The sequence below is a fragment of the Cryptomeria japonica genome, chromosome 11 (assembly GCF_030272615.1).
Source record: "Cryptomeria japonica chromosome 11, Sugi_1.0, whole genome shotgun sequence".
NCBI lineage: Eukaryota > Viridiplantae > Streptophyta > Pinopsida > Cupressales > Cupressaceae > Cryptomeria > Cryptomeria japonica.
The window spans coordinates 359,935,252-360,007,340 of record NC_081415.1 but is presented as its reverse complement, the minus strand read 5'-3'; the positions used below and the strand labels follow the sequence as shown (position 1 = coordinate 360,007,340).

The 72,089-nt window shown below is 37.4% G+C and overlaps 1 protein-coding gene across 1 annotated transcript; it reads left to right on the top strand.

The window, feature by feature from the left end:
• Nucleotides 1-23,908: 23,908 nt before the first annotated feature.
• Nucleotides 23,909-68,185, top strand: LOC131040178 (uncharacterized). Its single transcript, XM_059214590.1, has 2 exons — nt 23,909-24,012; nt 67,597-68,185. Exons 1-2 carry the CDS (start codon nt 23,909-23,911, stop codon nt 68,183-68,185), a joined length of 693 nt encoding a protein of 230 aa, XP_059070573.1.
• The last annotated feature ends 3,904 nt before the right edge of the window (nt 68,186-72,089 follow it).

Here is a 72,089-nt window from a genome sequence, read left to right as displayed (position 1 = left end):
ACTTCAAAAATCATTCGCCACCCCATTCCTATACTTAATTCATGTGACATGCCTTAAATTCCGCATTTACTTCACCTCTTTAAATGGTCCCTTAATTTGGCTTGTTCCTATTGACAAGGCAAATAGTGTTAGTTCATATAAAACCTGACAGAAAGGTGGTACCCCAAAACCTAGGAAAGATTTGACATGTCACTGAGATGGGGAAAACGCTAACTTACAAACCTAAGGTCAGGACTTGTGAGCTTTCTACAACCCGCGATACAACGACCAAACACAAGGTAGGAGGTGTCGGGCAATCGGGGACTTCTAAAAATTCCTAACTCTATGAATGACTTAGAAAAGGAGCGTGATGCACAACATTACTTCAGGAAATGACCGACTCCATGACTAAAGGAGAGTGATTTAAAAATTTAAAAGAAGGGGGGAAATAGACAATCAAAGAAGCTTGGGATAAACTTGAAAAATTATATGGTCAAGTTGGTAATATTAGAGGTTACGCACTTGAAAGTAATCTTCTAAATTTGGATCCTAAATTTTTTGATACAATCCAAGACTATGCTACTAGAGAAAATGAGATAAGAGAACATTGTAAAGAATGTGGTGTTGAGAAGGAGGATACACAGTTGGTTTACAACTTGTTGAGAAAGATTCCTTCTGAGTATGCATCTTTTCTTTCTATCTTCCAAACCCATTGGTTGAAAATGGGTAGTTCTTGCACTACACCTTCATTTGATTCATTTACAAAATTGTTGATGCTTGAGCAATCAAAGTTGATCAACATGGGGATTCTTAAGTCATCTTTGCCACATGCTTTGGTGGATAAACAAGGGAATCTAAGAAGTATTCTAACAAGAAATGGAAGCAATCAAAGCCAAAGCCACATAATGATCAAGCACAAAATAATTCATCTAAGAAGGAGAATCTTACTTCGCATATTGCAAGAGGACTTGGACATGAAGAATATTCTTGTTATAAGAAGAATATTGATGAACTGAAACATCATCTTAAGAAGAAGAACATTGATCTATTGTATATTGTTGTGGTTTTGATGGTGATGTTTTTAAGTGGTTGTCATTAATGTCAACATATAGGTTGGCACTGATCTCTCTAATGTTCTTGGTATTGGTGATCCAGAAGATGTGTTCTCGGAATATAATGTGCTCTGAAAGATGTGTTGGTGATCCTAATATTTTAGGTTATTAGTGTAGACACCTAAAATTGTCATGTCTAATTAAATAAATATTTTATTTATATAATTATCTAAGCCTAGTTCTTCTATTAATTAAATAAATCTTTATTTATTTAATTAATTCATTTATCCTCTTCTAGCCTTATTTCTCATTTAAATAAATACATTTATTTATTTAAATTATCCTTTTCCTAAATTAAATAAATATCTTATTTATTTAATTGATCCCACTTCTTCTATTAATTAAATAAATCTTTATTTATTTAATTAATTCATTAACCTTTTCTACCCATGACACATGTCATTCATCTCTTAATTCATACACTACCTACCCCTTTCATTATTTTATTATTTCTTTTACCTACCCTCTAATCTTAGCTGACCTCCTTTTACACCTCTCAATCTTATCCCTCCATTTCATATTGTGTCTTCTATTTAAGAAGATGCTTCCTTCATTATCAACCCTAATCATTCATTCTAATCAATCATCCTAATCATTCATGCTACTCATCTTTTATGCAATTGACTACACTACGATCCTACTTGCAACCACATTCCGTTCTTTGTTGAGCTCTTGTGCACATAAAATCTGAGAGCAAATATATCAAGCAAGATCAATGGAGATAGGAAGAATGGAGATCAAAACCCTATTGGACATGTGATGGTATAATCTTTGTGATTTCATGTGATTTGCATTGTCTTAGGTAATCTTCATATGTTATGGTGGATATTTGTTGATTGTTAGGCTAGGGTTTGGTGGTTGAATTCATTTAGCCTTTCAATATTGTTATTATTGTTATCCATTTTCACCATATACATTTTGGCACACCCGGTGGGACTCTTGTCCCTTTGCATTTAACCTCCTTGTTGCAGATCTTGTGTTTTTGAAGTTGCAGATTGGACATTTTCGGCAGCATTTTTTGGTATTTTCGCGTTTGCGCACTTTCGGATCGTGTTTTTGATTTTCAGGCGCGTCTGTGACAACTTTATCCGCGTCTGTGTTTTGTCAATATTTCATTTTGCAGGTTCCGGGATAGGCGCGTCTGTGTCTTTTCTATCCGCGTCTGTGTTACAGAAGCACGTCTATGTTACAGGAGCGCGTCTGTGTTGCATTCACCCGCGTCTGTGTCGGAAAGGGGCATTTGTGATTTTTAGGCGCGTCTGTGCATCACAGAACCGCGTCTGTGTTATCCAGGTGCGTCTGTGTTGAGGGTAACAGCGTCTGTGTATTTACTGTTTCGGAATTTGGAAGTTTTCATTGATTCGATTTTCAGATTTTGCACTTAAGGTTTCAGATCTGGTTTATTTTCGGACTAACACTTTCAGATCTAGCTAACTAAATTGGTGCAGCTTGTCTTGGAAAAAAAAAACGTTTTGTTGAAGGCCCCTATGTCACAAAGTCTTTTGGGTTTTTAAAATGTACCTAACTTGTGTGTTTGCAGGAAGGGGTGATTATGTCAAACAACCCAAACTACTAACAACTTTTGTTGCAGGTCCTTGGCTAGGGTTTTGAATTTTTATTGTGTGCCTTGTTTTCATAGACTAGCAAACACTTCCATTGGTGCACTAAAATTGAATCATTGTCTTTTGTGTCTTGAGCAATAGGCTCTTTTTGTTTAATCTTTAGAGGGCCTGTCTTCCCGTGTGGTCATTAGGACTACTAGTGAGAAGAGAACGACCCAAGTGGTAGCGAGGAAAACCCACCTCATCCGAACCACTATAATCAAATGTATTCATGGTGAAAACTATGGATAACGTGTGCTGATTAGTTCATACCGACACTATGTCTCCCCATAAACCCGTTTGATCAAATTTATTTGATCATTTGTAGGGCGTAACCCCTACCGGCTAGGAGCCTTCTGTATTTACAGAGCTGAAAGTGCCGCATGTATGGCCACACGAGCGGATGCCCTTACTAGCACCATTTTGTTTTAGAGGCCCAAATCCTTCTAGTTGTTGGGGCAGGAGGTCGGACCTCTGGTAGCGGCCCACACACATACGGTTCTTAGTAGAGATACAAAGTTTGCCATGGGGAGTTTTCATGGGGACTGATGCTTGGTTGACCCGAGAAGTGAGTATCGAGGGTGGAGCCAGTGAGGTCAAGCATCTAAGTATCGGCTCTGAATAGCGTAGCCTTGGGGGTAAAACCCCATGTGGGATCAACAACTATTGTCTTGGCCAGCCATAAGAATTGTGCTTGACTTATGTTAAACATTCAAAACATTCAAGACCAAACAGCAAAACATTGTGTCTTTTGTGTCTTCAAGTGTATGCAAAACAATTTTACATCAAACAACACACTTTTCTTGGAGTCATTGTCAGTCTAAACACTTGCAAACATTGGGTCCTCATCAAAATTGTGTCCTCTTGTCATGAAAATCAGTCAAACAGTTAGATTGGGTCACAACAAAACAACTTCACAGATTGGAAAAATTGCACAAAACTTACAGAAACGCGTCTGTGTTGTCTAAGCGCGTCTGTGAAGGGCAGAATAGCGTCTGTGTTTATAACAGCGTCTGTGTTGAATATAAGCACGTCTGTGTCGGGTAACCGCGTTTGTGCAGTATACAGTTGCATCTGTGTCCAGAATTGAAAAACTGTCACAGTCCAGCAAACATAAACAGGAGAATCTCAAAAGCGCGTCTGTGTTAAACAGAGTAGCGTCTGTGTCAGGAAACCGCGTCTGTGCAGTATACAGTCGCGTCTGTGTCCAGAATTGAAAAACTGTTACAGTCCAGCAAGCAAATACAGTCAGTTTCGGAAATCTTGAGCTTCCTAGGTCATCTCTCTAAGGTTTCATTTAGCATTCAACCTGTCCTTGGGTCTCACAAAGTCCATCATTGCTTCACATCTCACATTACATTCACACTTGTCTAAACTTGAGTCAAAAGGTCACTTGCTTGTCCTCATCATACTTTGTCAACACACTACATACAACAACACTTTGCTAAGTGGTCCCTCATCAAGGTTTCTTACCTTTGGGTCTCATTTGGTCTTACTTAGGGTCAAGGTCAGCTTACCTCATGAAGAGAAACTATCCTCTCTTTGGAAGTCACACCTACTCTACTACATACATACTTGGTCTTACACTTTGGACATTGCAAGTACACTTCAGACTCATTTACATTCCATCCAACTCTTGGCCTTCCATACTTTCCATTTTTCATCTAATCTCACACATCTTGGTCAATACCTAGTTCATGGTTGAAACCCATCTTCAAAAATCTAGGAGAGAAACTAAAGAGGCTCAAGAGTCCGCAAACATGAGTTCTTATGAGTATGACAATGATTTATTTTTCAATACTGATCACACTACATTACCTGACATGGAGGCTTATAGAAACATTCCAAATGTTGAGAACATGGACACTCTAAACAACAATGCTACACACAATGACAATTTGGACAACTTATCAATACATTCAGCAGATGTGGAAGAATCCATTATGAATCCCCATTTCAATCGACTGATTGAGGAGATAATGAGGAGGGATAGACAATACTTCTTACACATGATGGCACAAAGTGGAGCCAAGATACCTCATGATTTTTACATGTCTCAAATAATGGAACATAGACCTTTGCAACAACCTCACTCCAATATGGATCAAAGGAGACCTAATAGTGGAGGAAATAGAGGACCACACATGGTACCTGAATCACCATCAGCTTTGCTTCAAAAACCAGAGGTCCCACATACACATGGTCAAACATATGATACTCACCTTCGCAGACCATTATGGAAGTCTTATGGAGAAAAATATGCTCAATCACATATCAATGCTAAGGATCAACCACCAAAGCAATGGGATATTCCAAGGCATGCTCAAAATTTGGACACAAGGAAACCTCATGTCAAATTTGGGGGCAATACAATAGAACATGACATGCCTGTAGAGTATGGTATACATGCACAAAATAGATATGGTGTTCCTCAACATGAATCTATACCAAGTGGTCCATATACGCAGCATCACTATAGACCTCCTCCGTATGAACATGTGTATGATCAATATCATCCATATATGCAACATGCACCTCCTCCAATGGGTACCTCAAACATAGGATATGGTCCAAGAAGTCGATCTCCACCTAAGAGCAATTTGGAGCAACAAATCCGGGACTTACAAAAGAAAATGGAGGACATAAATACACCGAAGCCAACATACACAATGAGAGACATATGTCCCTATCCATTTGACAAGAGCATTCCAATGCCTCCTTTTCCTACACACTTTGTGACGCCTAAATTTGATAAGTATAGAGGAAAAGGGAATCCTAAGGCACACATAAGACAATTTTTCACAGCTTGCATTGAAGTGGCTTCAGAAGAGACATATTTGATGAGATTATTCCCACAAAGCTTAGGCGATCAAGCTATGGAATGGTTCTCCCAACTTCCACCTGGAATTAAGTCATGGGGTGACCTAGCAGAAGCATTTATTCAACATTTCTCCTATAACATAGAGACAGACATATCAGTCACTACTTTGTGCAACACCAAGCAAAAAGAGGGAGAATCTTTTGCATCATTTTTACAAAGATGGAGAAATCTAGCCAACAAATGCTCTTGTGAAATTCCACAAAAACAAATGGTAGAGATGTTCACCCAGAATGTTAACAAAGACATTGGCTATGATCTAAGAAAAGCTTGTTTGTCTACCTTCAAGGACGTTATCGAAAAAGGTTTAGCAACAGAAAAGGTCCTAATTGAACAAGGAGTCATTAAGATATTTAAGGAAAACAAAGATGACTATAAAGGAAAAGACAAGCTAAGATTTTGGAATAAAAACAAGAACACAGTCAATGATGGTGTTGTTGATGCCAACACGGTGCGACCCAAATTCATCTTTTCAGGATCAAGTTCTACAAACAATCAAGTGAATACTCAAACAACTTCTAGATCACGAAGGAAGTACACTCCATTGGGAGAACCACTTGAGTCAGTCTTCAAAAAGCTGGTGGCAAACAAGGTGATCACAATTCCAGATTTTCCCCCATATGAACCAAAGGTTAAGCCGAATTGGTGGAATGATGATGAGTATTGTGAATTTCATAAAAGCAAGGGTCATAAAATAGGTAATTGTCATCGACTGAAGAATATTGTGCAAGATCTCATTGATAGAGGTGACATTGAGATTGAGGGACACTCATCCAATCAAGAACATGAGATGTTTAAGGAACCGTTCCCAAAGCACGACAATGGAAAAGCTAAAGTCACAGATGATCAAGCCAACTATACTAGAGCACCTTACAACTATGATTCAACTATCAATCATATCTCAATGGACAATCATATCTCTACTATTACCATCAAGAACAAAAACCCTGAGAATCCTCCTCAGCCACCCAAGATTGTCCTAAGAGGTGTTGGATCTTCTTCCGAGCCTACCTTTGAATGTCATGTTACAACTCGTCGAGGTAAAATTACTTTGCCAGGTGCTTCAAATAAAAACACCACTTCTTCATCTACCAAACCTGAGTATGACCTTGTAGAAGAGTTAGGGAAGACACCCGCGCTCATCTCCATCCTTGAGCTCTTACGCATATCCCCCGCTCATAAAGCCATTCTTGATAAAATCTTGAGAGACACCGCCGTTCCTACTGATCTGAACGTGGACCAGTTTCAAGCCATGGTGGGATACCTTTCCATTCCACACTCCCTTACATTCACGGAAGCTGATGACGCCTCTGTAAGTCAGCCACATAATGCAACATTACATATTGAAGTCTTTATACACAAACATCGAATAAAGCGAGTCCTGATAGATGGAGGAGCTGGTCTAAACATTTGTACATTGAGCACCATTAAACAATTGGGATATTCCGATAAAGCTGTGAATTCAAAAAATCAAATCACCATCAAGGCATATGATGATGAAGAGCGCTCATCCAAGGGCACAGTCACCTTACCTCTAAGAATTGGGCCAGTTACAAAGGATGTGGTTTGCCAAGTCCTGGATTTAGATCTCACTTATAATATATTGCTAGGACATCCTTGGATTCATGAAATGAGGGCAGTCCCATCGACATATCATTAATGCATTAAGTTTCCTCACAATGGAGTCGAGGTAACAGTTAACGGCGATCCTAATCCGTTCATATATTGCAATAACTTGAGATCACATACTGAGACCATCATTCCCAGTAATCATGAAGTTGTTTCTTCTTCGGCATACATTGATCCTGAGTCATTAAAACCTTCGACATCAAAACAAGGTGAACTTAAAGGCAAATTTCAGGACAAAGGCATGGGAGAATACACTTTAAATCAGACCATGTATTTACGACAAGTCATGAACTCTCCAAAAGAATATGGAAGGCCGCATCCTAACAAGCAAACATTCATCATGATGCTCAAATGGGACCCTACTACCTTTCAAAGATGGGGCGAACTGGAAGAGGAAGGTTTATACAAAATGCTCTACAAAGACATTGAAGAGGACACACAAGATCAGATCAATATACCCTGTGAGAAATATGGCAAAGGCTTCAAGATTCTACAAAAATTTGGGTATGATGGAAAAAGCCCTCTTGGGTTACGCAAAGAAGGCGTTATGGAGCCCTTACAACCTGAATTGACTGTAAAAAGGGAACGCTCGAAGGGACTTGGTTTTCTGACTTCCAAGATCCACACTAAAAGGACAGAAGAGGCATCACAAATCAAAATTGCCAAAATTCAACAAGAGGATCGCTATTCCACAGACTCCAACGAATGGGAATGGGGTTCAGACAAATCCTCCAATGACTATGAGCTCACCGAGACATTCAGAGAGCCAGATGAACCCACAGAAGAGGAGGAGTTTTATAACAAATTCAGAGTTGGTCAAGAAACAACCCATGAGGAGTCTACACAGTCCTTGTCTCAAGGTTCTAGGTTGAAATCACATAGGATGAGAACACCTGTTCCGGAATGCGCTACTAGTAATGATAATTTGGACTCGCTTGCAATTGAGACTGATGAGGAGAGTGCCATCGATGACCTCGATAATTACCTTGACATACCCAAATATAACCACATCTTCACTCTTAGCCCCGCTAACTTCAAAGACATTAACGGCCTTCCCCTTGTTCATCACCAACTCATTGACTGGGATAATGAAGGACCGGCACAGTTGGATACATTCCAAAACGATGAAGCTTTTATTGATTATCTAGGCATACGAAATGATCTTCCCCCTGGAGACCATAAAGCGGGATACACCATAGAACTCAATAGTGTGGCATATTTTGGTGAGGGTGTCAGACCTTCCAGTCGCAAAAATGTGAAAATAAGAACAAATCAAGGGTCTTATGGCGAAAACCACACTGTGGCGCTATCTGATTCCAAAAAAGTAAAAAGAAAGGACGTATCTGAGGGTGAAAACCTCTCTGAGGCGCCCGAAGATGGAAGGCTCGACATTCTCCCATCATCATATGAGGAAAAATCATCCATGTTGGTAGAAGAAACTATCAAAACAAACATCGGTACAGAAGAGGTTCCGCACAAAATATTCCTAGCTCAATCATTGACAGGGTCTGAAAGGACAAAATTCATAAGTTTCTTCAAAGAGCGACAAATCAACTTCGCCTGGTCATATGCTGATATGCCTGGATTGGATCCAGATTTGGTAATGCATCATCTGACGGTCAAGCCGGGGGCAAAACCAGTAAAACAGAAATTAAAAAAAATGCATCCACAAGTGGCATTACTAGTCAAAGCAGAGCTTGAGAAATTACTCGATGTCGGATTCATACGCCCAATTGATTATCCGGAATGGATCTCTAACTTGGTACCTGTCAGTAAACCAGATCGCAGCATCAGAATTTGCACAGATTTCAGAGACATCAACAAAGCTTGTCCAAAGGATGACTTCCCATTACGAAACATTGACTTGATCGTTGATCTCACAGCAGGTCATGAAATGCTATCATTAATGGATGGATTCTCTGGCTATAATCAGATAAGAATTGCACCCGAGGATCAACACAAAACATCATTCACTTGTCCGTGGGGAACTTTCTGTTGGAATGTCATGCCCTTTGGGCTAAAAAATGTAGGTGCTACATATCAAAGAGATATGACTACTATCTTTCATGATCTCATGCATGTAACTGTGGAAGATTATGTTGACAACCTCTTGGTCAAATCAATAGACAGAAATACACACTTGGACATACTTTCAGTTGCCTTTGATCGGTTGGAAAAATACAAAGTTAGGTTAAACCCTAAGAAATGTGTCTTTGGAGTAACCTCTGGAAAGCTCCTAGGATTCATTGTATCCAAAAGAGGAATTGAAGCAGATCCAACAAAAGTCAAAGCTATCTTAGAAATGCAACCACCAAGAAATATCAGTCAACTTCGATCCTTACAAGGCAGACTCCAGTCCATACGAAGATTCATAGCACAGCTGGCAGATAAGTGTAATCCTTTTCAGCACCTACTACATAAAAACATCAAATTCAAATGGGATGACAACTGTCAACACGCTTTCCAGACGCTCAAAGACTATCTCCTAAATCCACCAGTTCTGATGCCACCAATTCTAGATCAACCACTGCTACTATACATATCAACTACTCCAACAGCAATAGGGGCACTCTTAGCACAACAAATTGTTGGGGGCAAGGAAAAAGCAGTATACTATATCAATCGCACATTGGTGGGATACGAGCTAAACTACACACCAATTGAGCGCGCATGTCTCATCGTGGTCTTTGCTTCACAGAAATTACGACATTACATGCTCACTCATAAGACTAAGTTGGTTGCAAGAATTGATCCATTAAAATACCTTCTCAATAAAGCAACACTTATTGGGCGACTGGCCAAATGGGTAATGATATTGAGTGAATTCGACATCGAGTATGTGGACAAAAAAGCAATAAAAGGACAAGCCATCGTAGATCAATTAGCAGATGCTCCCATGATTGATGATGTTCCTCTAAATTCCGAATTTCCAGATGAATCCATTTTAACAATATCACATGCAAAGCCATGGCAACTGTACTTCGACGGCTCATACACACAGCATGGGGCAGGAGCTGGCATCCTCTTTATAACTCCTCAAGGGGATTCTATACCAAAATTGTACCGCTTATCATTTCCTTGCACTAACAATATAGCGGAATATGAGGCATTAACAACAGGATTACGAATTGCAGTTCAATGGAAGATCCAAGAACTTCGTGTTTTTGGAGACTCCCAACTTGTTATCCGTCAAGCAACTGGTGATTATCAAACAAAAGATGAAAATTTAATGCCTTATAAACAAATGGTGGATGATCTGAAACAGCACTTTACAAAGATAGACTTTGAGCAAATACCAAGAGAGCAGAATCGCACCGCAGATGCCATGGCTACAATTGCCTCATTGATTGATTTACCTCCAAACGAGACCCGCTATAAGTTCTTGGTGGATAACCTTTTAGTCCCTTCATATGAGATAATGCCTACTGAGATGATATGTGTTGTCGGTCCCGAATCCCAGTTATATGGTTCCATTTTCACATACCTATGAGACAATACTTTACCTCCTGATCTATCAAATAACCAACGTCGCACTTTCATTCGCCAATCCTCTCGATATGTCATTTTAGCTAATATCCTATACCGGCGAGGTCTAGATGGCACTCTTCTTAGATGTCTAGAAAGTGATGAAGCTCAGATTGTGTTACGTGAAGTTCATGAAGGGATATGTGGTCCACATGCTAGTGGTCCTACCTTGGCCAAAAAACTCATTAGGACTGGATATTACTGGCCCAATATGGAAAAAGACTCATATCAGTTTGTCAAGAAATGTAAGAAATGTCAAATTCATGGAGACCTCATACATGCGCCAGCACAAGAACTACAACCACTTGCGTCTCCTTGGCCCTTTTGTCAGTGGGGACTCGATCTCATAGGCAAGATTCACCCTCCTTCTTCCAATGGTCATAAATTCATTATCACTGCCACAGAGTATTTTACAAAATGGATTGAAGTCGTGCCTCTCACACAAGTTACTCGAAAACAAATTGCTACATTCATCCTTAACTATATCATTTGCCGATACGGTATTCCGGTTTCCATTATTACTGATAACGGGCGTCCCTTCAAAAATCAGGATGTTCGTGAACTCTATGACCGCTTCCATATTTCCCATCATTTCTCCACACCATATTACCCCCAAGGTAATGTCCAAGCTGAGGCATCTGATAAAACAATCCTTAAAATCCTCAAGAAGACAGTCGACGACGCTGGCCGTAATTGGCATATCCAACTCAATCCTGCACTCTGGGCCTACCGCACAAGCGTCCGTACACCTACAGGAGCTACACCCTATTCACTAGTCTATGGTTCTAAAGCCATCTTGCCTATTGAGGTCGAGTTACCCTCTTTACGGGTCTCTTCACAAAACATCATCACTGATGAAGATTACAGAGTCTCTCGCTTACAAGAACTAGAACTGTTGGATGAACGGACACAAACTACTTTTAATCATCTCAAGGCTTACCAACAACGAATGAGTCGTAGCTACAATCACAAGGTCAAGCCTCGCACATTTGAGGTAGGTGACTTGGTTCTCATAGAAAACCCCAAGAATCAGCAAGACAGAGAGAAGAAGGGCAAGTTTGAACCAAACTGGCTTGGTCCTTACATCATCACAGCAGCATATGGCTCTGGGGCATATCAGCTCTCAACTACAGAAGGTGAACCTTTGGAGAATCCTATCAACAGCATGCACCTTCGCAGGTTCTACACATAGCTCGTCGGAATATCCTAATTCAAAAATACAAAAAAAATCAAAAAAAATTCAAAAATACAAAAAAATTATAAAACAAAAAAATCGTTACTTGGTGAAAACCTGGCAAACAGGCGCTTTGTGACACAAAAAAAAAACATTGAAAAATCAAAAAAAGTAAAGAGAAATAATTTCGTCCAACAGTGAAAACCACTTCGGTGGCGCCCTGGGCAAGTACCAAGGTGAAAACTGGGTCACCAGCGCCTTGCGTAGAGACATTGCTCCTTCCTCCTTCAGGATTCACTTTCATCATTTCACTTTGCACACACTCACAACCTGTTCATTCATAATAAACTTACCCAGTCCCATCATGGCTTGTTATTGATCTACCTAAGATTGGTTAGCCATTCATAATAAACATCCCTTTCCATCCATAACAAATCAGATCCTATCTGTGGCTAAGGCAAAATCCTACGTCTAGTGATGGGTGTGGAACTGAGAACATCACATGTTTCGAGGAGTAAAGTTTCTTCCAGCTTTCTTCAGTCTATTCGCGCACAATCCGCAATAAAGCAACATTTGCATCGCAGATCCGCAATAAAGTTTCATCTTCTCCGCAATAAAGTATCAGTTTCATGGATTCGGTCAGTTTCAGATAAGACACAGCAGCAACAATGGGCTTCAACAAATCAAATCTTTCAACAGACTCAGACAACATTATGGTTCAGTGCTATCTATCCTTTCTGTGAAAGTGAACATTGTGACCACAATCAAATAAGACTTATACAAGTGACAAGAGACACTAAACTTGAGGACTACAGTGGATATTGGTGTCAGGTCTTGGTTTTCTTTTGATTTTATCTTTTGGTGACATGTCTTTAGCTTTTCCGGGATGTCTCTGACTAGAGATTCTATCTCCAGGATGTCTTTGACTAGAAAGGCGAGGATGGGGTATCGTCACCTATTTGTATTTGCTATCTGTGGATTGTCTCTTAGTAATGCTATGACTTGTCCAAGGATATGAGGACACTGTGAGTCTAGTGTGAACTGGGGCATTCCTTGTTTGTGACTGTCTTATCTCCATGCAAACAGGTACAATGACTTTCTGGGTCGAACAAATGCCTCGATTGTCATAACCTATTTTGCCATAATAAAGCTCAATGATGATAACACAAGAAGCTCTTTCACTTTCATATCTTCTGTCTTTCACTCCCCCTTTCTCGATTGACTTCCATCATCCTTCTTGAGTCCGCATAGCCTGCTATCACATGACTGAGTATAATGACACACCAAAAACATTTGCATTTCATGTAGCTGCACCTACATTACCACATATAAGCATTTCATACATACATATAGATATCACAACTACATCACATCCTGCACACAACACCTGTTAGCACAATTTACATTTGCATTATCATATTCATCTGCATTACATACATTTACATTTACATTGGCATAACATTTTAAAACATAAAAGAACAAAAATATGGCATTACATACATATTTGCATCCATATCATAAGCATTACATAAGAACATCTCATCACATAGGTACACATGCATATAGCTACCGCAAAGATGAATCATCTCATATATATAATCAAAAGTGTCATGATACAATGATGTCAAAATCATATGGCTACAATCACCCGCAGGTGTCTACAATACAAAAGAATGGTACAACACTGATACAATGGGAGCCCTCTAAGGCTATGATGAATTCCCTCCCTCGGAGCCGCCTGGCCTCGATGGAATCTGAGCCCCTGAAGGACCCACCCCAGGATCATCCCGCCTGCCCCCTCTATCTGGTGGTGGTGGAGGACCCATGACCCCACCACTAGATGCCTGCCTCCTCCGACTCCCTCCCGTAGCTGTCGCTGTGCGCGACGGTCTATGGAAGCTCCTCGCCCACTGATTTGTTGGCACTGCACCATAGTAGAGGTCCCTCCAGTATCCAATCTCCTCTCCTGTCCATAGGACATATGCATAGCCTACCCCTGTGTCCTCCGTCGCCTGCCTCCCTGCCCTCAGCGCTGTCTCAGCCTCTGTGTAGCGCTGAATCACCTGATCTCTCTCCCGCTCAGTATCCCTGAGCCTCATCCTGAGTCGGTCTCTCTCCCTCTCCAACTCTTGTATCTCATCTGTCTGACCCTGGCAGATCTCCCTGAGCTCAATCAGCTCATCCTCCTCTGGATCCCCACCCTCTGCCTCGGCCTGTGGCTCTCCCTCTGCAGGTACCTGCCTCTGTATCGGTACCTGTACTGGTGCCTGTACGAGTACCTGTCTCTGTGCGTGCCTCTGTCCCTGCACCTGTCCCTGTCCCTGTCTCTGCCTGGGATCCTGTGCTGCTGGTACCTATAGGGGTAATCCACCGTGACCCCTCACCACCTGAGCCTGCCGCTCCTCTCCACCCTCTCTCCGAGGTGCAACTCACCTCTCTCCCACTACTCCCCTCCGCCTCCGTCGGCCTCTACCCCCATCACCTCCGCCATCATCATCATCATCTCCTCCTCCATCTCCATCCAATAGCTCCCCTGGATCTGTCAGTCGTGGGAATGGATGCTCTGCCCAATATGCTGAATACTCAGCATCCATCCCAGCATCATCGACCTCTGGCCACATGTCCCAAGGTAGAGGTATCATCTCTATCAGCTGTGTCACTGCCTGATCATACGATAGTAGCGGCCCAAACTGCGCCTGATCCCTGACTGTACGGGCATACATACCCGAGCCTCGTGGCATCCTCTGAATCCGGCCAAACTGTCGGCCAACCCTGTCCACAAGCTGCCTCTCTAACACATAGGGCATCCGCCCAATCAGATACCTGCTCCGGAAGGTGTATGGCAACTCCACTGCATCATCCTCCCACTCCTCGCATCCTAGATACGGTCTCCAGATGACTACATCAATATCATCCAGCACTCGTCGCCAATGCTCTAACCTGCCAATCCACGGCTGCGAGGTGATCATGTCGTACAAATGAACAAAGCTGCATCCATGTCCCCTGCCTCGGAAGTGTATCGGCCTCATCATTGGCAGATGCTCATAAGCCCAAACCTGCAGTAGTGTCACCCCGCAACCCAATCCAACTGACCCATGGTATACAAACTGGTGAAGCTCATAATATAAGTGGGCCAACACACATGGTCCCCAAGCATATCTGGTGTGCTGCGTCACCAGTGTCTCCAATGCTCCACCCCAGCCCACTGCCAATCCCTGTGTCGCCCTATCCAGACACAAGAACCCACTGATCGCTCCTCCGATCATGGCTGGCAATGCTAACCCTGTGGCGGTCATGGAATCCCATGCCACGTGTCCTGCCCTCATCTCTAGGTCAGGATCCTGAAACACCCGTCTCAATGCCTCTCTGTCACCATCTCGATCATATGGAATCAACTCTCCATCAATCAGTATCTGCAGAATCCTGTAGACATCCTCAAGGGTGACTGTCATCTCACCCATCGGCAAATGGAAGGTGCACGTCTCAGAGTGCCATCTCTCAGCCAGCGCAGTCAGCAAACCCATGTTTGCCCGAAACTCAGGCACATACAATATATGTCTCAAACCCATCTCCTCGATGGCAGCTCTATCCTGAAATGTCAACTCAAGTCGCAATCTCTATGTCGACGGGAATCTCTCCTGTGACTCCAGCATAGGCAAGTACTCCTACAGTCAAGCCAATCAATTATGTCAGTCATGGTGGCATTCACTGTTTATCACAAAATGCTACTTTTTATCTAAATGCATATGGTTATCTATCCTAGTGACACTCACTGTTCATCACAAAGTGTTGCTTCTATCCTAGTAGTACTCCCTGTTCATCACAAAGTACTACGTGTGTGACACTCACTGTTCATCACAAAGTGTTACTCACATTTGCACTCCCTGTTCATCACAAAGTGCTGCTCATACTTTGGGTACTCCCTGTTCATCACAAAGTACTCTATCTTGGTGCTCACTGTTCATCACAAAGTGCCTTGATCTATCCTAGTCTTCTTAGAGGACCTGCTTGAGTGTATCCTCTCAGCAGCTTATCCAATCGACAGCGTATGTTCATCACAGAATTGCCGATTTGACCTCGGAGAGCAAAACTTGCATTTTTTTCAACACAAACGCGCTTGACTGACACAAACATGCCTATAGACTGCACAAGCGCGCCTGAAAAACACAGACGTTCCTGTAGGACATAGACGTGCCTAGGCTGTGCATAAACGCGACTATACTACGCAGACGCCCCTGCACAACGCAGACGTGCCCGCATTTGACATAGACGCGGTTCCAGACACAGAAGTGCCTAGCACCGACACAGATGCGCCTGTCGGACACAGACGCGCCTGGCACCGACGCAGACGCGGTTGCACGTTTTCAGACTTTTTTGGTACCCTATTCCTAAGCACATTTATTTCTCTAACTAGCATGCATTAATGACAAAAATACATGCGTCAAAATACGAGGAGGTTTGATGGTACTTACCGGCTCTCCTGCCTCTGCTGGCCTCTGGAATCGGCGAACGCGGTCGAATCTGTGAACCAAAGCCATCGCTGCTGATTGCTCTTGCTCTTTTCTCGCTCTGCACTTTGATCTCGTGATGGTGTAGATGACAATGAGGATGTCTTTTGCCCATGGTCTATCTTATAGCCTACCCTAGCCCTCGCCTTCATTTCCCGAGTCAGTCTTCATTATCCCATGACTTTGTCACTTTATTCGGTCAATCCATTCTAGCCTTTCTTTCTTATCGAGAGATTGTCTACAATCTTTTCAGACATTTTCATTCAATCTCTCGAGGGGGCATATCATTCCCATTCTAGGGCAACTCTGTATCAGTTCATCTTATCTTCTTTGAAACAACGCGACAAGCCGCATTGTCTCAAAGAGGGGCAAAATGTAGACACCTAAAATTGTCATGTCTAATTAAATAAATATTTTATTTATTTAATTATCTAAGCCTAATTCTTCTATTAATTAAATAAATCTTTATTTATTTAATTAATTCATTTATCCTCTTCTAGCCTTATTTCTCATTTAAATAAATACATTTATTTATTTAAATTATCCTTTTCCTAAATTAAATAAATATCTTATTTATTTAATTGATCCCACTTCTTCTATTAATTAAATAAATCTTTATTTATTTAATTAATTCATTAACCTTTTCTACCCATGACACATGTCATTCATCTCTTAATTCATACACTACCTACCCCTTTCATTATTTTATTATTTCTTTTACCTACCCTCTAATCTTAGCCGACCTCCTTTTACACCTCTCAATCTTATCCCTCCATTTCATATTGTGTCTTCTATTTAAGAAGATGCTTCCTTCATTATCAACCCTAATCATTCATTCTAATCAATCATCCTAATCATTCATGCTACTCATCTTTTATGCAATTGACTACACTACGATCCTACTTGCAACCACATTTCGTTCTTTGTTGAGCTCTTGTGCACATAAAATCTGAGAGCAAATATATCAAGCAAGATCAATGGAGATAGGAATAATGGAGATCAAAACCCTATTGGACATGTGATGGTATAATCTTTGTGATTTCATGTGATTTGCATTGTCTTAGGTAATCTTCATATGTTATGGTGGATATTTGTTGATTGTTAGGCTAGGATTTGGTGGTTGAATTCATTTAGCCTTTCAATATTGTTATTATTGTTATCCATTTTCACCATATACAATTAGATATGGTGTTGATCATTGGTATTCATGTGTATCTTGATCCAATTCTTATTTTTGTTGCTTTGGGTGATGGTGTTTGGTTCCGAATTTAGTCTTGAATTCAAGGATGTGCATTGGCTTATGGTGTAGCATGTTTTGAGTCCAGAATATGTAATGATTATATCGTGTTGATCTGATTGTTGATGTGTGTTGTGGTATGGTACTACTCATTCCTTCCCACCACCATAATGTTTAGTGTTGACCTATTTTAGATCTTTGTATTGGTCGACTTGGAAGACTATGCTTCTCGGAAGACAGTATACATATGAGAGTGATCTGATTAAGTTAAATATAGAAAAAATGTGACATTGTTTTGAAGATATACAATATTTGAAAGGAAATATCTAACGGTTGGTGATGTGAGTGAGTGTGTTGGTTTTGAGGCACCGGAAGCAATCTGGTTTGTGCAGATTATGTTTCAGTGGTGGATTCTTTCTTTCTTTCTCTCTTTCTTCAGTAGTGAGACTTTTTCTAGGCAGTGAGTTGACTTACTATGATCATTCTGGTAGTGAGCCACCCTTTGTAAAAATCACTTTAACTGGTGTCACCTTAACTAGTGTTTATATTGAGAACTAACATTCTCTATGGTTTTTCCCTTCTTGGGTTTTTCACATCATATATAGTGTTCTTTGTGTGATATGTATGTTTTTGTTTTCATGATATATTTGTGTTAATTAATTCTATTGGTTTGGATCCGGATGTAAAAGGGATAAAAGAAATTATTTTAAGTTATCAACTGATTCACCCCCCGTCTCAGTTGCCTAGATAATCAACATGATCTACCTTCCAGATTGTCTAAATCAACTTCTTCTTCTAATTGAAAATAGTCAGGATCTACTAAGGTAAAAGGTCATGCAGGACTTTCTTCTAAAGCGACAAATAATAAAGCTAAAGTTCTTTGTTCTACTACAAGTTGTGGATTAGGGAGATGGCTCCTAGATTCTAGAGCTTCTCATCATATGGCTTCTACACAATCTAGGTTCTCTTCTTTTGAGTCGTGTGTTATGTCACCTATTCTGATGGGCAAAAACAATTATGAGTGTGATTCGGAAAGGTTCTATTTATATTGGGGATGACTCTTTCAATGATGTCTTGTGTGTACCTCATTTATCAAATAATCTTCTTTCCATCTATCAGATCACCCATGGTGGAATAGGGAAGAGTGTGGAATTCACACCCTTATTCAGTTATCATTCAAGAATTGGAAAGAAGAGAGATAATTTCTACTAGGATAGTTGATCATGCATCTTGGTTATATACTTTTTCATATTTTGCACCTAATAATGGTTATGATCCTTTGGTTGTTGATCACACTTCTAGTGTGAATTTTGATTCTGAGGAGAACTTTGGTTACTTGAACTTGGGTATTCTCACATTAGATCTAGTTATTGAACCTTGCATTCCTTCTCCTAATTCTACTATTTCTTTTGAGGATACTTGTGTTGCTACATTTATGGTTACTTGTGATTCAGTGCAGTGGGATATACATCATCTTTCCATATCCAATTTCATGGGATGACTACTTGACAGACACTACAGGTTTGTTTTGTGAGTCCTACCTTATAGACTTGGAGGAAACTATTGAGTGCACACATATTCTCTTTAATAAATTTTCTTTGTCTTCTTCAGATGTTGAGGAGGAACCTTTGGATCCTCTTGTTCATTCTCCACATGATCATTCATCATGTAGTTTGACATGATTGTGGATACTTTTGAGCATTTGGGGGAGGCATATTTATCTTCAGAGGAGATATTGGAGTCTTTGGATCTTGTTCGACATACATATCTACAAGGTTATAGATTGTCATCTTCATTAGTGTGGCCTAGAACACTTGATTTGAATGTGACAGCTTTCGGCATCGACATGGAGACAAATGAGCAATTTCCAGAGACTTCATACATTTTACACCTTCTTCATACATCTTCCTTTTAGGAATGGGAAGACAATCTTCATACACCTTTGGTTTTATTTCTTTCTAAGGGAAGGAATGGTGTTCGATGATCATGGTCCATCTTCTACATTTAGTTTCAAGCATCAACCATTGGTAAAGTTGGCTACTTCAAGGAAGGCTACATAGTCTTTTGTATCCTTTCTTTTTCAAAGAGGGCTTCTTATTTTCATGGGATTATTTCTTGTGTTGGGAAACTTGTTTTCTTTTCTCTCTTTTGGGGATGAGTTTTGTCCCACTGGTTTTTTTCCTTTACTTTGTTTGTGAGAGATTATTTTTTACATGGGTACCTAACATGGCCTAATAGTCGAGACCCGTCTTTGTGTTTTTTCACCCATCTAAGATATTCTTAAGGGGAGAGGGGTTTAGTGTAGGTATTTTTTCTCTTATAGTAGGGAATAATTATTTTTCCTACACATTATTAAGATTGCTAATGTTATATTAGGATGGTTAGTATGACAACATGTGGCACAATCCTAAAAACACATGTGTCATTCACACCCACATTTGGGTAGTTGAATGTCACACCCTCTTTTGGATTTATTGGCCATCTCCCCATAACCATTTGTTTTTCTCTACCTGAGTTGGAATAACTGTTAGAGTAATCGGGTCTTTACTTGATTAATTAAATGACATTTGTTTAATTAATTAAGTTCCCCTTTATCTCTTTTACACTTAAGGTAACATTAGGTGCATAATAATTAATTCTTTTATTAATTATTTTGTGCAAGCCTAGGGTTTTCCCTTTTAGGGTTTCTTGACCTATTAGAGGTTGAATCTTTTATTTTGTATTGTATTGTATTGATCACATTACACATTTTTGTGAATATTGAGCTCTCATCTTTTTGAGCATTCTTCTATGTATTTGGTTTTTCATTATTTCTTCCTTGCTTCTCCTTGTAATAGGTTTATTTCAGCTTGCAGAGATCATTTGGGCTCATGTGGTGTTGTATTTCTCAACTCTCACAAGGAGAAAAATGTTGAGCTCTCATCTTTTTGAGCATTATTCTGTGTATTTCATTTTTCATTATTGCTTCCTTACTTCTCCTTGTAACAGGTTTATTTCAGCTTGCAAAGATCATTTGGGCTCCTTTGGTGTTGTATTTCTCAACTCTCACGATAACCATGCATGTGGCATTTTCTAACTAGGCACAACTCCCACCTAATTTGGTTATTTGGGAGTTATTATCCCTCTTGGAATTATAAGTTCATATTTTCCTATATAATGAGAACTCACCTCTCCCTTAAGAGTTAATTAAGATGAACGCATATCAGCTCAGTTAGTAAAAGGGAGTGTTGATCCATATTGTATCATTTTGAGTGTGATAATATCATTATTTTTTATTGCACCATAGTCCAGCATTTCATCCTCTTCGTTACTCTCGTGTAGAAGGTTGATCATGATTTTGTACGTGATCATGGGAGACTGAGTCCATTAGTGACTCTAACAAGGAATAGGTAGGGAGTTGCATTTCAGAGCAATGATATGATTCACAGAGATGACCGAGCTCCCCTTTGGATAGAAAAAAGTTAGGAGGACCAAGGTGACCACCACCACAATCCTAACAATAATTCACTATTGTACCCTAATCTTTTATAATTCAAATATTAGGGAAAGAAGAGCCCCATTTAAAAGGCCTAGAATATGGTCACAATCTTGGTCTATTAGACTTAGATCTATCAAATTCCTATCTCTCCCTAATGTGATGGTAATTAAGAAAAATAGGTGGTTTTATTACATGTGATGGTGAAACCATAATTTTCACCCATCACGTTTTTGTGAACCAACACCTTAAACCTTAATTTTTGATTTATGTTCTCAGATCTAATTGTTTATACATTTTCAAATTCAAATTTACACACACAAGTTTTATATCCAATTATAATTACATAAATGTAGAGGTAAAATTCACACAAGCCCTAATTTATAATTCTAAATTGAAATTGTGGGTTGCCTAATTTAGATTCATTATTTAAGATCTGATTGTTTATGCAATTTAAAATTCAAGTTTGCACTCATAAATCTCATTTTCAATTGAATTACATAAACCTAGAGGCTAATTTCACAAAATCCTTAATTTATTATTCTAAAATTTACTTGTGGGTTGCATAATTTTTCAAATTTATTTTTAGATTTGATCTTTATGTTATGTTATGATATGTTATGAGGTGGTTATGGGGCATTTATCTTTCAAATTCACAAATTAAATTGCTTAATTAATTGGTTAATCAATCACTTTAACAAAATTTTGTATTGTTCAATCACAATCTTCAATTTGTGCATTCAAATTTCCCTCCATTGCGCATGAATTTTGTTACCATTAGCCCTACCTACAGTATTCCTATTATCGTCTATTTTTTCATAAAGCAAAAATTGAGGGTATACCACAATTTTTGTGCTCATTTGTGATTTCAATGCTCTCTGCACGCTTTACGAGATGTTTTATCATCGTGAGCACGTTTTTTCCCCTAATTCTCCTTTTTCACTTAAGTGTGAAATTTTGGTGCAAATCGGGCTTGTAAACCCAATTTACACCAAGTATGCCTTTGAGGTACAAATTGCGTTTACAAACCCGATTTACACCTCATTTGACTGTTTTGCCCCTTTAGGTGCAATCGGGTTTGTAAACCCGATTTACACCTTGTAGGTGCAAATTAGGCTTACAAATCTGATTTGCACTTTATTTATTTCACTTGAGTTATTAAATACCCATTTCAAGATCTCATTTAGGAGTCTATCTCTCTTGGTTTTAAATATTTTATCCTTCATTCTCTTACCCTCAATTTAAATTTAGAATTGCTTGGAGGGCATGGAGGAAGATTTACCACAACAAGTAGTCATGTTTTTCTCAGGTGAGTTTTTCCTCATTTTAGGGTTTTTGAAACCCTTTTTTATTTTGAATTATTTTTCATATCGTATGTTTTGCATTCTTTATCCATTGTGTGTCATTAGAGTTTAAAGAACCCAAATGACATCACGTTCATGATGTTGTTCGGGTCAACAGACCCTACTAACATTTTGAGTTTCCTTCTCAGTGATATAATTTTACGAAGTGGTATGGGCGGGATTGTAAACCCGCCAAACACCAGGTTACATCATCGTGTTGGATGGTTTACCACCCAGAACCACACTGATATGATATGCTTTGCACTATATTACTCTTTGTATGGTGTTTGGCGGGGCCATAGGTTCACCACGCACCACACATTATGGTGTGTGACAGGTTTGCAACCCCGTCACCCACCATTTCTTATTCACTTCTTTTGCCAAATCATTGTGGTGTTAGGCTAGGTCGTAGGCCCACCACACATCACGTTATAGTGTGTGGCGGGTCTGCGATCCTGACCACCACCATCCTTCTTTTCTTTTTGCTTTGCATTAACATTGTGGTGTTAGACGGGGTTGTAGGCCTGCCACGCACCAGACCCCGCCAACCACCACTATTTTCATTCACTGTATCTATCATAAGTCATACATGTATGGTGCTTGGTAGGGTTATAGGCCCATCATATACCATATATGGTGTATGGCAGGTCTATAACCCTAAAAGAACCAATTCCCTTCCATGTTTTTCTTGGTGAGAAGCAGAGTTTTAAACCCACCCTCAACCAAAATGTTGTCTTTCTCCTAGGTGTGGGGCAGTGCTAGAAACCTGCCCTACACCATTTTGAGTTATTAACTAAGGTGTTTGGTGGGTTTATAAGCCCGCCCAACACCTCCTTTGTATTTAAAATTTTTTCAATTGTAATTCAGGTTTCTAAACCCAAATTACACCTGAGTTTGTTCTTCCCAAGTGCAATTCGGGTTTAGAAACCCGAATTACACCTTTGATCCACACTTTCTTTGTAAGTAAAATTTTCAAGCATATAAACTTGAAATTCACTTATCACACACACGAAAATTGAGATTTTATATCCAATTTACCCTAGAGATCAAGTTATCAAAGAGGGTTTTGGAAACCCTAAAGGCCTAAATTGTATCATTTTTTGAAGATTGTTTAGTTCAGATGAACAAAATGGTTGATGAATTGTATCATTATAATACTGATGATTTTCCTTTTCTCAGTGTTATTATCATATCAATGATAGAAGCTTCTCCAAGCAAGAGGTTGATGAAGTTCAAAAAAAAAGACCCCCATCTGGTCTTTTCGCCTTCTTTAGTCACCTCCACTATTGATCATATAAGAGATACAGAAATAGGTCATGTTGACCTATTCGAGTTTCTAAAGAGGTTTGAGCAACCTTCTTCCTGCCATCAAATAGAATCTATCATCAACAGTAGTATCCACTTGGTAGCGGCTTTCCCCATGTCTTCTCAAGACCCTGAGTTTGTAATGGCAGTTGCAAATCATTTTGATCCAGTTAATAGAAGTGTGAAGGATGAAGCCCAAAAGAAATTGATTGGGATTGATGAAGAATTCTTTGATTCTATCTTCAAGTATCCCAGTATTGATTAGTATTCTGAAATCACAATACAATCATCTATAGCCAACTTTGATAGAAAACCTGATAAGTGCAGAAAGAACATGAATGATAATTGCTTAAAGACCCGAAGACCTACCATTGCAAGATGGCCAAAAAAAATTCCAAGATGTGACTTCATTGAAGAGGTCAATGATTTGATAACTCTTTTGAATAGGGTGAAGGGCCTTCCCACCTCCAACACCTACTACAAATGGATGTATCAATATATCCATGTGATTAGGCAAAATAAAGAGAAGGTATTCTGGGGAAAACAAATTAGTGATGTTATTTGTGAGTAGTTGTCCAAGGAACCTACCACACTCAAGTTTTACATGACCTCATACTTGGTGTATGTTGCGGCTTCAATGAGACATTTTCTTGCATTGTCTACAAATGGTGACAACAAATAGATTGAGCTACATATACTATTCCTAGTTGGTTCTTTAGAATAGTCATATTCATTTTTGGAGAGAAAATGATGCATTCTTTGTTGGCAACAAGGCAAAAAACTGAGAGGGGGGGTGAATCAAGTTTCTCAAAACTTTACCTTAACTCAAACACAATTTTAGATCTAATAATTAACAATGAAAGCATAAATTAACACCACATAAAACACCAAGATTTTGACGTCGAAAAATTGGTCAAGGAAAAACCACGGTGGAAACCTACCCACAATATGATGATACCTTGTTAGAAGTCTATGAAATATTACAATGGGGAATGCACATGCATTCAGGCACACTGCGTAGAGCTCACTACTCAAAAATAACAAAGGCCTACAACCCAAGGAAGGCTCATTGTCTTACAAACATATTCAAATTACATCTGGAAGATCATGAACGGGTAGAATAAAATGTCCTCATGTGTGGTTATAGTTCTAGTTAAGAACATAACACATATTCTACTCTTTCACACTTATTTGCACTACTTCACTGCTTCTAAAAGATCAAAGCATTATTCATACACATCTACATCTCTCTCGTGAGTATTAAATTTATTTATACATATCATCAACCTATAATTCAAGGTCGGCTCAACACACATCACAAATTAAAAATATATACCCATACATACTAGAATATTACATGCAAACCAAAATAATGTCAACTAAGGCATAGTATGGACCTAAATCAACACCTCGAACATGAAACAACTCCAAGAACTATGCCACAAACATCGGCAACATGCTACAATCATCATGTCAGCCAAGAACATGAAGAACACCACCGAATCAAGGAAAATCATCAATAACACGCTCACTGATCAATCCAGACCATCAACAACAATAAGACATGATATAGACACATCCACAAGCATCATGAATTACCAAAGCAACATTCGCACCAACTCAAATTACTAGAATCATCATCATCATTATACCAAACTTCAAAAGTATAATTGCACTAACTGACAAACTGAAAGATTCACTTATGGACCTCCAAATCATGATCCATCTAGATTGTGGACATGCCAAAACATCCCAAACACTCTACCAACTCCATAAACCAATACATTGCAACGCGGAGCAATGCGGAGCAAAATCCAGAACACTAATCAACACGAAAAAATTAAAAACCAACAACAATACCAGATCTCATCTCCATGCAAACCATTGAAACTTTAATTGAATCAACTAGAGATAGTTATCTCAAAACCCTTTAATCTACAAAAACTCATCTACAATACATTGGCCAAACCAACTCACTTAATCTGACTGCAACACTAGAAGACATAGAGAAATATGTTGACATCAATGACAACAACACATTATAGAAAACTTCTCAACAATATCCAACAATCTCCCCCTTTGGAATTGATGGAAACATATGAATGTGAAAAATAATCAATGCAAAGAAAGAAAATAATCAACTCCCACTTAGATCATGCACATATTAATGTAGATAGGAATCTGGAAATCATCAAAGCAAATCAATATTAATCTAGCTCAATCACGAAAGCTCAAATGCAATGATCAATCCTAAAAACACTCAATAAAGACATGAAAACAAGACATCAATTCAAACACAAACCATTGCAAACTTGAATGTCTCCTTCATGTGGCTCCATTGTCCTTCTTTCTCCTTCAAATAGATTTGTTGTGGATCTCACCTACTAGTGCATGAGCATGATGTGAAAGCAAGTAGACAAGATGATAGCGCAAGAATACTCGAAGCGTGATTGATTCGACCAGGGATCAGGGGCCAGGGGATTCGAAAATGCGATCAATTGGGGATCTTTGATTGAAGAAATTCATCCAATTTATAGATAAATTGGAGAAAAGATCATATTAGCATGAAAGTGATTCGAATGGAAATTCAAATCAAGAATAGCAAAATTATGACATGTGTATGACAAATTGCTATGCAAGGATTTATGACAATTTATGACAATTTATGACAAATTGCTATGCAAGGATTTATGACAAGATTTTGAAATAGAAATAAACATTTAGGAATTTAGGAGAAATTAGAAAATTAAGTTGGAAATAATGACTTGGAAATTAGGAAATTGATGAAAATTAGGTAAATTAATTAATAATTTCTCATTCATTAATTAATTTACAAAAATAGGAGGAATTAATTAGCCAATTAAATAAACATTTAATTGTGACAAGAAGACTTAGGATAAATAAATAAATCATTTATCCTAAAGAGAAAATGGAGAGAAAATGACAAACAAGGTTAAATGAATAAATCATGAAACCCTAGAAGATGAATTAGAAATGCAAGGACGACAATTAGGTCTTGATGTAAGATTGATTTGATGTCAATTCGATCATGATTTTGAATTGATAAATGATCAATGCTGATAAATGATTTGATTGATAAACAATTGAGATTGGTTGACAAATTGACCAATATTGATAAAGACTAATTGAGATAGGTGCCAATTAACGAGGAACAATGACAAATTGATCCAAATTGACACAATTGAGAAGGACGATGATCAATGACAAATCGATCACAAAATGACAAGATTGGAAATGGCCACAATCGATGACAAATCGATCGCAAGATGACAGGATTGCAAACGACAACGATCAATGACAAATCGATCGCAAAATGACAAGATTGATAAGAGGACAACGATCGATGACAAATCAATCACAAATCGACAAGATTGACTAGAGGAAAAAACCCTAATTAGGATTGACGATGTCCAAAATGATGACAAATGAGCTTGCACATTGATGCGACAGGATAAGATTGACCAAAATCATGACTGAAGATTGTTATCGACAAGACCAAATTCGAAGGCGAGACAACTGAAGAATGCAGAAGAAGGACTCGATGCTTGCAAATGATAAAGACCAAGTAAGTGACATAGGAGAAATGTTAATGCGACGCAAAAACCCTAAAATAAGGCAATGCGCAAATGTTAAAGTACGATTCCGCAAGCGTTGACCATTTTTAGACGTCTACAATCTCAACATAGGTTTTTCACATAGCTCTCTCTCTCCCCCTTTGACATCATCGCACAATTCACTCTCCCTTTAGCCAAACTCTCCCCAAAACTGAACATCTAACTACTCCCCTTGGGTAGAAACCATCATTCATCAATCTGGATCATAAGATATCTCTGTGAAATCCACTAGACTGATGCAACTCAATGCATCTTAGTTCTCATCAGGAGGGGAAATCAACCCTAGCTTATCTTTCATCTACTCAAAAGTATCCTTAGGCAAAGGCTTCATGAAGATATCTGCAATTTTTTCTTTGGTAGATACATATTCCAATCTGACTTCCTTCTCATTCACCTTTTCTCTCAAGAAATGAAACTTGATTGATATATGCTTAGTCTTTGAATGCAACATCGGATTCTTAGAAATGTTGATACCACTAGAATTATCATAGTATATAATAGTAGGCTCATCATTAAAAACTCTGACATACTTCAGCATCTACTTCATCCAAATCACCTAAGTACAATTGCTAGCAGTAGCAATGTATTCTGCCTCTGCAATAGATAAAGAAATAGCATTCTGCTTCTTACTCATCCATGAAACCAACCTCAAAAAATGCACCACCACTAGTACTCTTTTGGTCATCAACATCACCTACCCAATCAGCATCTGTATAAGCACTAAAGATAAATTCATCATCTTTGGTATACCACAAGCCAAAATCAATTATCCCTTTCAAGTATCTAAAAATCCTTTTCACAACTACAACATGAGATTCCTTGGGATCAACTTGAAATATAGCAACAAGACATACAACATTTATAATATCCAGTCTATTCTAAGTCAAATATAGAAATCCACCAATCATAGATCTATATCTAGTCTGATTTGCCTTAGGGGATTCATCATCCTTAGTCAACTTACATCCAGTCACCATAGGGGTACTAACTGGCTTTGAGTCATCCAAACCAAACTTCTTCAACAACTCTTTCACATACTTGGACTGAGATATAAAAATGCCTTTATCCAACTGAGTAATTTGCAATCCCAAAAATAATTTCATCTCTCCAATCATAGACATTTCAAACTCATTCTACATATCATCAGCAAACTTCTTACACAAACTATCATCTCCACCAAAAATAATGTCATCAACAAATACCTCAATAATTAAAATGTTATCATGATCAATATTGAAGTACAAATTACTATCAGAAGTGCCTTTATTGAATCCAAGTTTTAGATAATACTTATCCAATCTAGTATACCATTCTCTTGGGGCTTGGTTCAATCCATACAGTGCTTTCTTCATTCTGCAAACCATATCTCCATGATCTATTAACTGAAATCCATCTGGTTGCTCATTATAAACTAATTCTTCCAACTCACCATTGAGAAAGGCTATCTTGACATCCATCTGATAAAATTTGAAATCTTTGTAAGCAACATAAGCAAGAAATAGTCTTACAGCTTCAATTCTTGCCACTAGAGAAAAAGTCTCCTCAAAGTCAATTCCTTCCATCTGATAGTATCCCTTACAAATAAGTCTTGCTTTGTTCCTAACAACTTCACCTTTTTCATCCAATTTGTTTCGAAAGACCCATTTAGTTCCAATTACATTTTTGTCCTTGGGTCTGGGAACAAGAATCCATGTATTGTTCTTTTCAATTTGGTTCAATTCTTCTTCCATTGCTTTAACCCAATTTTCATCTTTGCATGCTTCATCAACATCTTTAGGTTCAATATTCTTCAGCAATTCTTCTCCTATTCATCACACCTTTATTTTTATCTCCTATGATCTAATTCTCTAAATGATTTAACCTCACATACCTGGGAGTCTTAGGATTTTCTTGATTTTTAGACTCTTGAGTTCTTTCTTCTACACTAGCACTAGTCTCTCCTTGATTTTCTGGCTTTTTTGGGACAATCTAATTTAGATTCTAGGTCTACACTTGTTTTCCTTTATCAAAGCTATCAATTCAATCATCTGTATCATATTTGGAGCATTTGGACTGATACTCATTACCTTCATCAACTTTGACATTAGCACTTTCAACTATCTTTTCAATCTCTTATTATAACACATGTAGGCCTTGCTCTTAGTAGAATAACCAAGAAAAATTTCTTCATCACATCTAGCATCAAACTTCCCTAGATCTTCATCTCTTTTGATATAGAATTTACTTCCAAAAATTCTGAAATATCTAACTGTAGGAACATGACCAAACCATAATTCATAAGGATTCTTATCGGTATCACCTTTGATATGCTCCCAATTAAGTGTGTATACAATAGTACTCACAACTTCCCTCCAATAGATATGCAAAACATTTCCTTCAATCATCATGGTTCAAAAGCTTCTTAAATTGTTCTATTCTTCCTCTCCACAACACTATTATGTTGATGAGTTCTAGGTGCAGATAAATGTCTCTTCACTCCATGCTCTTCACAAAATGCATTGAACTCACCGAAAGTGAATTTACCACCTATGTTCGATCTCAGACACTTTAGCTTCAATCTTCTCTCGGTCTCAACCTTAACTTTGAAAATATTGAACTTCTCCAATGCTTCAGACTTCTCTCTTAATAAATCAGCCCACATCATCCTTGAATAGTCATCAATCAGTAGCATGAAATACCTCTCTCCCTGCAAGCTTCTCACTCTATAAGGACCACACAAATACGTATGCATAGTATCCCTCTACTCCAGCCAAGGCTCCCAAACTGAAGTTCACAATTGGAAATAAGAAAGGGAAATACCAAGGAGATCCATTGGCATCTAATGTTCATGAGACACAGAAGTCTAAAGTTCCAAATAAACAAGTGGAGGGTGAGCATCTTGATGAAGAAGCAATTGAGATTGATTATTTCGAAGAAGGGCAAGAAGAAGGTGACTAGGAACATGCTAAATTTGATGAAGAAGAATTTCCACAAGCACATAAGTCCTTACCCCAAGTGCCTCCTTCTTCATCTATGTTACAGGTTCCTCTTTCTACCTCTGAGTTAGAGCCCCCAGTGGTTACACATATTTCCCCTTCAAATGTCATACATGTATCTTCCACTAGTGCTAGTGATTCCACTCTAGATACACCTCATGACAATATTGAGAATGTTTTCTCATCTTTTCCTACATTGTCTAAAGTGTCTATCACCATGATGGATGATTTTTAAAAATTCATGAATGAGTCAGCTCCTAGATCCAATGAATCATCCCATGAAAATCCTTCCCATGATTGCCACAACGACATCACCTATATTGTAATCACCACTGTACAGGATTCTATCAGTCCCTCACATAATGTGGTAGCAGGTGAGAATGACGATCTGACTTTACCACCTTGGTTGTTTTCCAATGCGCCAAAGAGGAAGAAGTGGGAAGTTTCACCTGAAAATTTTGATTTTAGTCAACATGTTCTTGTCAAGCCCAAAACTACCAAGAAGGCTAAAACTCTATCAAGGGTTAAGGTTGACAATAATAAGAATAAGTAGACTAAGGTTGATGTTCCTCTTTCAGATGCAGTTATTGGTAAGGTATGTAGATGGCATTGCTTGCATATCATGAATTCATTATTTTCCTAGCAAAATGTTGTAAGATAGAGGAAGATCAAGCACCTGACAGATAACAACTCTTTCCATGGGTCCTACCCTGATTGGTAATAGCACCAGAACTTTAGAGGTTCTCTTTTCTTCATCATAAGCTTTTATTGTTATCTTCTTTCTTGGATCTATATCATTCTTAGAAAATCCCAATTGTATGAGCAGATTGTAAGTACAAATGTTCAACCCAGCACTTCCATCTATCAAAACATGTTTGACTCGGTGTTTATGGATCATGGCTTCAATGTGTGGATGGTTCAAGGAATTATCATCTTCTTCAAATAAGGATAGGTAGTGAGGTGAAGTTAGATGACCTACCATAGATTGAAACCGATCCAGATCTAAGTCTTTAGGGACATTGGTAGAAAGTAAAGCTTTGTCCAGAATCTATATATGAGCAGGAGAGATCTTAAGCAGTTCAAGAATAGAGATTTGAGTAGTAGTTCGTTTTAACTGTTCAACAGTGTTGTAGATAGAAGAAGATGGTGAAACCATCTGTTTAGATGGAGAAGGCGTAGCAGTGATAGTAGCTGGCTTTTTATTTAAATATGTCGGTAATTTTGATGATGTCGATGGATTTGATGATGATGTATGACTGGGAGATGAGGAACCAACTCCTTTGAGAGTAACTTTTCCTTCAGCATGAGTCACAATGTTTACTTCTCTTGGTTTGTTTCACTCTTCTTTAACTATGATTACATTGCAATGCTCTAATTGAGAGGGTTCAAGCATGTTTATGATGTGATTATCATTTGTATAAGTGTAATTTACCTTGGCACCTCCCTTGGATTTAGAGGAATCTCCTCGCTCATAAGTAGGAAATGGATCTTTGAAAGCTTTGTGATCAGAATTGGTTGTGTGATTTCCCACAATAATTTTGCCATTATTGATAAGGTCTTAAATCTCGTGTTTGAGTTTCATGCAGTTATTATTTGTGTGATTCTTGTTTCGGTGATATTCATAGTAATCATTTTCCCTCCACCATTTGGGTTTGACTTCAGGATCATATGGTTTAGAGTTTTCAGAAAATGTGATCAGTTTTTTTGCCAACAAAGTCTTAAGAGCTGACTCATAGGAGTAAAATCATGTTTAGACTTTGAAACCCAAGCCTTATCTTTAAACTACTCTTTCAATTTCTTAGGAGGGTTTTCCATAGCCTTTTCAGCAGCTTTGAGTGTCTGTGTACCACTAGTTAGATTAAATACTATTATTTTTGGTTTTAGTTTAATAGTATCAACTACTCCATCATTCACAACATTTCTATTATTGTCTTTGCCATATTTCCAAAAAAAAAATTATCTGTAGAACTAGAGCCATGTTGTGCTTCCTTATAAAGTGAGATCTCTCCTTTCCTCACAAGCACATCTTCTATTTTAAGAGCATTGTCTACCATCTTATTAAATGAAGGATATACTTGCATTTGAATATTATACTTTAACTCAGGAACCAGATTGTTGACAAAGATGTCCATCTTTTTAGAATCAGGAATGGGTCATGAATATCTAGAGAACATCTTTCTCTAACGTTGAAGGAAAGTGAAGAAAGGTTCTCCTGTTTTCTATTTTGTATTATAGAAATCAATCATAGTGACTGGATGGTGAATTTTATAGGAGTTTTGTTGGAGAAACAATTCAACCAGCTCCTCAAAATATTTAATTCCCTTTGGCATGTTTGAAAACCACTCCATATCTTATCCCCCTAGACTTCTTGGGAAGAGACGCATGAGATATGTTTGTTCATGCATAAATTCCATACATAGAGCACATAATTCGTGGACATGGTCTTGAGGATCTGAGTTACCATCATATTTGTCAAATTTAAGAATTTCCACTCTTGAAGGAAATGGAGGCATGTGAAGATTCTTGTCGAATGGAAACGGACAGATTGTGTCCATGGAATATTGCACAGAAGATTTATCCTTGTCTTTCATTTCTTTGATCCTAGTTTGTAGTGCTTTCAATTGTTTGGTTACCAATATTAATGGAGTATCTTCTTCTTTAGTGATAAGGCTTTCAATACTGTATTCAGCAGGAAGTATGGCTCCTTGTTTAGCCAATTCTAGAAAATATTCTTCTTTTTCCCAGGTCATGATAATTTTCATCATTTTTCTGAAATATTCATTGTTTTGACATTTAACTATAGTATCTTCCTCAGGTTCAGCAGGTTCAGAGTCAGTGCTAATATTATCTCGAGAACTACATTTAGAAGCCTCTTTTTCTTGTCTTTCCCTAAACATATTGGAAGATAAGGGTTGATCAAAAATTGGTTGACTTGAGGATGAAGGTTTGTCAAAGACTGGTTCTTCTTGAAAGAATGGATTAGTTTGTAATGAAAAAGATTATCCCTTACTTTTGTCAGAATTCCTAGAAGAGCTCGTGGTTCGAACAGGCATTTACAATTAATGTGACCGAGAGCTAGAAGTGATACAGATGTCAAGATCACATCAAAGCTAGATGTTTGTTTAAGGTGATGGTTGGATGAAGAGATTGAGACCAATTCTAGTTTCAAGAATGATCTATCCTCTATAAGACGTGATCTAAGTGGATCAAATTGATCAGATTGATGGATGATTGATTGAACTAGATAGGATATAATCGACAAAGTCGTGTAACACAATGACAGGGGTACACTATCAATATTGCTATGCTCAGGATGAAAAAGAACAGATATATGCTCATTGTGGACTAATTCGGAAAGTACAACAGATCTGAAAAGGCACACAAAAACATAGGTTTATGGACTAACAAAATCAAAGGCTTGTACGATAAAATATTATGAAATGGATGATAATTTAAGGACTTCCAGATGAAAAACTAGAAATATCATACGAGTTGCTGCCTTAATTTGTTAAAAAGTTTTATCAAATACATGTACTCATACGACATTATAGATATGGCTGACAATAATTCCCACTTAGTACAACAAACTGGCAAATATGAACCCCTAAGATTATGACTCGTACGACAGTTTAAGGTTAACCAAATGATAATTATCAGAGAGCAGGATGACAAACTAAAAGACTCGTACGACACAGGACTGGACAGGGATGAGTTTCTGATAAGAACAGAGTTTTAACCACTAAGATTTTTTGATGTTTTGATTATTATTTTTTTAGTTTTAGGGTTTCGGTTTCAGTTTCAAGGACAAAGACACAACAAACACGCAAGATGTAAAGTGACTTCAAGCACAGCACACTAATCCTAAGGAAGTTGGCTGAGAGAGAAAATATTTGCTTGCAAGCTTAGGTACACACCCAATAGCTAATCAGAATATGACCGTCGATTCTCACGCAATGGATTCTCAACGTCGTATTAGCTGACTCCAAATGCTAATGGGGGAACGATATGGAAAGTATCTTGGGAGAGTTACTATCTCTCTTGCACAAAGATTATCCCCCTTTCAAAGGTGAACCGGGTAGCTTCTATCTTAAAGTTCTTAATAAGGACTTCCATTCAAAATTACCCCTTGAAGTCACGCAAGCACGATTGAGGCCTATAGCCCGACAAGGTATCGAAACAAGATGTAGTCATGCAAGCGTGATTAAGACCGCGAGACCCTACAAAATGCCCGATATGAGAGATCTCAAAGAGAAAAATTAAATAACTCCATCCTCCGAGACTTTAATCCCAAGAGGCCTATTTATTATACTAAGTCATAATTCTTAGGTCTAGCTGTACTCACTTGGATCATTCTCACAGGGTCATTACTTTTTCCCACTGTGACAGACCCGCTAAAGGAACACAAATCTCAAAACTTGAAAAGCTTCAAGGGTCTAGATTTATGATCATATATATAGACAAGAGCATACTCTCCTACCTTTTAGACTCTTCTCAAACATGAAAAATAGATTTGTTCATTTACCACATCATAATTTAAGTGCCTAGAAAATAATTAAGAATACATAAAGTTTACTTGAATCTCCTCAGACAACCTGCAAAAACAACGAATCAATAGTCATATTGTTTTTGAGCGACAGGCATGTTCTTGGACAAACGTTCTACAAAAACTGGTTAGGGTGTAAAAAATATATCAGATAAACATAAGACAAATCAGGGTTAGCATTAATATCATCAAAATTCAATTAAAAAAAACCCTAAAAATCACACTTCCTTTTAATACGAGAAATCAAAAAATTGTAAGAGTGTTCTCACTGAGCCGTATGATAATACTCCATAGACCATATGATACATTACAGATTATCATACTACCCCTAACAAAAACTCATACAAGTTTTAGCAGAAATTGTACGGATGAAATCTAAAATAAAAAATAAAAAGAGTCTGCAACACCGAAAATTGTAATCTTCTGCCCCATAGTGGGTGCCAAAAATGTGTGTGTGAAAAGTGGTAATAATTTAAATTGTAAGACACAAACACTTCAATAAGCCATTGCATGCATGGTTAGACAGATATAATCAATGATTGTAAAAACCATAACAAATCGACCTATTGCCTCCAAAAAGATGCGAGTATAAACTTGCTCTCAGATTTATCCAAGCAATACCAGTGACTATACTACACCAAGATGGAGGATTTAATCTATATAAGTACAAAATTAAGCTAAATGGATGCAAGATTAAGAAAATTAAGCTAGATGGATACAAGCAATGATTATCAAGATATATGATTCTAATCAAGCTAACATGATTATGTTGGCATTTGCATGGAGATTGCATTAATGATATGTTATGTTATCATTGATTATTGAATCGATAATGGTATTGTTATTGTTGATATTGTCTGGTAACCGGTAGGAAGAGCTTTGTGGAAGATGTTGTAAACCAGTATGTAAGTATGTGAGTTGAACTGGTAAACCGGTGTATAAGGCTAAACCCTTTCTATGTTTTGTAACCGGTAAACCCTACCAGTTGTCTTTGTTAAACCCTAACCGATTAAGTTTTCTCAAATGGTAATGATGGTTTATTATCTGATGTTGAGCGGTAATGGTGAGTTTTTTTTATTTTTTTGTTTGTTTGACTGTCTCGGGAATGAGCAAAGTGGATTGCATCTAATACAAAGTGTGTGATGAGTTACAAGTCCAAAGAAGCGGTGATCTTGGAGTGGTTAGATATTTCTTGAAGAATGTGTACAGATTGTTATGTAAATCCAACGGTCACACTTGTACTGACTTGTTTGTAATCTCTATGAGAGAATTAGGTTTTTGTAGTGTTACCAACCTAATTGATTTGTATTTAAGGTTGATGAAGTTGTTTTGTAAAAGGTGTTGGAAGAAATCAATTGAGTGTGTGGTTGCCTAACTGGAGAATGAATCTGCAGTTTGATTAAAGGCAGATTGAAGCTTAAAAGGATCTGATCAAGCAAATGTAGTGTTATTCAGACAGATCAAGAAAAACCTGTTGTCTTCTAGCAACTACAACATAATTGAAATCCCCTAGCCGGGTAAGCTCTAACAAGCTTGGTTACTTCTTAAATCCTCTAACAAGGTGGTCCATTAGCTTGGATTCTCAAATCCTCTACCGAGGTTACTCCTAACAGGGTATTTGTTTTTTATCAAGGCATTTATAAAATCCCTTAACCGGGTGATTCCTAACAGGATCAGTTATTAATAGGACTTATTGTAAAATCTTTAACAGGCTTGGCTCCTAATAGGGTGAACTTCAGAAGAGTTTAGATAGCTATCTTGTGAGTCGCATCTCACCCTGGTTTTTACCTATTTGGGTTTTCTACGTATAAACACTTGTGTCATGTGGTGAATGTTTTTGTGGTTATGATCTTATTTGTTGATTTGATTAACTACTTAACTATTTTGATAAGGCATGATAACCAAAATCATTGAGAGATGAAGTATGTTGATGTTTACAACTTGAATGATGTTTATTGTTAAGTTGGTATAAAAGTTAACCAGTTGATGTTGAGTATTCTTATGAGTATTGATCTTGATGTTGATATTTTGTTGATAAGTTTACTTTGTGTGATTGAGATTGAGTTTGGGAAGTTTTTATTAGTTTTTTAGTTTATAGATTCACCCCCCCCCCTCTCAGTAATCTACCGGATACTTATTATTTCATCATACCATCAATTGGTATCAGAGTGACACATGTCCTCTTAAATCTAAAAGCCTAACAGCTTGAGGAAAAGATCTTGTAGATCATGATGAAGAAGGAAGATCCGAAGTTCAACAGAGAAAACTATAGGATATGGAGTGAAAGAATGAAGATTTACATCAAGAGTCTAGAAAGTCAGTATTGGGATCATGTAGAAACTAAGTATATTGCACCTGCTGGAACTCTGACTGATGATCAGAAGAAAGAACAGCAAGAAATTCATCAAGCACTGGAGGCTATTATCAGTTCCCTGTCTGATGTTGAATATGTAGATGTTCATGGTCTTGAAACTGCATATGAAGTATGGAAAAAACTTTAAGATATTTATAGCAATGATGAACATGTTAAGATTGCTAAAGAAGAGAGCCTAAGAGGAAAGTTTGATGACATGAGAATATCCAAAGGTGAGAATATCCAGCAGTATGGTCAAAGAATAAAAGAGATAGTTGGTGAAATAAAGAGTGCAGGAGGGAAAGTGGAAGATGCCACAGTGATCAGTAAGGTACTGAGAACCCTGCTATCGGTCTATGCTATCCGAGTTGCATCTATTCAGGCGCTGAAGTCCATTCACAAAGCTAAGGTAACTCTTGACTATATCACTACCAAGCTTACTGCTTTTGAATTAAACGGTTATGATGGTAGTATATAGAAATCAAAATCTGCATCCAGAGCTTTTGTCTCTAAACCATCTATGAGAAAAAGTAGAGATACTAGTCATGGCTATGAATCTAGATCCAGTAGAGATGTTGATGATGAGGACAACTTAGTGGAGCTTGAAGCATTGTTGGCAAAATGACTTCCTAGAGGCACTGAGAAATACAGAGGTAAACTACCTTTAAAATGTTTTGCATGCAACAAGATTGGTCATATAGTAGCTAATTGTCCTAATGGTGAAAATGAACACAAGAGAGACAAATTCAAGAAGTATAATGGTAAAGGCAAGAGAGATTGTCTTATAGTTGTTGACAGTGGTATCACTGATGAAGAATCTGATGATGATGCTAGTGAAGATATTGTGTTTGTAGCAATTAAGGAAGAGATATCAGACCAGAAGGCATTAGTATCCAGGATGGATAACTCTGATGATTGGATCATTGATAGTGGTTGCTCACATCATATGACCGTTTATCGGAGCAAATTTCTTTCCTTGAAGGAATTTGATGGCGGTGTTGTCAGATTTGGAAATGACTCACCCTATATGGTTAAACGTAAGGGAGTTATTTCTCTTAATGGGAAGAGCAGTACTGACAATGTCTATTGGGTTGAAGGTCTAAAGCACAATCTTTTGAGTGTGGCACAACTTAATGATAAAGGATACCCACTGGAGTTTAGAAATGGTATGTGCAAAATATTTGACAACAAAGGTGACTTGATTGCAACTGGGAAACAAACTAGAGGTAATATGTTTCATCTTAATCCTAAAGTTAGCAACTGTTTCATTGCAAAGATATATGATAGATGGCTTTGGCATAGGAGATTTTGTCATATAAACTTTGACAATATTGTCAAAGTGAGCAAGTCCAAGATAGTAAGAGGTCTGCCTCAGCTAGACAAACCAATTAATGCTCTTTGTAAAGAATGTCAATTAGGAAAGATGACTTCTTCAACTTTCAAGAGAAAGTCCTTCTCAGCAGAGCACTTGTTAGATTTGGTTCATACAAATATATGTGGACCAATAAGAACAAGAAGCATTCAAGGTGACAGATATTTCATGATATTCACTGATCATTGTTCAAGGATGATGTGGGTCACATTCTTGAAGGATAAGAATGAAGCTTTTGGTAAGTTCAAGGCATTCAGGGCCTTAGCTAAGAAAGAGAGTGGCAAAAAGATAAAATGTCTGAGAATAGACCAAGGCGGTGAATTTAGTTCTGAGGATTTCACTAAGTACTGTGATGAGAATGGTATCAAATAGTAGCTTTTTGCACCAAGGACACCACAACAGTATGGTATCGTAGAGAGGAACAATCAGTCAGTGGTTGAAACTGCTAGGACAATGTTGATACAAGGAGTTGTACTAAAAATTATTTGGAAAGAAGTTGTAAGTACAACTGTCTACACAATGAACTGAGTTCTGGTGAAAAGAGGTAAGGACAAGACCCCTTATGAATATTGGTATGGAAAATCACCTGATGTTAGCTATTTTAAGATATTTGGTAGCAAATTTTTTATTAAGAGAGGTAATTACATTAGCAAATTTGAAGCTAAGAGTGATGAAGGCATATTTCTTGGCTATTCCACCAAGAGTAAGGCCTACAAATGCTTCAACAACCAGACATAGAGAATTGTTGAGAGTGTTGATGTTCGAGTAGATGAATGTCCTAAAGTCTTAGAAGAAACTAGTTCAGAGAAAAAGGATGAAGATCCTTGCATTTTTCTTTTGGAACCTGAAACTGTTAAATCATAAACTGGTAAAGCAAATTCTAATGCACCTGTTCAACCGAAACAAATAAAGTCAAAAGAAGATGATAATGAAGAAGTTGAACCTCAAGATAATGATCATGTTATTCCTAGATCATGTGAGACTGAACTACAGTCCTAAACAGATTATTGAGGATAAGGATGTTGGAGTACTAACTAGAAGGAGAATAAGAGAGAACTCTTGCATGATCTCGACCATTGAACCAAGAAGTGCTAAACAGGAATTTGGTGATGATCATTGGGTTAAAGCTATGGAGGAGGAATTGGATCAAATTGAGAAGAAGAACACTTTGACCCTGGTACCCTAACCGATAAATAAGAATGTTATAGGTACTAAATGGGTATACAGAAACAAATTGAATGAAGATGGTGTTGTAGTTCTCAACAAGGCAAGATTAGTTTGCAAGGGTTATGCACAAGAAGAAGGAGAAGATTATGGCAAAACTTTTGCACCACTAGCAAGACTGGAAGGTGTTAGAACTTTACTTGCATTTGTAGCCCATAAGAAGTTCAAGGTATACCAGATGGATGTTAAGTCTGCATTTTTGAATGGGATATTGGAAGAAGAGGTATACATAGAGTAGCCTAATGGTTATGCTTTGACAGATGAGAAAGACATGGTATGCAAATTGCATAAAGCTTTGTATGGATTAAAGCAGGCACCCAAAGCATGGTATGAAAGGCTTCATACACATCTAATGAAGATAGGCTTTGCAAGAACCAGTAATGATAGTAACATTTATCTCAAGTCTGAAGGAGATGAAATAATGGTAAGTGAAGTATTTGTTGATGATATCATATTTGGAGGCAATGATGTCATGAGCAACAGTTTTGGTGATGAAATGAAAAATGATATTGAAATGTCTTTAGTAGGGGAAATAAAAAAATTCATAGGCTTGCAAATACACGAAATGAAAAATGGTATTTTCATTAAACAATCTAAGTATGTGAAAGAGGTTTTGAAGACTTTTGGCATGAGTGACTGTAAACCAGTTGGAACACCAATGGTTACAGGTTGTAAGTTGTCCAAGGAAGATGAATCTAAGTGTGTTGATGAAAAGGAATACAGGTCAATGATTGGCAAATTATACTATGTTGTTCATAGTAGATCGGATATAGCCCATGCGGTTGGTATAGTTGCAAGATTCCAGAAGAATCTTAAGGAAACACATCTAATAGAAACCAAAAGAATTTTTAGATATCTGAAAGGTACTGTTGACTATGGATTATGGTATCCATTTGGAGGAAACTTTGATTTGAAAGTATACACAGATGTTGATTGGGTAGGAAAAGTTGATAACCAAAAAAGTACTACCGGTTGAGCGTTTTTCTAGGAGGAAGGCTTGTTTCAAGGAGTAGTAAAAAGCAGAGTTGTACTTCACAATCTACTGTTGAAGCTGAGTATGTTGTAGCTTATATGAATTGCACACAGGCTATTTGGATGAGGCACATTTTGGAAAGTTTCAAGATGAAAATCTCAGAATTTATAAAGATTTTATGTGATAATACAAGTGCCATAAATATTTCTAAGAATCTTATTTCTTATGCACGAACCAAGCACATTGAATTGAAGTATCACTTTTTGAGGGAAAAAGTTCAAACTAAAGATGTTATCTTAGAGCAATTTGAAGAGTAATTAATTTCAAATGGGGCAATTTAATTTGTTTTTTACAAATGAATTTAATTGACTAATTTTTTATCAATTATCATGAGATCAATCGTTCAAAACAGAATTTTCGACAATTTCACGATCAATCTCCTAAGAGGGCAAACAATCAGGATTTTTCAATCTCTATCAAGCGCATTATCGAGACTTGATTTAATCTTTGAAACAATTGGCTATGAGCAATTAAATAAATATTTTATATTTATTTAATAATTATTCTTTTATTAAATAGTTAATTTGAAAAGATTAATTTATTTAATTCACTATTAATTAATATTTTATTAATTAATTCATTTATCATATTATTCTAATTAATTAAATATCTAATATTTAATTATTCTTTTAACCAAGTTAATTAAATATCTAATATTTAATTATCTTCCTCCAATCAATTAAATATCCAATATTTAATAGTTATTCTCCTATCCTATAGTCTCAAATATTAAATGATTTCTTAAATTATTTAATCCCTTTTCCAACTCACTCTCCATCTCCACTTCATCTTCCCTTTGCCAACTCATCCAACATGTGGCTAAGGATATTAATATTTCTTAAATATTAATTCATCATTTATCTTCAACTTCCAAAATTAATGAAAATTGTGTGCGTACACATATTTCTTAACCATTTCCTATATTCTCTCCAACACCCTCTACATCTTAGGAAGGACTTGAGTCCACTTGTCCTTTCATGCCTAAATTTTCTCCAACCATCCCTAGATTCTCTCAGTCAGCAACCCAGTCAAGGTGAGATGAGTGACACTTGTCTTCTCCTTCCCCCTTTCTCTCAACCTTCACTTTTTCTCACAGCCATCCAAATCTGCAGATCTGATCAGGATCGTTGATCTAAGCCACATCATCTAATCCTCTCAAGGTCTATAAAATCAAGAGCTTTAGTTGAGAGAGTTAATCTTCAAATTAGACTTCAAGAGACTTCAAGTGCATTTTGCAAGCTAATCGTATGCATCCGTGAGTTTTAGTTTTGAAGCAAATAGCAAATAGCATAATCATGTAGTATTTGCATATCATAGTATCAGTTAACTACAAGTTATCAGTCCACTCTTCATATGCCATCTTGGAAGCCATAAGTGCATTGTCTGAGAGCACACCATTTGCAACCAGGAACAGTAGAGTTAGGACACAATGAGACATAAATCATGAAGGTAAAATAATGTTTTATTTTAGTATGTATTTCATGTAGTTTCATTGGTTGAATTTGGATTTCCTGTATGCATTTCCATTTGTATTTTGTGAAACTAACTTATTGTAGGTAACATTCTGAGGATGAATTTCAAGCTCACACATTTTGGCGCCCACCGTGGGGCTCATAAACCTCGAATATACTTTTAAAAATCTCGTAAATAGTTAAATTAACGCATTTGTAATGCAGATTCACGCATGTGTGAATTTTGGTAGCGCTTTTGTTTTGCGGGTTAGTGCATTTGCCTTCTAGGTTAGCGCATTTGCAGCATAGGTTAGCTCATGAGCATTCTAGGTTAGCGTCTTTGTCTCAAAATCTGCACATATGCATTACAGGCTCGCGCATTTGTACCCTAGGTTAGCACATATGTCAAAGAAATCGCACTTTTGTATCCACAAAGCAGCGCTTTTGTAGTCTAGGTTAGCGCTTTTAATCTGCAGGTTAGTGCTTTTGAGCAAAAAGATAGCGCATATGTTAGATTAGCGCTTCTGTTTATAAAACTGACAAAATTTTCTTGCAGGTCCGAATGCCCAAGAAATCAAATTTTTCATATTACTAATATGCATGTGCAGGATGGCATTTAAGGCAAATTTTATGCATTTCATCATCTAGTTAATTAAAAGTCTTCATTTGGGAAGTAATATATCATATCTTGTTCATCTAGTTTAACTAAGAGGATGAATTGACAGCATGCAACTTGCATTTTTAGTATTTTCTTTAAAATAGTTGCACATAGACTTTTAAAAAGGCTAAAATGAACACCATGCTTGTTGGAGCAACATCTCCAAATAGGACTTAACCAATAATTGCTTTGAAAAGGTTAAAAAGAATGCTTGTATTATGTGTCTCGAAAGTGGTAGGTATATGCTCTCCCCTTAATTGGGTGACCAAAAATCCAAACCCACTCTTTTATGCTTTTTTTACTTTCCAGCAATTAAATCCTTTAGAGGGCCTACCTTCCTGAGCTTCCTTGAGGGGGCCAGTGAGAGGGGAATGACCTAAAGTGGAAATGGGCTAATACCGAGTCCTTCCAATCCACTATAAATAAATTGTGTTTGTGATGAAAGTCTCAAACAACATGTGCTGATAAGTTCATACCGACACTATGTTTCCACATAAACCCTATGGAGCGTAACCTTTATAGGTTGGGAACCTTCTGTATTTACAAAGCTGAAAGTGTCGCATGTATGGCCACATGACCAGAAGCCTTTACTAAAAACCACTTGTACTAGTTGTCAAAATCCTTCTAGTTGTTAGCGCAGGAGGTCGGACCTCTCAAGCGGCTCACATACATACGGTTCTTAGTAGAGATATAAAGTTTGCCATGGGGAGTTTTCATGGAAAATGGTGCTTGGCTTCCCTGAAGAAATGAGTTTCGAGGGTGGAGCCAGTGGGGTCAAGCATCTAAATATCCGCTTTGAATAGTGTAGCCTCAGGGGAAACCCCACATGAGATTCAACAATTATTGTCTCGGCCTGCCATAGGGATTGTACTTGCTTGTGCATTTTATTTATTAGACATTGTGTCTTCTATGTCTGTAACATGTTCCAAATGGTCAAAAATTGAAGAAAATTATCATCTACAAGTGAGCAAAATCCAACAAACTACTGAAAAAGTTTGACTGAAAAGGGGAATACAAAAGCTTTCCAACACTTGAAACGCCAGATCAAAATCAAAATATCAAAACATCAAATATCAAAATAATTCTTGAAGTAGGTTTGTCTCTAAACCATCACGTATTTTCAAACTAGCTCAAACAACTAGGTTACTAATCCAACAGGTTATACCCAAAAGGTTCTATAAACATCAACATTTAACAAGCTACCCATTCAACCATCTTAAGTGCAAAAAATCAACATCTTTGTCAAGTTTCTCATCAAGATAATCAAATCCTCTATCACGAAGCTTGATCAAATCTATACTAGGTTCCTAATCTTGGATATATCTTTCCTATTTTGAACCTAGGTATATTAAAACCAGAATCGCACCAACATTGGAATCAAACAAACTTGTGAATTGCCAAATGCTTATATAACTTTTAAGTATCACCTTAAGAAAAGAAAACATAGTTATAAAGCTACTCAGAAAAGGATAAGATTCTTGTATATCAATCGTAAGATCTTATTGAAACATAGGACATTCCTACACCATTTTTGTCACTACCTACGTGGCTGCGGTACAGAATTTGACGGTGAAACTCTACAAAGACGTGCTTTTCAATAAAGAGACGCTTTATCCCAACGAACAAACAATAGTGGTAAAATCAACAAGGCATATCTTCCTAAACCAATAATCACCTATTGACTTTGTTCTTTGAAACGTTCAACAACTTTTGAAATAATCACATGCCAGTTTGGACTAAAGCCCAACATGAACAACTTAGAAAACAACAACAAATGGAGGAAGAAGATACTCCTATATTCCACACTTTTGGATTTACCATTGTTGATGAAGAAGCAGTCAATAGCACCATTAGAGACCTTGAGCAAGGTTTCAAATTTGATAGGCTAATGGAAAAATTGTTAGCAAAACAAAAAGAAAAATATCTCTTGATGTTGGCAAAATCTGAAGCTAAACTACCACAAGATTTTAACATAGAAAGATTGAAACAAGATGTGGAGGCAAGTGACACCCAAAACATAGATGATCCAAATAAAGAGGACGTAAACAAAGAAAGTCATGAAGAAACAAGGAAAGAAAAGGATGACACAAGAAAAGAGCGTAGTGATAAGAGAACTCACGAAGAAACAAGGAGAAACTATGTGGATAATCCATTGTCAAACCTTACTCAACAAATACAAACTCTACAACAACAGATACAAGACATGCAAAATGGGACAAGCTCCAAGAAATATTCATTAGAAGATATATGCCCATATCCTTTTGATAAAAATCTGAATATGATACCATTTCCACAACATTGCGAGATTCCTAAATATGACAAATACGATGGAAAATCTGATCCTCAAGATCACATTAGGTAATTTTGTACTATGAGCATGGAATTTTCTCATGATGAAACTTACCTTATGCATCTTTTTCCTATGAGTTTAAATGGACAATCAATGGAGTAGTTTTCAAGATTACCATCCAGAATCAAATCCTTTGAAGAACTTGTGAATAGGTTTATTTCACAATACTCCTACAATATAAGAAATGAAATAACAATGTTGGATCTTTGCAATGTTAAACAAAAGAATGGTGAATCATTTATGATTTTCTTACAACGATGGAAATGCATGTTTAATAGGTATCCCCGAGATGTACCTAATCAAGAAAAAATGGACATATTCATTGATAATCTTATCAGTGAAATGAGTTATCGACTAAGGATGCAATGCCCTCCCTCTTTTGCCAAAATGATCGAGAATGGTCTGAAAATAGAGAACGCAATGGTAAAGAAAGGAGAACTAAAACTTTACAATAGTTCATACAACAACAACAATAACAACAGCAATGACAAACCCAAGTTCTGGTCAAAGAATAGGAATGTCAGCAATGAAGGAAATGACGATAATAGTACTATAAAACAACAACAACCAATTTTCAATCTATCAAGTCAAATCCCAAGTAATAACAATCCAGAAAATAATAAAGCCAATTCCTTTTTCTCCAATCATGGAGGAAATTCACAAACATTGGAGAATCTTTGGAATCAGCTTTAAAAATGTTGCTTGCTAACAAATTGATTGTTTTGCCAGAAGTAAGAAGTTATGAACCACCAGTCAAGCCCAATTGGTGGAATGACAATCATTTTTGCAATTACCATCAGAATAAAGGACACCTAACAAATGATTGTCAGAGATTGAAACACCTTATCCAAGATCTAATCGATAATGGAACCATTACAATGGATAGCCATAAGACAAATGAATCACACTTGGCTTTCAAAACTCCACTTCCGAATTATGACAAAGGTGAATCATCCCAATTAAAAGATTACAAAGGAAAAACCAAGGTGAATTACACTTATACATACGATGATGTGGTAAATGTGATCATTGTTAATGAAAATTCATCTTCAGAACCAATAAATGTTATCACAAGAAGCAAAGCAAAGGTTACCTTTCCAGGTATAGCAAAAGACCCAACATCCACATCACAACAATACAATTTAGTAGAGCAATTACAACGAATACCCGCTCAAATATCAATTTTGGAACTTCTCAAGGTTTCACCTATGCATAAGGAAATTTTGGAGAAAGCTTTAGTGGAAACAACAGTTTCAAAATATTTGGATGTAGATCAGTTCCAAAACATGGTAGGACACCTCATAGCTTCTCATTGCATATAATTTTCTTAAAATGATGACGCATCCTTACAACATCCTCACAATGCTCCTTTACATGTTGAAGTCTCCATAAATAAAACTCGTGTCAAACGTGTGCTCATAGATGCAGGAGCTGGCTTAAACATTTGTGCATTAAGTTTGATAAAAGCTTTGGGATATTCAGAGAATGCAGTAGACCCGAAAAAGAAAATAACCATCAAGGCTTATGATGAAGTAGAACGTTCTTCTAAAGGAACTGTTGTGCTACCAATAAGGATAGGACCTGTGGAGAAGGATACATCATGTCAAGTTTTAGATTTGAACCTCTCTTAAAACATTCTTCTAGGAAGGCCATGGATTCACAAGATGCAAGCAGTTCCTTCTAGCTATCATAAATGTGTAAAATTTCCTCATGAAGGAAAACAAATCACTATAATTGCAGATTCTAGTCCATATTGCAATAATTTGAAGCCAACACAAGATACAAGAGTTCCACATAACAGAGAATCAATATATCCTACCAAAAAAATTCAAGCAAAGTTATGGGAAAATTTTGAAGAAAATCTCAAGTTAAATGATGAAGGAATGGGAAAATATTCTTTGCATAATTTTCCACTTTCCCCTAAGTCATATAGAAAGCCTACAGAAATTCAATCAAAGCCATCAGAAAGATCAAAACATATGTTTAAAGGAACATTTGTTAGTGTTGGAACTCTTACAAAGGAAAGTGAAGACAAAGACATTCTTGGTTGGTTATAAAAGGATGAAGATAAAACTATAGCAACAGCATCAGAATTCAATATTCCCATAAAACAATATGGCAAAGGATATGAAATCATGCAAAAAATGGGATATGAAGGAAAAGGACCAATTGGTAATCAACATCAAGGTATTTCAGAACCTATTTGTCCGTACTCACAATCCACAAAAGATAAATCCGGGCTTGGATATCTAAAGACTAATCAAAAGCAACATAATCATCAACAGCAAAAATGGAGAAAGAAATCAGTTTCTAAAGAAGAAAATTGGCAATAAAAGCTACATCAAGCGGCCGAAACAGTAACCAATAAACAAAAGAAGCAAGAACATGAAAAGGAAGAGAAGGAGATTATCATCCAAGGTGACAAAAAATCTTGTCAACAAGTTCTGAAAACACAAACAAAGGCAAAATCTGAACAAGATATTCCAGAAGCATTAAAAATAGAGCTGACAGAAATCAGAGAACTTTTTGCACCATACGAAATTCCAGTGTGGTATAGTGGAGTAATCTTAGATCAGGATTCAGAGACAGATTCCAATGAATATGAATGGAGTCCAGATGTCTTATCTACTACATCAAGTAAAGAATAAAAAGAAGATCAAGCAACTATCACAAAAGAAGACTTGTCTATTGCAAAACAAAAGATGAAGTTAGAAAGAAGGCAAGAAAAACTCAAAATTCAGAGAAAAGAGGCATATGCAAAAAGGAAAGGGAATGACAAAGATAGAGAAGCAATGCCACAAGAAGTGCAAACAAAGATCAGATGTGCAAGAACCATAGAAGAATTAAGAGATAGTCAAGTTGGATTGACTATTAGTCCAGAAGAAGTTGAATTTGAAAGAAGACAAAATCTAGCAAAAGAATCCTCTTTATCACATACACAAGTATGTCAACTCAAAAATGCAAATGAGGTCAATCAAGAAGGACTTTGCAGTATCAAAGATATGTGTGTGGATATAATCCATTCATTTAAGGGACAAACATCAATTGAAAAACCACTTGAGTGTGAACTACAAAATGCTAATATTAATTTTGTTAAGACTAATTCGAAAACGCTTGAGAAAGACAATTTTCAAAAACATTTAATCTATGATAATACCTATTCTACGCCAAGTTATGATCATTATGTCATGAACGTTGAAACACCTAATGATGATAGTGATTATGATTTACCCCTTTTGCATCCTGAACTAATTGATTGGGATAATTTAGACAACCCCAAACTAAATGTCTTTTCCAATGATCATGATTTAGCCATGCACCTTAACATTGTTGAACCCATCCATCCTAAGATATCTTCCATTACAAAATCAAGTGATATTTCTCGTAGTCAGGAGAATGCCAAACTTTTCAGTCACAAAAACAAAATAAAACAAGGAAAGAGACCTATTGTTGAAAACCATTTCATGGTAACATTAGATCAATCAAAAGAGAAAAAAAAAGACGTATCTGATGGTGAAAACCTCCTTGAGGTGCCAGAGGATGGAAAGTTTGACATTTTTCCTGCATATTTTCAAGAGAGATCTGCTATCCTGATAGAACCAACAAAAGCAGTAAACATTGATACATCAAAAGATCCTAAAATACTTCATTTTGCTGCCTCATTATCAGAAAGAGAGAGGAAAGAATACATGGAATTATTTAAGCAAAGACAAATAAATTTTGCTTGGTCTTATGCAGATATGCCAGGACTTAACCCAGATCTTATCATGCATCATCTTAATGTGAATTTAAAAGAAAAACCTGTTAAGCAGAAACTAAGAAAGATGCATCCGCATATTGCTCTCCTCGTCAATACCGAGCTGAAGAAACTATTAGAAGTGGGCTTCATAAGACCAGTTGCTTATCCAGAATGGGTCTCAAGTATTGTACCAGTATCAAAGCCAGACAAGAGCATAAGAGTCTGCACATATTTCAAAGATCTGAATAAGGCATGTCCAAAAGATGATTTCCCGCTACCAAATATTGATATCATAGTAAACTTATTAGTAGGACACGAGATGTTTTCATTAATGGATGGCTTCTCAGGATATAATCAAATAAGAATAGCACCTGAAGATCAAGAGAAAACAGCTTTCACCTGTGCATGGGGAACATATTGTTGGAATGTTAGGCCATTTGGGCTTAAGAATGCAGGAGCGACTTATCAAAGGGCTATGACGACAATTTTCCATGATATGATGCATACATTCATGGAAGATTATGTCGATGACATACTTGCAAAATCTCACACAAGAAAAGAACATTTTAACATTTTAAGCAATATTTTTGACAGGCTGGAAAGATATTAATTGAGATTAAATCCAAAGAAATGTGCATTTGGGGTAACCTCTGGAAAGCTCCTTGGGTACATTATATCAGCTCGTGGCATTGAAGTAGATCCTGGAAAAATTAAAGCTATCATAGAGATGGAGTCACCTAAGAACATAAGTCAACTGCGATCCTTACAAGGAAGGTTGCAATCAATCAGGAGATTTGTTTCTCAGTTGGCCGATAGGTGTCTTCCATTTACCCATCTTCTACATAAAAATATTCCATTCAAATGGGATCTAAAATGTGAAGAATCTTTCTTGCAAATAAAAGAATATCTTATGAGTCCTCCAGTACTGATATCACCAACCAAAGGCATTAGGCGCTCTCCTAGCTCAACATGATGATGAAGGAAAAGAAAGAGCAGTTTATTATATCAGTAGAACGCTTGTTGGCTACGAATTAAATTATTCCTCAATTGAAAAGATATGTCTAGCAGTTGTATTTGCCACTCAGAAGCTACGACATTATATGTTGATTCATTCTGTGAAACTAATAGCAAAGATAGATCCTCTCAAATATTTGTTGAGCAAGTCAACATTGACAGGGAGACTAGCCAAATAGGTTATGATACTAAGTGAATTTGACATAGAATATGTTGACCGGAAAGCTATCAAGGGAGAAGTCATCGCTAATCAATTGGCTAATGCACCTTTACAAAATAATATGCCTTTTCATATCGAATTTCTTGATGCAGATATCTTGACAGTAAGTACAAACTTTTGGGAATTGTACTTTGATGGCTCTTATACTCAATATGGATCAAGTGCAGGAATGTAGATTGAATGATTGAACTAGGAATGCATGTAAAGTAGGAAAGATTCACTTATAAATAGAGATAGGGATACGGGATGAAGCTGCGAACCTGGAATTAGCAGTAAAATGTCGAGACGGTGCTGTTCTGCAAATTTGAGCGAAAGTTGACGGGATGATGGCGCCCGGTGTGCACACAGTCCTCCGAAAAATCCGCGAAACGAAGGGGGACCTGTTCGTCTCTGCACAAGGATTCCAGATCTTCAATTACAGCCGCGTACCTGCAACCTACACACAGAAAAGAGAGAACGATTAGGGGGTTAGGGATGAGGGGTTTGCCTTTAGGTCAAACCCCAGTTTTGGAATTAACCAAGAAATGAGAATGTTGTAAATGTAAATGTTTGTAATGTAAACAAGTACTGATACCTTGTTGTAAGAATGTTTGTATTCTTACATGTGAAGGTGTAATGTATGTTGTATGTTATGTGTTGTAAGTGATCTCCTCTTCAATGGTTGAATCCCTGTCTTGAATGCAACACCTAGCCTTGAATGGAGACTTAGAATGCTCAATTGCTTGAAGGAATGCTTGAATGCTTGAATGTTTGAATGTTTGAATATCGCTTCTGCCTTTTGCACACATATGTCCTCCTCCTCTTCAGAAGAGGAAATGTAGTTTATATACTTGTCAATTAGGGTTGATAGACTGATTTTTCCGACCTTAGGTCGACCAAGAAACATTATTTCCCGAATTGCAAACTTAAAGACCCGATGCCCAAAAGAGACCGGGCCCAAAATAGGGCCAGGGACCAGGGCGCTGGGCGCCCTAGTTCTGAAGGACTAGGGTGCTAGGCGCCATGTTCCCACCTCCCGGGACAGCAAGGTGCAAGGAGGGATCAGGCCAGGGTGTAGAAAAATGCAGTTTTTGGTGTTGTAAACAGGTTTCGGGGTCTCCATTCAGGTTCAACATTGCGCCGCCATCGTGAAGACCCAAATGCAGTCGAAATTGCAAGTGTCACAATTTTAGGACGCTACATTTAGCCCCCACTTTAGCGGGAGTATAAGCGTACGCTCATACTTCTGGTAAAGTACAAGGAAACAACATTGAAAAACTTTCACCACGTCAAGGAGGCAAGATACACCAAGCCCCCAGTGGACTAAGGACCTTACGACTTCGATTGACAAAGTAAAAGGGAAGATCACGAGGGAGAACCATGACTGTCAGTAGTAAGGTTCCCTCACTATGAGTCATGCAAGAAAGATATCAAAAAATTTCAAGGCAAAGTTAAATTTGTCAAGAAATTTTCAAGTATCTTGAAAAGATATGGATGGGATGTATGCCCCCCTACGTTAAAGCGATCGCACATGCCTCACCGGGGGTGATTGCTTTAAGGTAGTGATACATAAAAGAAAATGAAAAAGGGAAAGGAGGACGTTATCACAAGGATTTAGCCCCCAAGTGTGAGATAAGCCCAAGGATAATAGACACAGAACACAAAGCACAAGGTGACTTCGCTTTCCTCGGGGTCAGTATGTTGTATGATAATTCATGTATATCATATGTATGTATGCATAATTGTTCTTCATTCCCCAATCAAGGAAGGTCACCTAGAAGAAGGGAACACATGTGTCTTTTGAGTCAACATGAGAGAGACCAAAAGAGATCTCAATGCTTTGCATCGTCCTCAAGTAGACAACACTAAGGACAACAAATAGAAGAATGAGAATAACACATAGAAGAAGTAACAAAAGAGATCAAGGGAGGAGGAGAGAGTCTGCTATGCTAATGAACTAGTCTAGCACGTCATCTACCCCCCGATCTTGCTGATCAATATTTTGGGAAGGTAGGAAACACGCTAGAGGAGGAACATCCAACACAGCAGATGGAGCTATCACAAGATCCAAACAAGGGCTATGTTCATGTTCCGAGCCACGTTGTTCTTGTCTAGGAGCTAGGATAAGTGCTTTAGAAAATTCGTTAGATAAATGGTTATCAACATCAACATATTCATATTCACTATCAGAATGAAGAGGAGTAACATTTTCATCATGAATAACATTTTCACCTATATCATCATCAAGATTTATAAAAATAGGATCTTTAATTCGCACAGGATCAAGACCATCATGCATCTTATGTTTAGGAGATTTCGGCTCAATCGTCGGCTAAGGAGAAAATGGAATAATACTGGCTAAAGGTGTTTTTGGGGATTGCAAAGTTTGAGAAGCAGCTGCCTAAGCTCTAAGACAATGCTTTCGTCAGCGTTCACGTGCAGAACGATTTCGTCTAGTCTTAGTAGGAAGTTGAGAAGATCGAGGAGGAGGAATGTTCTCATCCTTATCACTTGGGTGTTTAGGTTGTGGTCTCTTGGGTTGAATAATAGGAGAAGAGGAAGGTCTCTTCTCTCCATAAGAGGAAGGAGGAGGAACTGCTCCATATAAGGGAGGAATATTTGGTTTAGGAAGGAGACCAAGTCCATCATGACGAGGAGGTATAGGTCTACTTTTAGGAAGTTTATTAGATATAGGCATAGTCACATTCATAGGGATGGGTTGGGAATCTTCTTGAGGAAAGACATTAGTTTTATCTTTCAAAGGAAGAACTTCCTTCTCAAGAATGATAGGAATGTCAAGTTTGGGTGTTCTAGGTTCACTTAGAGATAGGATCATATCTTTTTTCCACTTTTGATAAGATTTGAAAAGATGATCACTTCGCGGAGGAAGAGATTGGAATTGTTTAGGCCAAAAGTAATCAATAGGAACGCTAGAAGTTCTTTCAGCTAGTTTAAAGAGACTATGATTGACAGTAACAACTTCACCATTATGGGGAAATTTCAAACACTTGTGAATAGGAGAAGCAATAGCTTTCATGGAAGACAGCCAAGGATAGCCTAGCTTCACATGAAATTGTTCAGATGATGGAATAATAGCAAAGTCCACATCAAGGGATTTGTTATGGACCTCAATAGGTAATGTAATAGAACCAATTGAAGGAGAAGAAAATGCATCAAATAATTTCACAACCACATTTGTTTCATCATAGATTACTTGATTCAATTGCAAAGTAAAAAGAAATTCTTCAGTAATGATATTAACCATGCAAGAAGGATCAATAAGCACTCCACGGCAAGGTGTATTCTTGACTTTTGCAACTATATATAAAGGACCATCAAGTGCCCTGATAGTTTCACTGGAATCAAATGTGATGGAAGGTTCTTTAGGGATTTTCTGCTGCTCCACAAAGTTAATCACCTTCGGAGTCATAGACACAAGATCATCAGGTGAGACAGAGGAATCATTAGTATCAATCGCATTAGAGGTATGAGAGGGCAATGGATCAGTAAAAATATTAAGATTTTGGTTAGGAGGAGCTACAGATGTGTTGCCTTTATCATTCACACGAGAAACAGAGATAGTATTATTATCAATCAAATCTTGAATTTTACCCTTTAAAGCAAAACATTTTTCAGTATCATGCCCAGGTTGACGATGAAATTGACAAAAAGATTTGTTATCAAAATAGGGTGAATTAATCTTTGCAAGATCTATTTGCTTTATAGGAGGAAGAGTAAGCACATTTTGTTCCAATAACTTATTCATAATACTATGCAATGATTCATTCAAAGGAGTAAACTTTCTTTCTTTCTTGAAAAACTTAGAAATAGGAGGCACACCTGATGTTGCATTCACATTGTTGTTGATGATGTTTTCATTGAATTTAATGGGCTCTCTGTTCGGTTTAAACTTCCCAAATGGTTGTTGACTACTATCACCCTTATCACTCGGAGCCATAGGATTTGCTTGTTCCATTTGACTCACAGTCAGTTGATAATTGTGAAGAGTTGCGCACAACTGTTGGAAAGAAGTAAACTCAGAAAACAGAAGTTTTTCTCTAATATCTTTTTGTAAATTAGAAATAAAGATTCTTTGAATATCATTGTCAGGTACTGGAAAGGAAATTTGAGTATACAAATGCTTATATCTACCAATGAAATCAGTCACTTTTTCTTTAACACCTTGTTTACAATGCATTAAATCAATCAAAGTAACTTTAGGACTTATATTGTTTTGAAATTGTTGAATAAAATCATTTGCAAGTTGTTCAAAAGAAGTAATAGAATAAGAAGGCAACGAGCAGTACCATTGTAGGGCTTTATCTCTTAATGTTCTAGTAAACAGTTTTGCAAGCAACCTTTGGTCATAAGAAAAATCAGTACATATTGTTTGAAAGGTCTTAACATGTGTTAGAGGATCACCCTTACCATTATAAAGCTCCAAATGCGGAATTTCAACATGTTTAGGGGGAATAGCTCGAACAATGTCAAGAGAAAGTGGGCTCGCAACATCAAATGTGGGCACACTAAACTTAGATTGATTCATAGAGGCAATTTGTTGCTGCAAAGAAGAGACAGTTTGTGCAAGATTGTTCATGGTTGCTTCAGTCGAAGAGTTCATATTAGACATGTTAGATTGTGATGGAGGTATTATGTTATTGAAAGAAGGTAGAGAGTAAGGTGGTGGGACACTATGATAGTTAGTCATAGATTGGAAAGGAGGAACACTACAAGGAGGAATGGAAGGGCTAAATGAATTGCCCCCATGCGTCATGTTCATTTGTGGAGATATAATAGGGACACTCATTGAAGGAATGAATGAAGAAGTCGGATTGAATGAAGGAAGAGGGTTGATTGAAGAAGAGGGATTGCCCACATGACTGGTGATCATAGGTGGAATGTCTTGTATTGAAGTAGTCATTATGTTTGATGTAAAAGTAGGTATACTAGCAATAGAAGTTGTCAAAGGAATAGAATGATTAACTTGAGTAGGAGGTTGTGTATAACCTAAGGTTTCGGCACAACTTTTCATCGGCATCACATTCGAATCCACAATGTGTGCAATACCACACAAAATATCAATTCCATTCTTATCACTTTGAACCATATGTTTTAGACCCTCAATTAATGAAAGAGCTTGACTATCGGGGTATTCTTGAGACATCCATTGTCGAAAATCATCAAATTGGTTATCCAATTTTGAAAGTTGTTCTACAGAAACCTCATGGAGAGCTTCTTCATCATTAAGAGGATTAGAGGAATTACCCATGTCCTCGTTAAAAAGGCCATTCAAATTAGGTTCCATCTCCTCAATAATTAAACCTTGGAAAGACTTAATTCTAAGGCTTCGTCTAACGGGAATAGTGTAAGTAGGGCTTATTGTTGTAAAACTCATGCACTAAAGAAAGAGAGAAGATTTTGAATTTTAGAGGTAGCAAATTTCAATAAAATCAGCCGATCTCCTAGATTTAAGCTGTTAAATGCAATCAAGACAATCTCCCGAAATTTCGGAAAAAATGTCAGGGACCGTGGCGAATGGAGTGCACACGGTCCTCGCAACTTTTTTTGAAATTTTCAGGGATGAAAGTTATGATGATTTTAAAGCTAATCTGAAAAAATTGAGTGATTTTACGATCTGTAGATAGGCCAAATTAAAGTTGCAATCTCAAAATTGAACCCTACCAAGATTGTTGAAAAATGTAAATTTTGAATTTTGAAAAAGAGAGGGAAACTGAAATTTTGAATTTTATGATTTTAGAGGGAATGCTGAAAGCAATGTAGGCTTTGAAATTTAAAATTTGACTCAATTTCATGCAAAATTCGAATTTGAAAGTGGAAATCAAGGTTGTTGCAATTAAACACTTAATTTCAAAAGTCACAAATTGTAAAAATTTGAATAAAGCACTGAAATTTCGAATGAATGCTAACACACTTTTCAGATTTAGGACTGTAAGAAACACAATTTTGATATGAATTTTAATTTCAACAATTTTTGAATGATTAGAAGCCTCAATCCAAGCAATCACTAGACCAACTTTGACTTTAATTTTGAAAGTGTTAGAATTGATAAAATCAGCCAAAATTCTGGATTTTAGCAGAAAAATACAGTAAGATCTAGCTCCCGAAATTTCGGAAAAAATGTCGGGGACGATGGCGCTCAGGGTGCACACGGTCCTCGCAACTTTTTTCCAAATTTTCAAGGATGAGAGATATTGTGATTTTGTTGTGGAATCCAAAGTTACAGCCGATTTGGAGGTGTTTTGATCAGTGAAATTATCCGTCAAAGGTTGAATCAAGGGGGTTTTAAAAATTAGGGTTTTGACATTTAACCACTTAATTTTCAGAATTAAAGCACAAATATGAATTGAAAATTTGCAATAGAAGGGTAGATCTGAAACAAGCATTAATAATTAAACATTTCACAAGTTTAATTACTTAAAAGAAAATTTTAGGGTTTTTATGCAATTAGCCTCTAAAATTTGCAAAAGATCAAACATGGAAATGTAATTTGGGAAGCAAATTTTTTTTAGATCTAACCATGAATAATCAGAATGAGGATGTTCACGTCGGATTCACCAAAATGTAAAGCGGAAAAATCGAACCCTAGTTGTTCTCCCCTCCCCAACTCCAAGGAGAGAGAAGGGAGAGTCACTAGGGTTGATGGTTTTCACTTAGGGGAGACTTTACATTCAAAAGAGGGGTTGAAACCCACAAGATCCAATCCCACGCAATGCAAGATTGGATTCTAAATGAGTTTCAAGGGTTGTGACATCAAGGATACCCTCTTTTGTAAAGAATGTAGATAGAATGATTGAACTAGGAATGCATGTAAAGTAGGAAAGATTCACTTATAAACAGAGATAGGGATACGGGCTGAAGCTGTGGACCTAGAATTAGCAGTAAAATGTCGAGACGGTGCTGTTCTGCAAATTTGAGCGAAAGTTGACGGGACGATGGCGCCCGGCGTGCACACGGTCCTCCGAAAAATCCGCAAAACGAAGGGGGATCTGTTCGTCTCTGCACAAGGATTCTAGATCTTCAATTACAGTCGCGTACCTGCAACCTACACACAGAAAAGAGAGGACGATTGGGGGGTTAGGGATGAGGGGTTTGCCTTTAGGTCAAACCCCGGTTTTGGAATTAACCAAGAAATGAGAATGCTATAAATGTAAATGTTTGTAATGTAAACAAGTACTGATACCTTGTTGTAAGAATGTTTGTATTCTTACATGCGAAGGTGTAATGTATGTTGTATGTTATGTGTTGTAAGTGATCTCCTCTTCAATGGTTGAATCCTTGTCTTAAATGCAACACCTAGCCTTGAATGGAGACTTAGAATGCTCAATTGCCTGAAGGAATGCTTGAATGCTTGAATGTTTGAATGTTTGAATATCGCTTCCGCCTTTTGCACACATATGTCCTCCTCCTCTTCGGAAGAGGAAATGTAGCTTATATACTTGTCAATTAGGGTTGATAGACTGATTTTTCCGACCTTAGGCCGACCAGGAAACATTATTTCCCGAATTGCAAACTTAAAGATCCGATGCCCAAAAGAGACCGGGCCCAAAAATAGGGCCAGGGACCAGGGCGCTGGGCGCCATGGTCCCACCTCCCGGGACAGCAGGGTGCAAGGAGGGATCAGGCCAAGGTGCAGAAAAATGCAGTTTTTGGTGTTGTAAACAGGTTTCGAGGTCTCCATTCAGGTTCAACGTTGCGCCGCCATCGTGAAGACCCAAATGCAGTTGAAATTGCAAGTGTCACAATTTTAGGACGCTACAGTTACAGATGAGTTGTTGCATATTAAAGGGTTTTGAGATAAGTATATCTAGTTGATTCAACTAAATTTTTAGTGGCTTGCATGGAGATTTGATCGAGTTATGAGATCCGATATTGCAATTGGATTTTTCAGTTGTTCGGTGTTGATCAGTGTTCTGGATTTTTCTCTGCATTGCTCCGCGTTGCAATATCATGCTTTGTGGATCTGGCAAAACATTTGACAGGTTCTTGTGTGTCCTCGATTCAGATGGCTCATAATTTGGAGGTATGCAAGTGATTTTTCTTAGTTGACAATCAGTCCAGTCAATGTTCTTGAAGTTCAGTATATGATGATGAAGATTCTAGTAAGTGGTGTTGGTGCGGATGTTGTTGTGGTAATTCATGATGTTTTTGGATGTTTCTAGATCGTGTCCTATTTGTTTTGATGGCCCGCATTGATCGTTGTTCACGTGGATGATGATTTTTCTCAGTACAATGGTTTTCTTCATGTTCTTGGATGACTTGTTGATTGTAGCATGTTGAGGATGTTCGAGGCATAATTCTTGGAGGTATTTCATGTTTGAGGTGTTGATTTAGGTCCATACTATGTCTTAGCTGACATTGTTTTGGTCCGCATAAGTTAATTTGTATTTGATCAACAGTTTTATCATTTGTATTGTGTGCATTGAGCCAACCTTGAAATATAGGTTGATGATCTGTATAAATATATTTAATAATCATGTGAGAGAGATATTTGTGAGTGTATCTGAATGTATTTAATTGGATAAGTGAGCGAATAGTGTTTTGATCTTTTGAAAGAAGTATGGCAGAGCAGATCAGATTGTGTTCTTAACTGGAACTGTAACCATGCATTAGGAGATGTTATTTTCTCAGTTTGTGATCTTCAAGATGTAATCCAAATATGTTTGTAAGACAGTGAGTCTTCTTAGGGTTGTAGCCCTTTGTTGTTTTTGAGCAGTGAGCTCTAGGCAGTGTGCCTGAATGCATGTGCATTCCCTGATGTAATATTTCATATACTTCTAATAGGGTATCATTATATTGTAGGTAGGTTCCCACAATGGATTTTTCCTTGACTATGTTTTCCATGGCAAAAATCTTGGTGTTATGTGTGTTATTGATGTTGTGCTGATTTATGTTTTCACTATTAATTATCAGATCTTAAATTGTGTTTGAGTTAAAGTAGTTTTTGAGAAAACTGATTCACCCCGCCCTCCCCCCAGCCTCTTAGATGCCAACAATTGGTATCAAAGCAAGTTCCTCTAAAGAAGCTTGATCGCTTGAGGTGATTTGGGATGGCAACTTATAAGAAGGATAGTCTGAGATTTTATGGATCAAACTACATGCTTTGGAAAAGTCGGATGGAGTTTCACTTGAGATGCATTGGTGAAGATTATTGGAAAATTACTAAAAATGTGTATAACATTCCTCAAAATGGTCCTACAACTCCGGATGAGATAAAGGAAGTTGAACATAATATTAGAGCTAAGGAAGCATTGTTGAGTGCCTTGATTGATTCTGAAATGACAAATGTGATAGATTTGTAGACTGCTCATGAGATCTTGAAGAAGTTGGAAAATTTGTATGAAGGTGGCAGTCATGTGAAGATTGCCAAGTTGCAGAGCTTGAAGGGAAAGTATGAGTTGTTGAAGATGGGTGAAGATGAGAACATCACTTATTTTATGTTGAAAGTGAATGAGCTTGTGTGCAATATCAGATGTATCGATGGAGTATTGAAAGAATCGGAGATTGTTGCTAAAGTGTTTAGATCATTTCTTCCTGTTACAAGCACAAAGTTGTTGCTATTAAGGATATCTAGACCATGACTAATGTGACTAGAGACATGTTGATTTGCAAGCTTGTTACCTTTGAATTGAGTGAGTTTGGTGAGTCTCTTCCTAAGATAGAATCTGCATTCAAAGCTACTATTTCCAGAAAGCAGAGATATGATCTAGGAGAAATTTCTTAAAGAAGGGTATCTAGATATGATAAGGAGATGAAGGAGATGGAAGAAGAGCTTGAGGAGCTTGAAGCCCTTATTGACAGGAGATTGCTTAAAGGAGTCAGTAATTATGAAGGGAAATTTCCTCTTAAATATTTTTCATGTAACAAAATAGGACATTTTGCTTCAAGGTGTTCGAAAAGAATTCCTGGGAAACAATACAAGCCTAAATATCAGAAGAAATGTTATTATGATGCTGATGAAGGTTTGCCAGATAATGAATCTGAGAAAGAAAATTCAAATGATGATGAATGGGTATGTATTGCTATCAAGGAAGATTATCCAGTGCCTACTAGTTTTGCTAGCTATATTAATGAAGAGAAAGCTTTGGCTGCTAAAATTGAAGAGAAAGATGAATGTCTTATTAATAGTGGTTGTTCTTATCATATGACAGGTGATAAGAGTAAGTTTGTGAGTATGGAAAAATATGATGGTGGTATAGTAAGATTTGGAGATGACAAAGCTAGTATAATCCGTGGTAGAGGTTATATCTCTCTTGATGGTAAGCATAATACTGATGATGTCTTGTATGTAGAAGGTCTAAAGCATAATCTTTTGAGTGTTGGACAGATGGTTGACAAGGGTATGATTTACAATTCAAGAATCACGAGTGTAGAATCTTAAGTGGTTCCAGAATTGAGATTGCATCAGGAACAAAGACTAAAGGTAATATCTTTCACTTGAATGCTAATGGTAAAAGTTGTTTGATTGCTCAGATTGATGAAAGTTGGTTATGGCCTAGGAGGATGTATCATGTGAATTCTGATTGCATGGTTAAGATAAGTTCTACTCAAGCAGTGAGAGATCTTCCTAATTTGGTAAAGCCTACTAATTTGATATGCAAAGAATATCAATTAGGGAAGCAGACAAGAGTTACTTTCAAAAGAAAAAAACATTGCTCTAATGGATTATTGGATCTTGTGCATACTGATTTGTGTAGTCCTTCTAGAGTGAGAAACTTGTAGGGTGACGAGTATTTGATGTTTTTGATTGATGACTATTCAAGGATGATACGGGTTACTTTCTTAAGGGAGAAGTCTGAAGCATTGGAGAAGTTCAAGATTTTCAAAGTTATGGTTGAGACTGAGACAGGATTGAAGATAAAGTGTCTGAGATCTAACAAAGGTGATGAATTCACTTCTGGTGAGTTCAAAAAAAATTTTGAAGAGCATGGAGTGAAGAGATAGTTATTTGCACCTAGAACCCCTTAGTAGAATGGTGTTGTGGAGAGGATTAATAGAACAATTCAAGAAGTTGCTAGAACCATTATGATTAAAGGAAACATTATGCATATCTATTGGAGAGAATCTGCGAGTATTGTTGTATACACTCTTAACCGGGTGCATATCAAAGGTGATATTGGTAAGACTCCTTATGAGTTATGGTTTGTTCATGTTCCTACAAGTAGATATTTCAAAAAAATTGGAAGTAAATGTTATATCAAAAGAGATGAAGATATAGGGAAGTTTGATGCTTGATATGATTGTAAAGCGGAAAATCGCGATCGAACCCTAGTTGCTCTCCCCTCTTCCAACTCCAAGGAGAGAGAAGGGAGATTCACTAGGGTTGATGGTTTTCACTTAGGGGAGAGACTTTACATTCAAAAGAGGGGTTGAAACCCACAAGATCCAATCCCACACAATGCAAGATTGGATGCTAAATGTGTTTCAAGGGTTAAGAAAGCAAGGCTACCCTCTTTTGTAAAGAAATGTAGATAGAAAGATTAAGCTAGGAATGCATAGAAAGTGACAAAGATTCGCTTATAAACTGAGATAGGGATATAGGATGAAGCTGCGGACCTGGAATTAGCAGTAAAATGTCGATACGGCGCTGTCCTACAAATTTGAGCAAAAGTTGTCGGGACGATGGCGCCCGGCGCCACGGTCCTCCGAAAAATCCACGAAACGAAGGGGGATCTGTTCGTCTCTACACAAGGATTCTAGATCTTCAATTTCAGCCGCGTACCTGCAACCTACACACAGCAAAGCGAAGACGATTGGGGGGTTAGGGATTAGGGGTTTGCCTTTAGGTCAAACCCCGGTTTTGGAATTAACCAAGAAATGAGCAAGTGCTATAAATGTAAATGTCTGTAATGTAAAACAAGTACTAATACCTTGTTGTAAGGATGTTTGTATCCTTATGTGCAAAGGTATAGATGTTGTTGTTTGTTGTAGTAGCATGTAGTATTATGTGATCTCCTCTTCAATGGTTGAATCCTTGTCTTGAATGCAACACTTAGCCTTGAATGGAGACTTAGAAGGAATGCTTGAATGCTTGAATGCTTGAATGCTTGAGTATAGTTTCCACGCTTTGTACACATATCTCCTTCTTACCCAAATGGGAGAGGCAAATGTAGTTTATATACTTGCCAATTAGGGCTGATAGACTGATTTTCCCAACCTTAGGCCGACCAGGAAAGATAATTTTCTAATTTGCAAACATAAAGACCCGAAGTCCAAAAGAGACCGGGCCCAAAATAGGACCCAGGGACCAGGGCGCTGGGCGCCATGGTCCTGGGGACCAGGGCGCTGGGCGCCCTGGTCCTGAACGACCAGGGCGCTGGGCGCTCTGGTCCCACCTCCCGGGACAGCAGGGTGCAAAGGAGGTTCAGGCCAGGGTGCAAGAAAATGCAGTTTTCAGTGTCATAAGCAAGTTTTGGGGTCTCCATTCAGGTTGCGTGTTGCGTCGCCATCGTGAAGACCGAAATGCAGTCGAAATTGCAAGTGTCGCAATTTTAGGACGCTACAATGATGAAGGAATTTTTCTTGGTTATTCTACTAAGAGCAAGGCCTACCGGTGTTATAATAAGAGATTGAGAAAGATAGATCAAAGTACTAATGTGAAGGTTGATGAGAGAAATGAGAGATAGATCAGATCATGTGATATGATTCAGATGAACTGGATGTCAATTCAGATAAACGAAAGCAAATGCAGATCCAGAATCTAATTTAGATTGTTCTAGAAAATCTATAAAATCAAGGGGAGACTAGTGTCAATGTAGAAGAAAGAAGTCAAGAGACTAAAAATCAAGAAATCCCTAAGACTCCCAAGTATGTGAGGTTGAATCAAATCAAATCATTGGAGATAAGAATAAAGGTGTGATGACTAGAAGAATTGTTGAAGAGTATTGCTTAATTTCTAAAATTGAACCTAAGGATGTTAATGAAGCATGCAAAGATGAAAATTGGGTTAAAGCAATGGACGAAGAATTGAACCAGATTGAAAATAAAAATACATGGATTCTTGTTCCCGGACCCAAGGATAAAAATATAATTGGAACTAAATGGGTCTTCTGAAACAAATTGGATGAACAGGGTGAAGTTGTTAAGAACAAAGCTAGACTTGTTTGTAAGGGATATTCTCAAATGGAAGGAAATGATTTTGAGGAGACTTTTGCTCTGGTGGAAAGAATTGAAACTGTTAAATTATTTCTTGCTTATGTTGCTTACAATAATTTCAAATTTTATCAGATGGATGTCAAGTTAGCCTTTCTTAATGGTGAGTTGGAAGAGTAAGTTTATATTGAGCAACCGGATGGATTCTAGTTGACAGATTAGGAAGATATGGTCTGCAGATTGAAGAAAGCACTGTATGAACTCGAGCAATCCCCAAGAGCTTGGTATTTCAGATTGGATAAGTATTTGTTATATCTTGGATTCAATAAAGGTAGTATTGATAGTAATATGTACTTTAAGATTGATCGTGATAACATTTTAATTGTTGAGGTATTTGTTGATGACGTTATTATTGGTGGAGATGATAGTTTGTGCAAGAAGTTTGTTGATGATATGCAGAATGATTTTGAAATGTCTATGATTGGAGAGATGAAATTCTTTTTGGGATTGCAAATTACTCACTTCGGTAAAGGCATTTTTATATCTCAATCCAAGTATGTGAAAGAGTTGTTGAAGAATTTTGGATTGGATGACTCAAAGCTAGTTGCTACCCCTATGGTAATCGGATGTAAGTTGACTAAGGATGATGATTCTCCTAAAGGAAATCAGACTAGACACAGATCTATGATTGATGGCTTTCTATATTTAATTCAAAATAGACTGGATATTATGAATGTTGTGTGTCTTGTTGCTAGATTTCAAGATGATCCTAAGGAATCTCATGTAACTATTGTGAAGATAATTGTTAGATACTTGAAAGGGATGGTTGAATTTGGCAAGTGGTACCCTAAAGATGATGACTTTATCTTGATTTCTTATACCGATGTTGATTGGGTAGGTGATATTGATGATCAGAAGATCACTAGTAGTGGTGCATTTTTCTTGGGTAAGAGGTTGGTTTCATGGATGAGTAAGAAGCAGAATGTTATTTCTTTATCTACTACAAAGGTATAATACATAGTTGCTGCTAGCAATTGTACTCAAGTGATGTGGATGAATCAAATATTGAAGGATATTAGAGTTGTTTATGATGAGCCTACTGCTATATACTGTAATAATTCAAGTGTTATCAACATTTCTAACAATCTGGTGTTGCATACAAAGACTAAGCATATATCAATCAAGTTTCATTTCTTGAGAGAAAAGGTGAATGAGAAGGAAGTCAGATTGGAGTATGTATGTACCAAAGAACAAATTGCAAATATCTTCACGAAGCCTTTGCCTAAGGATACTTTTGAGTATCTCAGAGAGAAGCTAGGGGTACGTGATTGCCCCTCCTGATAAGAAATAAGATGCATTGAGTTGCATCACTCTGGTGGACCTCACAGAGATAACTTGTGATCTAGATTAATGAATGATGGTTGCTACTCAGGGGGAGTAGTCAAATGTTCAGTTTTGAGGAGAGAGATTTTGGCTAAAGGGAGAGTGATTTGTGCATTTATGTCAAAGGGGGATAGAGAGCTATGTGAAAAACATATGTTGAGTTGTGTGCATGATGTAAAGGGGAGATCATTAATTTATTTGTTTGCATTGATTGTTTTTCACATTCATATGTTAACATCAATGCCAAGGGGGGAGATTGTTGGATATTGTTGAGAAGTTTGTTGGAATGTGTCAACATTTTCCTCTGTGTGTTCCAGTGTTGCAGAGAGATTAAGTGAGTTGGTTTGGCCAATGTGTTGCAGATGAGTTGTAGCATATTAAAGGGTTTTGAGATAAGTATCTCTAGTTGATTTAGCTAAGTTTCAGTCATTCGCATGGAGATTTGATCAAGTTATGAGATCCAATATTGCGGTTGGTTTTTTCAGTTGTTTTGTTCTTATCAGTGTTCTGGATTTTGCTCCCAATTTCTCCACGTTGCAATATCTTGCTTTGCAAATATGGCAGAGTGTTTGAGATGTTCTTGTGTGTCCTCAATTCAGATGGCTTGCGATTTAGAGGTGCGCAAGTGATTTTTCTGAGTTGACAATTAGTTCAGTCAGTGTTCTTGAAGTTCAGTATAATGATGATGAAGAATATAATAAGTGGTGTTGGTGCGGATGTTGTTGTGGTAATTCATGATGCTTGTGGATGTTTCTAGATCATGTCCTATTTGTTTTGATGGTCCACATTGATCGTTGTTCTCGTGGATGATGATTTTCCTTGGTACAATGATGCTCTTCATTTTCTTGACCGGCATGTTGATTGTAGCGTGTTGTGGATGTTTGAAGCATAATTCTTGGAGGTATTTTATGTTCGAGGTATCTATTTAGGTCCATACTATGTCTTAGCCGACATTGTTTTGGCCCGCATAAGTTAATTTGTATTTGTTCAACAATTATATCATTTGTATTGTGTGTGTTGAGACGACCTTGAAATATAGGTTGATGATATGTCTAAATATATGTAATAATCATGTGAGAGATATATTTGTGAGTGTGTTCGAATGTATTTGATCGGATAAGTGAGTGAATAGTGTTTTTATCTTTCGAAAGAAGTGTGGTAGAGCATATCAGATTGTGTGCTTAACCGGAACTGTAACCAAGCATTAGGAGATGTTATTTTCTTAGTTCATGATCTTTCGGATGTAATCCAAATATGTTTGTAAGATAGTGAGTCTTCCTAGGGTTATAGACCTTTGTTGTTTTTAAGTAGTGAGATCAAGGCAGTGTGCCTGAATGCATGTGCACTCCCCATTGTAATATTCCATACACTTCTAACAAGTCATCATCATATTGTGGGTAGGTTCCCGCGGTGGTTTTTCCCTTGATCGTATTTTCCATGTCAAAATTTTGGTGTTGTGTGTTATTGATGTTGTGTTTTTTATAAAGATAAACAGGTTTTACATGGACCCGAAACCAAAAGTTTTACAAAATCCGGCCATCAGCCAAACAGACATGAACCAACAACAAAATAGGGGAGCACCCCTGAACAGTCACGAAAGCAAAAGAGACGCAGACAAACAAGACAAAACAAAAGAAAAAATCTCAATTAAGAGAGAGCATTGTTGATTTATGCTTTCACTATTAATTATTAGAGCTTAAATTGTGTTTGAGTTAAAGTAAAGTTTTTGAGAAAACAGATTCACACCCCACCCCCCCCCCCCAACTCAGTTTTATGCCTTGTTGCCAACACACCTTCTCTTTGCATTTTGATTCACAAACATTGAACTTCGCATTATTTTGGTTCCCATTTGGGCTCCAGGGCTTCGAACTCTCGGGGCCCAAATTTTTTTCTCGTTTTGGCTTTCCGATCCCAGGGGTCCGGAGTTCCATATTGCCTTATTATTTTGCTTTTACTCATTTTGGATTTTTAATGCATTGTTTTTTGTCCTCCATGCTTTGTACATTGTGGACTTCGGGGTTTCGAACTCGCAAGGTCCAAAGCTTTGAAAAGTGTTGTCTTCTACACCTTGGGGATCTGGAATTCCAGTGAGTTTTGGTTGCAAGATCATTTCATTGCCATTTCAAACTTTCTCTGGGGTTTCAAGATTGCAAGGTGTTGAGTTCTGGATTATCGGCTCCACATCTTGGGAGTTTGGAATCTTGAACACATTCCTTTATTTGTCTCCACATCACTCCATATTGCAGGAGTCCAAAAATCTGAAATGCCTCTTTTATTCTACCTTCACTCCAAATTTCAGAGTTTTGAAATTACAGGGTTTAGTTTTTTTGGATCTTCTCGACCCCGGGGGTTCGCAATTCCGGATTGCCCTTATTACTTTCAATACTTTGGATTTTGGGGTTTCACGGTTTGCATCTTCAAAGCCTTGATTTGTTCAAATTTTGCCTTCTCCTAACCCCCGGAGTCCAAAACTCCAAAGTACTTCATATTTATGTACTTTTCCATTTTGAATTTGGGAAAGCTATGCTATTTTGGCCCTTAGTAATGATAAATCCCCAAGTCCAGACGGATTTCTAGTGGAGTTCTATAAGAAAAATATCAGTTGGGTGGTTGATGACCTACACTCACTCTACACTAAGGCAATTCAAAAGGGCTCCCTGGGGAAAGACATCAATCAAGGACTTATCAAATTAATACCTAAAGAGGGAGACAGAACCTTGCTTAAGAATTGGAGACCAATCACACTTTTGAATGTTTCCTATAAAATCTTGGCTAAGTTGATTGTCTGCAGATTGGAAAAGATTCTTCCTAGAATTGACAGCACTACTCAAACTGGGTTTGTTAAAAGGCGATATATTCTGGAAAACCTAATTACCTATTGGGAGTCACTCCACTGGGCTAAGGAATCAAGAAAAAATGGGGCCATGCTTCTTATAGATTTTGAGAAAGCCTATGCCAGAATTGAATGGGAATATATTATTCAGATGCTCCATTCATTAGGGTTTCCTGCTGAATTTTGCAGAATGGTTAAAACTTTGTTAAGTGATGCCAATGCCTCTGTAGAAGTTCATGGTATAAGATCTCCCAACTTTGCTCTCACTAGATTAATTAGGCAGGGATGTCCCCTTGCCCTTGCCTTATTTGTCCTTGTTGTTGATGCTATGTTCTATATCCTAAAGGATTTCTCTATCACTCCACCTGTTAAAGCAATCTCCCTTCCTAACAGAGATGAAATTGTTAATATTCAATTTGCAGATGACACTGCAATTTTGCTTAACCTAGAAGAGGATAACCTTGATGCACTTTTGAAAAATATTGAACTCTTCTGCCTAGCATCTGGTAGTAGAATTGCTTTGCATAAATCCAGTCTTCTTGGCTAGGAGGACAACCCCCCATGTTGTTTCTCCAAATTCTCCCTCAAGTGGTTGGGCCCAAGACAGATTGTCAGATATCTTGGTATTCCATTTTCTATTCTACCAAATTTGAAGGAGATGTGGAATTGGGCAAGAAACAAAATTGATAAGAAGCTCTCCAAATGGAACAAAAAATTTATTTCCCTTGCTGGAAGATTCCAGGTGTGTCAAAAAATCCTTGCATCCTACAATATATACTTCTCCTCTGCTTGGCTTTTTAGCAACTATCAATTCAACCATATCCAAAAGAAGATCAGAGACTTCCTATGGTCTGATGGTAAGGGAACTAAGAAACAGCATGCAATCAAATGGGAGTGGTGTACTATGCACAAGTTATTTGGTGGTATGGGGCTGAAAGATTTGAAGTTGCAGGGAATAGCTCTTGCTTCTAAATGGATACTTAGGGCCATGGAGGGTAATGAACCCTGGAAAGTTCTTTTAAGGAACAATATTCAAAGCTTTGTTCCTAAGAAGGCAAAGAAATGGAAAGATCTTCCCATATTGGACCTCCTTATTGGAAAATCTGATGTGGCTCCTGCAGGGTCTGATATCTTTAAATCATTATGGAAGGCTTGGGGCTATGTGAAACATTTGGTTAAGATCAGTATAAATGGCAGTACACAGGGACCTCTTGCTGCTAACAGATCAATATGGTGGAATGTCTATCATAATGAGAAGCCCTTGGCCATTCTTCAAGGATGCTCTACCATGAAGTGGCACGATTTGGGCATCAGATGTTTTGAGCAGATTTTTTATAATGGTCATCCGATTTATTCGGAGGATCTATCTTTCAGGTGTGGTATTCCCCTCTCCCATGGCAAAACTTATAACATTCTTAAGGCAGCTCTCTCCCCTATTCTCTCCCTTCCTTCTGCCCCCCTTTTGCACTCCCCCACATTTGCCTTATGTTGGACTGATGATACCCCTCTCCCTTCCCTTAAAGCTAAAAGCATTTACTCCTCCCTCACCGAGTATGACTCTATATTCTTGCACTTAAACAAATGTTGGGTCCTAAACTGGGAACCTAAGGCTTGGAAGGACATCCTCAATAGATTATGGATGGGACCTAATGAACCTAAAAAGAAGTTCTTTGGTTGGTGTTTGTTACTGAATAAGCTTCCTCTAAAGGATAATGATGGTCTTTTTTTCTGATGTAACATCTGTAGAGTTCCTGAAACTGTGAAGCATGTTTTTTTTAATGCCATTTTGCGAAAGAGATATGGAGATTATTTGGTTTCAATTTGGAATCTGCTCCTTTTGCTTTCATTGATGTTGTTCTAGGCTATATCAAGGGCTGTAGGAAATTAGCAAACATCTTTTGGTCTTGTTTTTCCTTGGAAATTCTTTGGCTTATATGGAAGTTTCATAATGATGACATTTTTAGGGGCAATTCCGGGCACCTCACTGGGTCTCTTAGGAGAGTCATTTTTCACTCTGTATCTGTGCAAGTTACAGTTGTTCTAAAGCTTGATGTGGGCAAATTTGACAAATGGATTGAGGATGGATCTACTATTGTCTTTATCCATGAGCTCTCACATGGATTTACCTGGGAGAGAGATGACCCTGGTAAGGCTGCCTTTGAGAAAGCTTTGATGTCCTTTATGCGACATCTGGAGCACAGGCAGATCCAGCTGGATGCTATTCAGGAGGAAGATGAGCTGACCTGAGACCATACTACACATTTAGATGGATGAGTGGAGGTGTAGATGGAAGGGGAGTTGGGTTGGGTTGCATGGATCCCCCCACTGGGAGACAGCACCTCACCAAATACTGACCTGTTGTTCCTATAGCTTATGTTTCATGTGTTTTTTGCCTATTGTTCGGGGATGTAGCTCTTTTTTGCATATATATTTGTAAATCTAATGTAACTGTTTGGCTTTGTTGTGACTTTGCACCTTGGAGGTGCCCTTAAACTGCAATTTTTTTTTGTATATGCACCTTTTGGTGCCTCTGCTGTTGCTAGGCACAATCTGATCTGATACTCTGTATTGGTGTTCTATGATATTTAATCCAAAAAAAAATTGGGGAAGCTAGGTTCGAGCGAATCTGAGAGTTCAACTTTAAATTTTGAGCAAGCTTGAGGTATGAAACTCTGAAGTACTCACCTTCCAATATTAAAGTCGGGAAACGTTAATTTATTAAAACCAAAAGAACTTTATTTATTCATTATTTCATTAAAAAAAAACTTTCCAGAACTCTAGAATATTTTTACTTTATTGCAAACTGTACTAAAATAAACCAAAACATTTAAAATTTAAAGTAAGTTTTATATTAAAATTTTAAATATATTAAAACTTAAATAAAATTCAAATTTTAATCTATAATTAAAATCCAAATTGAATTTAAATTTAAAAGTAACTAAAATATTAATATAGGATTTATTTTAAGTTTTAAATATTATTTATTTTAACCTCTCATTTTCTCAAATTATTCACTTTTTAGTAGTTATCTTATCAATTTTAAAAGTAACTAAAATATTAATATAAAATTTATTTTAAGTTTTAAATATTATTTATTTTAACCTCTCATTTTCTCAAATTATTCACTTTTTAGTAGTTATCTTATTTTTTAATTTAATTTTTTTGTATTTTTAATGGTTTTCAATTTTTTATTTATTTTTTAAATTTTTCAAATTTTCTTAAACTTTTTTGTGGTTTTATGATTTTTAGGGACTTTTTGACATCTTTCAATTTTTGGGGGATTTTGTGGATCTTCAAGCTCTACACTAACCTACAACTAACCAAGCAAACAATGATGAAGGACGAAACAATGACGATGACCAACACGAGGGCGCACGGATAACAACGAAGATGCCCAAGCGACAATAGGAACACCAAGACAAAGACGCACACATGACAATACAAAAATGAACAAACCGGAATGCAGGACTTCGGAGTTCAGGTAATCAGGAACTTTAAGGAGCTAAGTTTTTTAGGTTCCCAGCATCCCGAAATCATGAAATCCCAAAAGCAACAAAGAAAGACGAAAACCTAGGATTCTGGGATCTCGAGGTTCTGAGGTGTGAGGAAGCTTGAGGCCACCACAACCTTAGAAACCTGAAAGTCCATAATTTTGAAACAAAACACGTAAAAGAACACGGGAACCCAGGATTCCAAGGTTCTAAGAAATGAAAGAACTCTTCCAAACTCAGAACTTCAAGATTTTGGAATTTTGAAGAAAACAAGGGAAAGAACAGGCAAAACCATGAAAGAATCCTGGGAGTTCGGAGATCCAAAGGAGAACTTCAAGACCTCGGAGTTCTGGGACCCCGAAACACAAAACAAACAAAATACAAAAACACAAAACAAAGAAAACAACAAGGAAACAAACAAAACCAAAGCGAAGCAGAAGGGGGGCCCATCTCGGGAAGCAAAAGGTTGGGGTGTGTTATGGAGGGCATAAAAAATAGCGACTCAACTAAGAAAATGCTTCCACGCATTTTCAAACACTCAACCCTTCAAGCACCTAGAATCTCTGTTCTACGCTCATACTAGACTTGACTCAAAGTATACTATCATAAACAAGCCTCAACACACTAAAGAAACCCAATCTAGAACTGAAACCTCAAGTGTGTGCAATTCATTCATTAACCATCCATCAAGTTATGTTATGACCAAGCAAGGTAAGCACTATCCAAGATACGTAGGTGAAGGAAGGAGTTTCCAATGTGCAATGATGTCCTAGGAATAGCTCTCCTGCCATCCAAGCGTTTATAACCCTGATAGAGATACCTCTAGTTCCCCTCAAGTATTGATCCACTACCAGTCAAACATCTTTAGCCCTAGTGGAGGTATTTGAATGACCCTTGTGAATTGAGATTTTAATAATTCTTTCTTCTTTTCTTTTTTTTCTTCTTTCCATTTTTTTCTTT

Excerpts from the sequence above, each read along its gene's own strand:
- LOC131040178 (XM_059214590.1), top strand. The coding sequence starts at position 23,909 with ATGGCAGTTGCAAATCATTTTGATCCAGTTAATAGAAGTGTGAAGGAT. Across the intron at positions 24,013-67,596 it reads TTCTTTGATTCTATCTTCAA|ATTGGAAAAGATTCTTCCTA; the intron begins GTATCCCAGTAT and ends GATTGTCTGCAG.